General features: G+C 39.2%; 1 non-coding gene across 1 annotated transcript; it reads left to right on the forward strand.

Annotated features, from left to right (window-relative positions):
- Positions 1-17,288: 17,288 nt before the first annotated feature.
- LOC141650195 (small nucleolar RNA R71) lies at positions 17,289-17,395 on the forward strand. The gene has a single exon (XR_012546244.1). It is a non-coding gene; the product is annotated as a small nucleolar RNA R71 (small nucleolar RNA).
- The last annotated feature ends 54,694 nt before the right edge of the window (positions 17,396-72,089 follow it).

A 72,089-nucleotide genomic window follows, 5' to 3' on the forward strand; every position in this document is an offset into this window, starting at 1 on the left:
ATCAAACCGAAATGTTCTTCGATGTTATGGGTCTTGGGAAGCTATTCTATGCTCATGAGGATACCTATTTGAGTCTTACCCTCGAGTTTTTATGTAGTCTCCGCATTGTTACTAATACACGGAGAAATGTTTGTTTGGAGTTCCGACTTTGTAATCAAGACCATAGGTTAACCTTGGATACATTTTGCAAATATTTTTGGTCTTGACGTGCCGAGGGAAAACACCGATAAGCCCTCCGACTTCACCGTTAACCACATTTGGAGAGCCATCTCCGGGAGGGAACTCCATTCCTTCAAAGAATGCTACACCTTTGCAATCCAACATCCGGTGATTCGGATCACCGAGCGCTTTATAGCCGGAACCGTCAATGGGAGGCTAGAACAAGATCGGTGCACCCTTCTTGACTTGACCTTCTTAGAATCCTACTTGAATGTTCAAGGGACGAGGGCTCACAATTTCAACACGCCCCTTGAGATGCTTACAAGGCTCTTTGATTATGCTCAAGGGAATTCTAACATTAAGACCTTTGTGATGGGAGGCCTAATCACAATGTTGGCAAATGATCTTTGCCCCGGGTTTAACCTTCATGGGGCCTTTGAAAATCTCCAAGGGAGCACTTTGATTGAAGAAGATGCTATCTTCAACCACCACCAGTTGTGCACTTACAATCAAGCCGGAAGTGTGGTGTGGTTCATAAAGGGATGCTCTTCAATTGTCCTCATGGGGTGGAACGTACCACCTAACGAGCCACGGTTGAGTCGGTACTCACCTACACCGAGCTACCTCCTCCCCATTGAGATTCACCCCAACCCACCACAAAGAGAAGAAGCACCTTGTCAACATCGTGAGTTGCCGGAACGGGGTAATGCACCACCATCCTATGTGCCCATTCCGCCCTACCCCACACCACATGTACAATTCACTCCCCAAGATCCAAGAGCTCCAAACATGAATGATTTAATGAAGCTCATGCAACGTGTCGATCTTGGAGTTTACGATGGGAGGGTTGACAACTACTTGGCTCAATATCCCTCCTACTACAACATGGCTCAACAAGGGTACATCGACCCTAGAGGCCCTCACCCATCTTGGGCTCAACCGCACCTTTTATTCCCTAATCAAGGGAACCAAGAAGGAAACTTTGGTGGCCAAAGTGGAGGATTCTTTGGCCAAGGTGGAGGATTCTTTGGTCAAGGAGGAGGGTATGACCAATGAGGTTCTAGCGGGCGTGGATACCGCAATAATGATGATGATGACGAGTGAAAGGGCAAGAGGTGTCTACCACACCACCTCCAATTCTATGATACTCTTTCTTTTCCTTTCTCATGTATAGTTGTATTGCATTTTCAATTATCTTGTATTTAGTTGCATTTGTATTATATTCCATATTGCATTAGTTAGTTCATATAATATAGTTGCATTGTAACATAAATAGATTAGTTTGCATTGTGATATATTTCATATAGTTGCATTCACAAATGACCAAACCTATTCATTTCTACACTAGAAATAATGCTTAAATCGGTTTGGGGAGGTTTGATCATAGGTGAAGAACATGCATCATATAGTATAGTTTAGATTGCATTCATTTGTTATATATGTCATATAGAATTGCATTTAGCTAGAGCATGCATTCATATCATATCATTGCATTTGTACTTCAATTTCCATAAAATCAAAAATCCAAAAACATGTATTTCTTTTTCATTCCTACTCCTACATGTACATTGAGGACAATGTCCAAAATAAAGTGGGCGGTGGGAATTTATACTCCAAAAATACATAAAAATTAAAAAATTTCGAAAAAACTCAAAAATATGTTCGTTAATTTCATAAAAACAAAATCCATAAAAATTTAAAAATTTTCAAAAACCAAAAACCTGTTCTTTCCTTTGTAGTGTAGAATTATATATATTGTATATATTTGTGTTTGTTTGTCACTCTTATCACATTGGATCGACTACGCCACATTCGAGGCATGAAGGAAATAGAAGACCGCATGGTATAACCTTTCCAAATCTCCTTCCTCCTTTTAATATGTTAATGACAATGTGGCTATCTTTTGATTAATGTGGTATTAACCAATGTGATGCTAGGAGTTTGCATTTAGTTTATGTGGTATAATAGTTGATAGAAGCATATGCATTAAAGTTGTATATATGTTAGTTGCATCATGGCATGTAGTTGCATGGTTAGAAAATTTTGTGAAAATGCCTATTTGGGAAGCTTGACAAGTGTATATAAGGCCCTTGTATATAATTTTTCTCCTTGAGACTTTGTTTGCTAGAATACCCTCAAGACACCCTAGGATGTTTCATACTAGTATCTTTTGACTCATGGACTAAGGCCTAGTCAAGATTACCTTGTGGTGTGATAACTCCTTGGCTACCGTTTCTTCCAAGGTGACCTTTAAAGCCATGCAACCGTTCTTCCACTTCTATCATCATATTTTATCAACAAAAAGGGAATGGGCACAAAAATCTCCAAATTGAGTTCAAGTACGAAAAAGAGAATCAAAAAGTTTGCACAAAAATGCATCAATGAAAAGATGAGGAAAAATAGACTCCTATGCTTTAATAAAAGTACCCTTGCTACAAAATGGGGTTACCTTGAAAATGTTCAAAAATGCAAAAGAAATTGCCAAGTATCAGAATTGCCAAAACATCAAAAGTGGCAAAAGAAATGTTCTCAAAAGTCAAATACCACAAGAAATTGGGGGGAAAAATAAATCAAAAAGCAAAACTACCCATGTAAGACTCAAAGCATATTGATCCCTTTTATTCATTAATCTCATCTTTGTTGCGTAGTGGAGAAGGGACGACCCTTCTTTTTGTCTAGGCAAGAGGGGGAATTCCGCGATCCTACAGTGTTTCTAAACACCATAGGGAACCTACTCTTGACAAAAGCATTTAGCGATTGAGGACAAAGGTACCCTAATTTGACACAACTTGGAGGTGATTTGTTGGTATCCTTTTAGACTTAGTAGCTTGGAGAAACAATATCTATGATGGAGTGTGTACCCTTAAATTGCTTCCCCTTTAGATGATTTCCACCACTTAGATGAGGAAAGTGGCTATTCTTTTGTAGATGCATCCATTACTTGTTTTGTGTGCTTAATGCTTGGATGTATCGCCATCTTGGCAAGCCCCACCTTGCCTTGCAAGAAGGCATCTTACCTCATGGATGTCTTGTTGTGAGTTAAAGGGGCGGAGTTAGACCCGCTAATTGTCTCACATTGGTTATATTATTAGGATAGTTTAAAAAAAGGTCTAGTTCAAGTCACCTCTTTACTCGGGAGGAGTAAAGGTTAGGTTTGGGGATGTTTGATGTGACTCTTAATTGCGTACAATTAGTCCCCTAATTTAACCCATTTTCCATACTATTATAGCATTTCATGGCCATTTTATCCGTCAAATCCTTTCTACCTTGCTTTCCTAGTGCATTTCGTATGTCTTATAAGAAAGGAGATAATGACGCGGAATCCCCGTCTCCCGTGCATATTTAAAAGCTTGTTGACGATCTTAGATGGACTAGTATGAAGAGAAGGCAAGAACAATTACCAATGAAGCAAGAATAAAGAGTATACGTAGATCATAGGTTTCTAAAGCAAGAGGTGAAAAACTGTATGAAGATCCGAGCGTCTTCCCTGCAAGACGGGCCGATTGCCTGGGTCAGATCCGAGCGCCCCGATGCCCAGTCCGAGCGGATCCGGGACTTTTGATCCGAGCATCTTCCCTGCAAGACGGGCGGATCCCTTGGCAGAACCAACCGTGCTTCAAGCTGATCCGAGCGGATCGTGGTGGGAGTAGCTACGTGATATGCCCATCTCCCTCAAGACTTGCAATTCCCTATTTAAAACTTAGCATTGTTATTTACTAATCCACCCTTGATTAACCTAATGATATACCACTATATATAATCAATTTGTAATAATCAAAAGAGAGCCCTCTTAGTGGAGGCAAACCTTCCTTAGATTAGATTAGGAGTAGATTAGAATAGATGAATCTCAACCATTCCACATTAATCTTTCCTTAATTATTATTCAAGTTTATTATTGGGTAATTGAAGATTATTGGGTTATTATTGGAGAACTGACAACTGTTCATCAATCAATCAAGTTCTCTTCTATTATTCTTTGCTTTATATTTGGATCATTCCTAAGTTTGGTATAATTTCTTTACTCTTTACTCTTTATTGTTTATTTCCTCATTCTCTTATCATGTTTATACTTGTTGTGATGATTGACAACATTAATGACATGTTTCCCAAGATAATGAGTGAGTAGCTCTTTGACTAGGATTAGTGGGGAATTAGGGGAAACAAACATAGGGACTAATCTATGCTTAATCTAATATGTTTCCATAATTAATTTGCTTTCTTGTTGTGACTTCAACTTATGCACATGTTATGTTTGATGAAATGCGAGCCTATGAATCCTTGCATTTTTACCCATCACCTACCTTTTCAAAGGGGCTTGTAACCTTATACACCAACTCGAGCCTCATTAGACCATGCATATAGCTGAATAGGAAGGACTAAGTCGACTTGTAGGTGTTGTACAATCTAATCCATTTGGCTCCGGGACCCAAACCTTCTTAGGGATTGTAAGCTTATACACCAACTCGATCCCATCACAATAATAGGTGCTTGCTATATAATTGAGAACATGTTTGTATGATCAAACTCCCATGAATCCTCTATGAACCCATGACATCCTAGTATCCTTTATTACTTGTTATCAATTGTTTACATCTCTTAATTCATTGCTCGTTTTACTTTATTGCTTGCATTAGTCTAGAACGCAACTACAACCCAAATCAATTGTGACACTAGCATAAATTAAGATAGATAGACTTAGAACCCAAAGCACATCGTCCCGTGGATCGACCTCGACTTAACCACTAACTAGTTGTTTGTTGAGAATATAAATGTGTTTGATTGAGAGCCCCAACGACACTCTACATCAGCAAGTGCTGAAATCAACGAACCAGAACAGTGCCAGGCAGCCCCTTGGGGCGTGAGCCTATGGACAATGTAAAGGGCTCTGCCCAGGTTTGAAATGTGAGGGACAGAAGGTGCCTTGGTAGGAGCCATCAGGCGGCCTTAGGAGCCTCCCCTGTTTGTTTAAAAGGTTGTTAAAAATGTTTTTATTGAAAAAGGGCCTTAGGACCGCATTTGTGCTTACGTTTTGAATGTGGTTTGCTTGACTTGGAATATTTGCCATTACTTCGGTAATATTCATCCTCGGGTTCGGATTTTCAAGCTTGACATGAATAGTTTACAAATAAAAGTGTACAAGTGTGTGCTTAACTGCTTTATCACCGTACTCGAATTAAATCGACATGGCATATATGTTAGCCAAGGATGACATGGGATATGCTCAAGATGAATGTGAAAATAAGATGAAATAAAAGTGGAATAAAAATGTTTGATATGAACTAATTATATTAATTTCATTACTTTGCAATTAGTCAAGTTTTGTCATCGTACTCGAATTAAACCGACATGGTATAAAGAACCAAGGATGATTATGAATATGACTTAAATGCTTGCAAGTGTGAATAAATGAAGAAAAAGTGATGAATAAAAGAAACGGGTGTTGAAATATCCATGAATTTGTAATTAACTGGCAAATATCAACTAAACACGGGATAAATCCGTCATAGTATAATTTAACCAAAGGTAATTTTCGAAAGTGGTTAAAAATTAGTTGTAAGAAAATAAAATAAAATAAAATGATAAAAGGCTTAAAAGAAAAGAACAGAAAAAAGAAGGAAAAAGGAATAAAAAGAAAAGATGAAGAGATGAATGAGCGCAAACACGACTGGATTAAGGCCTGAGAGGGCATAGGGGCACGAGCTCTCCTGCTACACAAGTAGCCTCTGTCTTAGACCAAAATGCGGTTTTGGCTCATTTCTCCTATTTTTGGATCGTGTTATGAATTGTTCTTATTTATAATAGCATAAAAACAATAAGTACATGAAATAAGTGGGATATTTACACCCTCAAACTTACATGTTATCATGTTGGGGAGGTAGACGACTATTGAGAAAGTTTTCTCGTTATGCGACTACTCGGTATCAAAATAAGTTTAAAGAAAGCCTTAAAAAAGGATTTTGTTTTGAAAAGATGTTGATATTATGTTGTTGAAAATGTATGTTGAGTTGGTCAAATTGGTCGGACAAATGCAACGGCGACGGTACCAAACAAAATGTGTAACGCTTGTGTTTCGGATCGGAACGTCCGAAACACGTGTCGATTTTTCACTTAGGAAGCCGAGGTCTTGAATTTTAAGGGAGATGTGAGGGGCGGACTCTCGCGTGCCCTAAAGAGGTGCACATGAGATGGTATTTATAGAGAAATGTAGGGTGTTAAGTCGGTTGAGTTTGCTTGGTGGCTAAGCAGGAGCCCAGAACGAACGCGAGCTTGGTAGTGGGGGAAAGGAGCGTCCTGTCCTTTTCACAAATTTGGATTTTCCTCTTTGTCCTAACCAATGTTTTGTTGGTTGTGATTTGTGTTTGCTTAGCCATGTAAGCTTTCTTTTGGGTGTTATTTGGGGTAGGTATTTTGTGTGCTTGAGTCAGGATTTAATTTTGAGTCGGTTTTGGTCCCGGAGTGGATTGACGTGATAAAACCATTTATGGCATTATTTTTAATGTTCGAGACTCGAGTTGACTTGGGTTACGGGTTTCGGAGTCGGTTGTGGGCCCGTAGTCGGTTTAAACTCTAAGTAGTGTTGTTTTAATGCAAACGAAGTTTGAACACCAATTTTGAAATTATTTTTCATATCCGAGTAACGCATTAGACCTTCTCATATATAGCCAATCCTCGCATGCATATCAAAAACACGTTGTAGTCTGATCATCATCGGGTGTTTTTTTTGAAGTTGCAGATACTGGGTATCTACAAATACATCCATCGAAAGCCATATAATTCCTCACACAAATCACCATTTAACTCATTATTAAAGTCCCACACTATCTCAAAATATGGTAGAATGCCATAAGTAAATCCTGAACAACATTCTAACCACTTCCGAGCATTTCAAATTTCATTACCTCTCTTACAATCCACAAACAGCGTATACAAACTTTCCTCCCAAAGGTTATCGACTTCATCATCTATTCAAATACCACCATTAACTAGAATCGTTCCAACGTCACGTATTTAATCACCCCATGTTGAATCCTTTGATTTCCAAATTTCTCTCTAACTCCATCTTGAAAATCCTAAATAACTTTCTACGCACATACTAGTCTTGTAGTTCCATATAGTACTACTACATGATCTTATTACCATCTTTCGTACTACGCTCCGTCCACATTCCTTCTTTCTTAATTTCACATATCCATAACACTTTCTTATGCAATAAATATTAATTTTTCAAATAATAACATTTTTTATCTTATCAATCCCAACATACCTTATGCATAAACCATACTCATTGTCAACAATCCCTAAGTTCGCATGAATCCTTATTCACCATACACATACTAAAACTACTTAACAACTCAATTCATTACTCTTACTATTTAATCCTCTAGGCTCAGCTATTTTCTCTTTGCTATTTAACTAAATCCCAAGAATTCATAATGATAGTTTTTTTTTCCCGAAACATGCTCTAATTATTCTCTCCCTTATCTAACACTATATTTAAAGGGTTGTTTAATGAGAATACTCTGAACTATTAGAGTCATTCTCAAAATACTCTATATTTTCAATTAATTAGGAATACTACCAACTAATACACCATTTCCCACATAATAGAACAGGTGGAAGGGCTACCTGTTCTACCGGTTGCCCTTGTTTGAAACCCTTTTTATACCATACTTCCGTTTTACCTTCTCTTTTATTTTCCCTTTACCTTTTCTTATACTTTCCCTATTACGCTATTGTTGATTTTTGCAAACTTCCGAGGGGGCTCTTCTTAGTACTTGTAGATCTTTTTGCCATCTCCATCCACTTCCAAAATTTGCCTTGTACGAACTCTTTGAGGCTGTCTTTTTTTTTTTAGATTCATCTTTGTGTTTTTCTAATACAGTATTTATATCACTCTCCTGATTCTTCACATCATCTTCATCCTTCTCCCAAGAATGAGATTGGGTCTCCATGTCATCATCCTTATTATCAGTTTCAATACCTTCATCGGCTTTGGATGTTTGCGTTTTAATTAAGTAGTTTAAATTAATATCAGAGAATTGGAAAACAAGAAATATCAAAACAAAGATCAAACTTTTTTGCCTGTTATGCAATTCTTCCCACATCCTAGGACTTAGTGTAATTAATCGATGCTAATTACTTACTTATTTACTAATCTGAGTTTCTCTGATTGAAAGCTAAAAAGCGATTTTTTAGCTTTTGAATCTTTGAAATCATTGCCCTCTGATTATAATAAGCAATCTTGTTAGTTTTGTCAAAAGATTTTGCAGCAATGGTTTGTCTTCTTTATTAATTGATCATGAATGCTTTCCCCTCTTCTTAATTTTAATCTTACATCTTTTACTAATTAAATTGAATTTGTATTATTACGGAAGAATTTTGACGGAAATTAAAGCAGTGTATATGAGAAAAATTTGGGTATTCATTGACAATATAAAGGGAAGAAGATGAAGATCTTAATAGAAAATAAAAAAGGTAGGCCCTGCCTAATACATTACATGCTGCATTAGGTAAAAAAGAGAGCAATTATGTTAGATGGGAGGAGGTGCATTAGTGGGTAGGATTCCTACTTAATTCAAAGTATAGAGTATTTTGAGAATGACCGTAATAGTTCAGAGTATTCTTATTAAATAACCCTTATTTAAATTCATATATTATCCAGTCCTCATTTACCACCTTTAAATTCAAACAACCATCGACATTTCAATTTTAGTTATCATACCCTCTTATAATGTATCCCTCTCACATACATTTAACTCCTTTAAATTCATCACCCTTACAATCACCGTATTCACCTCACTAACTGACCAAGTACTATACTAATACATCATTAAATGTCGCGCCAATTACACCCACCGCAACACATGAATTGCTCTTTCTCACACCGCTCCTCAATCTTGCTTCCCTTGTACATATATGTTTCACAATCACATAAGACTATATATCTCCCTTCCAAAATCCATACAAATTATTAAAGATATCCCTCAAACCTTATAACCTCTCCTAGCTCACCATTTATTTAATGGGGAATCACGCACCCCATCAATCTCCTCTGCGCCTTTTCCTTTCTACGTGTATCTCTCTCGTGACATAGGATCAACTTGTCTCCCCTCCTCAAACAAGATTTTAGGGTAATTGTTGCTATAAGCCTCACCTTAGGTTTTACCACAAATCCTTTATAAAACACCTTTGCTCCCATAGGTCCCCTCAAAAACCCTTTCTTTTGATAGCAATAAATAAAGGCACTATTCTTACCCAATCAATTCATCCCTAAGATGATCTCAAAACCTCCCAAAAAAATAAATTATATCCACAGGAAAAAGGACCTCCCCAATCAAAATATTTATAGCCCGATATATTTTGCCACAACTCACTAACTCCCCCGAAGGTATTTCTACTTCATCTTATATCATATCAAAGTCATTTAATTTTATGGTACGAGTACGCTCACTAGAATAAAGGAATGCGTAGATTCCGAGTCAAATAAAACATAAGGTGCAATTATTTTGCCACAATTCTACTGTATTTTCTCACATTTTTTTTAGCACGCCCCATATTACGCTCTTTATGGGTCACTATATCAGTTTCTCATCTTTATCATGTTACTAATCCTTTGCAATTACATCTAATTTTATAACATTCTTATAGCATTAAGATCATACATTGGTTCAGGGTAGCATATTCCTCATATCACTAGACATGCTTTTCTACTCATATAATTCACATAATATTCACATTCGATCAACAAATAATTAACATTAATCATATGAGTCATGCCTTTTAACAATAAAATTTTGTCAAGAATAAAAATAAATATGCGTAATTCAATTTATGCCACAATCAAGTTCAAATTCGTATCAATTCCCACACAATGCTCATCACAACCGTCCAGACGCCAACTCTTCCACCTTCCTTCCCAAAATTTCTCACCACTTATTTCATAACCTGCAAACACGGTTAGTTATCACATAAATTCACACATCCAGACCCTTAATATATAACATCCACGCTAACTACCTATTCTCTTAAACTTTCCCGAGGTGACCGATTAAAAATTAAAAGGGCTCGATTAAGGATGTCTCTCTAACTTAATAAGAGGGCTCCAAAATAATTTCTACCCCGAGAATAATTTTATTAGATGCATCTTAAGTTCATTAGATTCATTTGTTTAAGACCTTGGGATCGTTCGCTCTGATACCACTCTGTAACACTCTCATTTATTCAGGAGCCTTTAGCAAGACATTCCCAAGTAAATAGAAGTGTTACCATCTAAGTTGCCTGAGGTAGTGAATTTAAAAGACAAAAAATACAATGTAATTTAAATAAATAGTGCTTTACCGAATAAATTGAATAAGGTTTTATTACAACTCCACCAACAGTTTAAATAAATTAATTTACATAACAGCGGATAAAAAAAATAATGCCTGAGAATTAACTAAGTGATAAACGAGACTCCTTTAGTAGGCACTCGCGTCCCAAGCTCTCCTTATGGCATCCAAAACATCTCAAAAGCTAACCTGTTTGTAGATATCCAAATCTGTCGAGATGACATTTATAGAAAACCCGTTAAACACCTGATGATGATAGGACAATATGTACTCCGTTCAACACTATCATTATTTGGGATATTTATTTTACGACGTAGAATGGACGTCGTCGATGAAGAGTTGTTTTAATTTAAATTATATTTAAATTAATCTTTGTGTTTCAAATTCATTTTATAACTTAATTTGATTTTAATTGTCAATTTTTTTATTGGAAATAAAATAATTATTTGATTTGAAAAATTATTTTCGAAATTTTATTTGATTTGAAAAGTCATTTTCAAAGTGTTATTTGATTTAAAAAATTGATTTTGAGAGTTTAAATCGAGTTGATAACTTATTTGGTCATGCGGTTTTGGAGCTCGTTTTAGCTCGGTTTTTGAGCCTGTTTCTTTGCAAATTGGCACGAATCTCAAGTTAGCTAACCCACTTAGCCATCTATCCCATCCACCCATTTTCGAATACCATATAGCCCAGCCCAATCCTTAGCCAAAACCGACATAAGCAGCCCCTTACCCGTGTTTGCTATAGCCCATCGAAACCTCCTCTAAACCAATCCAACCCAGCCAAAACCCATATCTTATCTCCACCAGTCCATACTACCCGTCTCCCTCTGCCTTAAATACTAAGCAAACCTTAAAAATAACTTCTCTAACCCCTTCCCCAAGATTACCAAAACCGAGTCCAACAAGGACTTTCCAAAACTCGGTTTTCTGTCCCCAACTTCTAACCCTTGTGCGTGGAACGACGTTCCGAACCAGCTTATACCAATACCATCGGTGATGACGGGGAAACCGAGACCGAGCCTTAGTACCAAGCTATTTTGAAATTTAAAGAATCAGGAGAATACCCACCCGACACTAATACTCGTGGAAAACGAGCCATTCGAATTCTCGTAGCCCAATTCGTTAGAACTGATGACAGGCAGTTATACAAAAAGACTGCACAAGATGTTCTATTGTGATGCATAGACATGCCAACGGCAAAAAGATTTATGGAAGAAGTCCATTACGGTGAATGTGGTCCACACATGAATGCCCATATGCTAGTCCGTAAGATTATGAGGCTAGGGTATTACTGGACCACGATGGAGATAGATTGTCGCAAGTATGTTAGGCATTGCCACAATTGCTAGATTCTCGCAAATGTGCAACATGTGGCACTTTCGATATTATATACTTTGGCGAGCACTGTTTCATCTTAGTTGCCATTGATTACTTCACGAAGTGAGTAGAAGCGAGGTCATATAAAGTACTAAATGCGAAGCAGGTAGCAAAGTTCATTTAGAATGGGATCATTTGTAGATATGGGGCACCACACGAGTTCATCAGTGACCATGGTACTCATTTCAACTCTGAAACTGCCGTAATACTTGAAAAGTATAAAATAGAGCATCACAAGTCCTCGCCTTATCGACCACAAACAAACGGTGCGGTAAAGGCCGCCAATAAGACAATCACTGCTATCCTATGGAAAATGTCTGATAATTACAGGTGAATGGCTAGAGAAAATAGCCTTCGCGTTATGGGGATTCAGAACATCGATTCCAACTGCAACGGGTCCAACCTTGTATTATTTGACATATGGAATGGAAGCTGTATATATTGTTGAGTTGGAAGTACCATCCTTAAGGATCTTGTTGGAAATCCAGGTTCCTGAAGCGGATTGGTTACAAGCTAGATACAATTCTTTGATTGTGCTCGATGAGCGGTGCTTAAATGCTTTGCACCATGTTCAGCTCTACGGAAAAGGATACAGAGAGCGTTAAAAAAGAAGATGAAATCCTGAGGAAGCAAAGAGGGAGACTTAGTCTTAAAATCAGTTCGAGCTCTACTTCTAGTTGACCCAAGAGGTATGTTCAAGCCAAACTAGACCGGTCCCTACTTGGTAAAGAAGATAATGTCCGGGGGAGTAGCACGCCAGATGGATTTGGATAGAAATGATTTCGCAAACCCAACAAACTTGGATCAATTGAAGAAGTACCATCCATAAGAACTCGTTCTCAATGTAACGAAATGAAATTTCGAATTGTAATGATTAGATGAATCGGAGCTACGACACTATGCCGTGCTGCTTTTGTTTCAAATTGTATTATGCTTTGTGGAACTATGAGCTCGGTTTGATCCTGTTAATAGCAGGTACGTGACAGCTCTTTACAAGAGTACAACCGCCCATTTTTAATAAAATGAAATTTTATTTATGCAAAAACCGGGGATTTTAAAAAATAAGACATTTTATTTATTCTTACGAACCATTACAACCTTTCAAAAGAAAAGCATACTGAAAAACGACAGGATTAATAGTAATAGCAGATAATAATGTCGATGACTACATCTTGCCCTTGCCTTTGTCTTGACCATGTAACCTATCACTAGAGGACGCTTCTCTAGTCTTGGACCTCTTTCGAGGAGGAGTAGATGTTTCTTATCTAGGACCTAGATTGTCTTTCGCGCTAGGTCTAGGACACTACGCCAAATCTGACCATCAATAAGGAGCGTATCACAACGGTTTAATGCATTTACTAACGACACTTAGATTACCGTTTTCAAAATATTGGCGGAAACCTAGACCACGCTAGTAAGAATAATGGTTTCCGTCGAAAACCGTTCTTATTATAATGTGACAACGGTTGTTTAACAAACCGTTATCAAAATCGTTAAACGGTTTCCAAAAACTCGTTTTAGAATCACCCTTATCAACGGTTGTTAGATAACCGTTACCAGTTTAAGAAAACGGCGTTTCGAAAACCGTTACTAAATTAACACCAGCAACGGTTTTTGGTACCCGTTGTTATGTTATAGCTACGAGTTTCTTATAACCGTTATCATTTTCTATTATGAAAGAACGGTTCCTCTGTACCCGTTGCCATTTATCATTTACTGGTTAAAAATAACCGTTATATACTTTTTCCAATGTTTAATATTCAACCGATGCATGTATGATAAATAATGAACCGTTGCATGCATTGTTTTGTTTGACCATTATTACTATCCATCCATTATTATATTCACACAATCATACATATTTTTCTATAAATATCACTTATAATGTGATCAATTAACCATATTAACTAATTCAAAGTCGAATTAATAATAGCCTATAATTTAATTAAAAATATTACACTTCGATCACCATGTCGTCGTCGTCTTCTACACCCGCCGAATCACAATCAAATACCCACTATGTCCATCCTAGTACCTGTATTATACACAACCTTCCAATAAAATATGCTGACAATGGTAAGGCTTTTTCGAGAAGTTTTACTTGGATGAGAGATATGCTTCGTCAAGGTGGTTATACGAACGTTAAAAAGGTCCGCCCAGCTTGGACTAAAGTACATGGTTTTCTTGGTTACGCAATGATCGAGTTTGAAGGTTTTGGGAAGAAGCTGGAATCTTTTTGTCAAGTGAGAAAACTCCAGGCAAGATACGAGGATCATGATGCTAGGAAGAAAAATTATTATACGGATGATGTGTTACAAGCGCAATATTTATGGATTATAATCGATTATGACATTAATCTATTAAGAACATATGGGCACTATATTGACACTGTGCCTCGTTCATGGGAGGCGGAACAAGTTCCTCCTAATAATCCACATATTGAATTCCCAATATTTATCTCAATCGCATGGGAATTACAAGATGATTATGTTGATTAATTATTATTATTATTCGAATTAATGTTGTTAAAACCGCGCGTCTATTAATTTCTTGTTATGTATGTGTTTTTCTTGAATATATACGTGGTAGTGTATTTTATTATCTAATTATTTATTGCATGTTACGTAGGTTTAAAATATTTGTTAATAAGTCAACTTTTACATTAAATTAATTACCAACGGTTTTGAAAAAAAATTATAAATGTGACTATAAATGTTAAAGCATCCTTTACTAACATTCATTAATCAAATCTTAATATTTCATCCCCATTACACAAATTTGAAACAATATGGCAATGAACCCTAATTTTATCAACAACGAAGAATGACTTACAAAAACGAGTGCAAATGATGGGAAGGTTCTCGCCGGGCTTCCCGCCGATCAACACCCATTAATCATAGCATCCCTTGAACATTAACAGAATTATTGGATTAAGAGGCGTGAAGCAGTCCGGCTTGTCAACCAAGCCTCATCATAATCATCCTCTTCATACCCTCGTCGGCCTATTAGTCACAACTTGGCTGCAGCCAGAGATATATTGAGTTGTACTCTTCCAACCTTATCTCCACATGCAAGTCGTGTCCTTGCATATATTCAATCTGTTATTGCAAAATATGAAGCCAATGACCCGGAAGTTAGCGGTATACCAGAGTGGCGTAATTGGTGGCAGGTTGAGAAGCGCTTTTTACGCTTAACCGGGGTTGTTCTGGCTTATTATACATCTTTTGATTTCTGATAAATGATGTAATGTATTTGGTTTAAAATTAAATGAAATGATCATTTTGAAAGTGGTGATTTATGCTTGTTTGATTTGCTTCCATTTTTTGAACTCCATAGATCAGTCAGTAATCAAGATCCAGATTGCTGCTACATAATACTCATCAACAACGGTTCACCTGCAACCGTTGTCAATTGGTTCATCAACAATGGTTCACCTGCAACCGTTGTCAATTGGTTCATTAACAACGGTTCACCTACAACTACAACCGTTGTAAATTTGTTCATTAACAACGGTTCACCTACAACCGTTGTCAATCGTGACGTTCTAACTTCAACGTGCACCGTTTGTTAATTGTTTGACCATACGACTCAATATATTAAAAAATAATTAATTGTTTGACCATACGGTATTTTTTAAGCCGTGACTAATATTTCTCATTATTCTTGATTTGACCAATGCATGGACTGTTCAGTTATTTTTTATTGAATCAACGTTGCATTAATGGTGGGTTTGAATCAACACTGCATTATTGGTGGGTGATTCTATATTTTTAATTTTGTTCCAAAATTATGGTCGTTAACCAAGGTACAAATATTGTGAGTCCATGGGTGTAGAGGGATCGTAAGTTGTCAGAAGAAGTAGAAAATAAAAGATTAAGGGAATTGCGTCGTCAACCGAGCTATATTGAAAGCGAGAAGAAAATGGATGCGTTACTAGAAAGGTTAAAGGAACAATGTCCTATCCATTTCATTAAGTTGCCCCCTAAACATATAATTCTTGAAGGTACAGATGAGAATTCATCGGCTTTCGAAGTTGGTTCTTCTAAGGATTTGATGGTGGGGTATATATTACCCAGATGCGATTGGTATGTATCTACCGTGAATGAAGCAATAAAAGCTTGGCGTCAATGGTGGTTTAGGTCATCGAAAGTGATGTCGGATTTGAGGAAACGACCAGAGTTTAAATAGACTCCTACACCATCATTAATGGGAAGAGATATTGTTCATGACGTAGTGTATTTTGAGTCATTTGATTGATGTATGTTTATTCATTGCTCATTGGGTTGTATTTCGGAAACTAATTGAGGAAATAAGTTTTTAATATATGCATTAATTACATCATAAATTCTCATTATAGACGGACACTATCCGTCTATAATGAAAGACGGGCTAAATACAATACCACTTTCCTAATAGGAGAAACAACAAGTGGGGTGGTGGGGGCAAAAAATGTCACCACTTTCATTGTATTTGACCCATTTATAGCAATAGACGGATATACCCGTCTATAGTAAGCCTAATTGTAATTACATTGGGTTGTGTATAATTTAGTCTTGAATTTCCATTTTCCTCCACTTGCTATCCCAGTTGCCTAATTGAGGAAAGAAGTTTGTACTAACTTAATACGGATTACCAAATATGGAAGACGCTTTTTTTTGGCGGGAAAAACTTGACACAATGAAAGTTAAATGACAACGGTTAGGCACCAACCGATGTATTATAATGAAAACAATTATGGGTTTATAGTCAGCCGTGGTCATATTTCAAAATACAGAATACGGTTTCGCTTAACCCGTGTTTATTAGTTTCAATTAAATAATTCTTCAACCAACACACATGCAAACCTTCTCCTCGCTCACTTAAAACCCTCGAACACTGAGTTTCCCTAGAACCACTACTATTCTCTGTCGCCGTCGTCTTTGCAGTCGCCGTCGTCGTCGCCGTCGCCATCAGTGTCACCATCCCCTTGCCTCTTCCGTCCCCTCCGTCATCGCCATACCGTGGCCGGCTTCTCCTCTTTGAGTCATTAATAATAAACCCTACTCCTTCATCTCATTAACGTAATGTCTTTATTTTTTTTTAGTTGTGATATTATCCCCTAATTATCTTAGGTTTATTGTGTGTTAAACAACAATAAGTATATTGGGAATTATGAACCGCCATCTCTTCGAATTATGAACAATTATTATGAGCACTTAGTTGAGCACCCAATTGAGTGATGGAATCTACCTCATGCTTTCCTCCTCTTGTGGCCTTTCGAGGCCTACTATATTGGGAATTATGAACAACCATCTCTTCAATTTTGGCCCACGTTTGATTGTCATCAACTTCGGTAAACATCCCATTGGATCCCATATTAAGAATATTGCGGGAGTCTTCATATAGGCCGTTCCAAAATTGTTGCACAAGGAACCACTCACTAAGTCCATGGTGTGGACAAGAACGACAAGTGTCCTTAAATCTCTCCCATGCTTCATATAATGATTCCTCATCCCTTTGCTTGAACTCGGTGATTTGGGCTCTCAACATATTGGTCTTCTCCAGAGGGTAGAATTTATTGTAGAAGGCAAGTGCTAACTTCTTCCATGAATCAATACCAAGTGTAGCCTTGTCTAGGCTCTTCAACCATTGCTTTGCGGCACCGATTAATGAAAAAGGAAACAATACCCATCGGATTTGGTCTTGAGTAACTCCGTTTTAAGAAATTGCATCATAATAGTCACAAAAAGTTTCCATATGTAAGTGAGGATCTTCACTAGGCATCCCTCCAAATTGACTTCTCTCAACTAATTGTATGAATGCGGATTTGGCAATGAAATTACCGGTTAAATATGGTGGTGTAGGAGTACCGTTTGGCAGGTTCTCCTCGGTTGGTACAGAATGTGATGAAAATTTAGGCATTGTGGGTTGATTTTGTGGTGGGTTTTAAACTGGGTTATCCTCTCCTTTTGTTGCAAAAGGGTTGGTACACTCAATGTTATTTGGTTGAATGTCCACAATTTCACCAATACCCACGACCCTCGAAGCACCTCTAGCAACTCTTCTATTGTTGGTTAAGGTCCTTTCAATCTCGAAATCAATAGGTAATAAATTACCTTGTGTTCGCCTAGTCATGCAAAATATCAAACAACTCGAAAACAATTAGAACAACCTTGAGGAGATTAACTTCCCCAAGGTAAAGAAAGACACAACTAAAAACAATTAATGAAAATCAAATCAATTGAACACCGTCCCCGGCAACGACGTCATTTTTGGTTCGGTTAAAACTCGTCATCAAAAGCTACCAACCAAAACGATATTTATGACTTCAGAAACTACTCTTAGCAAAGAGGTAAGTAAAGGTCGGATCCCAAGAGACGGGTATTGATGTAGGATTTTCAATTGCAAGTAGTTATGTCCAAGGGTGTCACAAATTGGGTTGAGATGAGATGTAGTCTAAACTAATCAACAAGATGAATGTAAATTAATGAAAACAAAGTAAAGCAAATAAAAGGGGTTTGTAAACAATTGATTAAAGGCACTAGGGTGTGATGGGTTCATAGGGGATTCATGGGAGTAGATTATACAAACATGTTCTCAATTAGATACAAGCACTTATTGTTGTGATGGGATCGAGTTAGTGTATGTCTTACAATCCCTAGGGAGATTTGGGTCCCAAAGCCGAGTCGTCTAGACTGTACAACACCTACAAGTCGACTTAATTCTTTCTATTCAACTCTATGCATGGTCTAATGGGGCTTGAGTTGGTTTATATCTTACAAGCCTCATTGAAAATATAAGGGATGGTCAAAAAATGCAAGGATTCATAGGCTCGCATTTCATTAAACATAACATGTGCATAGGTTGAAACCACAACAAGTAAGCAAATTAATTATGAGAACATATTAGACTAAGCATAGATCAATCCCCATGTTTGTTTCACCTAATTCCCCATTAACCCTAGCTAGAGAAACTACCCACTCATGATCATATTTAGCATGCTAATAAGGTTGTCAATCATACAAACATAGCAAAACATGATGAATAAAGTAAAGTGATTAACAATAATTAAACAAGGGTAAAAAGGAATTATATATATGGAGATGATCCAAATAATAAAGCAAACAATAATAGAAGTACTAGATGATTGATGGAAGGTTGTCAATCCTCCAAATAAACCCAAATAATCTTCTAATTACCCAAAAAAAAGGAAGAACAATAGAGAAATTAAGGAAAAATTAAGATGTGATTAATATTGAGAAATGTATTACAACTAAATAAAGACTAATTTAAGAGAAGATTAAAAATTGATTAAGCTACTATTAAGAGTTGATTATAACTTGATGATAATCTAGGTAGTACAATGGGGTATTTATACTAAAATTAAATACAAGGATTAGGGTTACTAAGGGCTTAAATGACTATTAAGACCCTAAGAAAACATAAGGAAATGCAACTCCCGAGGGACATGCGCGGATCGTCTTTGCTAGTCCCACCATGATCCGGTCGTCTTGTGCTGAGGCACGGGTTGTTCTGTAAGAAGATCCGCTCGGCTTAGGGAGGAGACGCTCGGATCATAGCTCTTCAATCCGCTCGTCCTTGGATCAAGCCGCTCGGATCGTGGCACTTTGGTATGATCGGATCATGCTCGGGCCACTCGGATCCTTGGACAGAGTTGTTCCCTTGTTTGGCTCCTTAACTATCCGCAAGGATCGTGTTGGGGATGCAAGGATCTTTTCATCATTGCCCATTTCACTTTATTTATCTACTTAGGCCTCTAGTGTCGGTCTTCTCTTTGATGCTTGGTCATTAGATGCGATCCATTTAGCTTCATTTCGCCTCATAAATGCAAGGTTAGCAATCCTCTCCAACCAAGGACACAAAACCTCAAAGAGTATGCAAAATGGGAAACTAAAGATAATAAATGACCCAAATATGTGCTAGAAAGCATGGGAACAAGGTTAATTCGGGGACTAAATGTGCTCAAATATGAGTCACATCACCCTCACCCCTTACTCAAGATCTTTGTGAACATCCGTGTTCATTGGCATCACGAGAGTCATTCTAGATAACGAGTTTCTTAGTGTTCATGTCACTACCTTGTGTCTTGACATGACGCGAAGTATTCGAACGATTCCAATTTTCCATAAAAACAGGTGGCGACCCCACAAATGCAGTCTTGTCAAACCTTTCACCGGTTTCAATGCCTTTTAAATCGGTAACGGCCCATGACGTGGTTTGGCCTCGCACCGGAGTTACGTGGAAGAAGTGCCACCACCTCGAAACCAACGCGTGGGTAGCTTTGTCCAGATCATGTCATCTCCTCCTGCTCCTGATGTCCCTGCACCGCCACCAGTCCATCGCCCCTCCTCGTCCAGCAGGCTCCTATAGTTAGCTCCCCACGGTCCCGTGAGGCAGCCATACTCGTAGCTCTCCAAGGCTCTTCACACGGTACGGTCAATCCCATAGCAATGGAACACTCCGGTGTCATCTCCCAGTCCCCTCCACCATACCAGCTAAGCAAGACCAGTCCCCACCCCCTGCTAATGTGTCGTCTCATGCATATTCCTCAGTACCAGCTTGGTAGATATCCGTTCCGTAAGCTCACTAATCTCCATCATAGGGTCATGGGCCGTAGGATAGGGCGAGTACTAGTGCTGGGAGTAATCTGGTGCATAGGGAGGTGTCTCGGCCACCACATCTCGGACCGCTCTAGCTCTAAGAGCCTCGCAGGGAGTGGCCCCCTGGCGACTGGTACCTTGCATCGGCTCGGGTAAGTCCATAATGATTCCCTCAGGAATAAGGTAGTACTGAGGATGGGGTGTAGGCTCTCCACTCTCTGGGTCCATCTTCGCTAAATGATCTGCGACGGGCATATGCTCGGCGGCGGGTAGTCTCATCCACGTGGTACCCGTCACCCTCCAAGCCAAAGAACCATCCTCTAAAGTCCTCAGCCACTTATGGTGGGTGAAGTACTCACGGTCCAAGACAGGTGCGCCCACTAACGTGGCTGAAGGAGGCTCTTCGGGAGAAACAAAGTCGGTCAACCTCTAGGCAAGTCGGGTCACGATGGCCCCATTGCTAAGGTGACGAGTCGAAGAGCTAGCCATAACAGCTAGACTAGCACACACAATACTCGGAGCATGATAGTTCCAACGTTCCTCTCGAATAGGGTTAAGATAAGACATTAGGATTATCACCTCATGTGAGTTAAACTTACTCATATCTTTCCGGCCATAAAGAAGACAAGTCAACATCCTAAGGAATATGCGGATAGACACATGCTGCACATCATTAATTAACATGGCACTGGAGCTAGGGACAGGTCGCCCAGTGATGAAAGGAAGGTAACTAGCGGCTCCACAATCAGATGCTACATCTTTATAGTGCTCATCCCGCGCCTTTTCAAAACCCTAGTGTTCCGCAAACTCATCAAGGGTAAGAGTGAAATGTTTGTTCATGAGACGGAAGCTTACGGTCTCCTCATCATCATCATATTTATATGGACTCATGAACTCTAGAGTTAGGAAGGGGTAGGACTTCTTTCGGAGATAGTATAGACCCTCAAAACCCAGAATTTTGAACATGTGCCTAACATCATCCTGGATCCCCAGATCCCTAAGAAGACTCGGGTCAACACAACGAGTAGGTTTCATTGTGCGACCCATCAAAGATACAAATGCAGAATGATGGTTAAAATCAGCAGACTTTACCATTGGGTATTGCGCCACCGAAGGAACGATTGGTCCTCAACTAGCCTCCCCTTGCTCGGCTGCGACATCAGCCTGAGTCTTCTTCTTGGAAGGTGCTCGTGTTTTCGGCATACTGCAAGGATATAAACTTTTAACAAAGATTTTCAAAATCACAAGGGTGCCAAAGGATAAAAATCTTTCAAATTTGACTCGGTTTCAAGACGAAGTTTAAAACGGATTTTCTTTTTCAAAATACCAAAATCGGCCACCGACAACATAGTATTACTACTGATTGAACATCTACGAACACCTATGAGGAATAAAATTGATAAAAACTCAAAAGATTTTGCGGCAAAACCCTAAAATTGTCTGTCCAAATATGAAGATTTTGGGGTTGAAATCGACTATTTCAGCACTATTAACAAGATATGCAACCGATTTGAACACTTTTGAAGCATTTACAACAAAATCATGGAGATTAGGGATCGAATTTCAGTTTTAAAACTACCAAAAACTTTCAATTAGAAAAAGGAAGCATTGGGACACATTACTTGGAGTTGGAAGGAAGGATCGATTGAAGCATTGACAAGCAAAGAGGAGGAATTACTAGCACCTAAAGCACTTCGGTGCTTAGAGAGAAATTATGACGGAGTTTGAGGGCAGAATTATGAGGTAGGTTTAGAAATAAGAGAAGGAATTGAGATTTTAAAACCCGTCATAGTACTCGCGGAAGTCGGTCAAAGATAGCGAACTCGGTCGAGTTCTGAACCTACTCGGCCGAGTTAGTCCAACTCGGTCGAGTTACTTGGGCACTCAGTCGAGTAGCTATTTGGCAGATTCTGACTTGTCTCTGCCTGATAGGTACTCGGTCGAGTTGTCCTTTTACTTGATCGAACTCGTCCAACTCGTTCGAGTACAGAACTGTACTCGGTCGAACACAGGAAACTTGGTCAAGTACTACTTGTACTCGGTCGAGTGCCAAAGAAGAATGTACAGAACATCGTCGGATGGAACGTTGTCGGTACTGCAACACCAAAAGGCAGTGTTCGGAGTCTAATATGCACTTAGCACTCGTCACGATTAGTATTTATCGATCATTTAGGCATTAATAGATCTTAATCCCATTCAACTTATACTAACAGTAACTACATCCTTTTAACACAATTTACGCATTCAGCAGACAAAACATATACATGTCATATAATTTAGATTCCATAAACTATCAATTACGTCGTACCACATACCATTGACTCATAACACCAAGACCTCCATCATCCTCACTGTAATGCTCATCAGACACACTAGTTCTACAACATGACACATAAACACAAAAGATCATTCACATATGCATACGCACAATGCACTTTCACACTCCAACCATAGCACCACAAGCTCATACTCAACAAGCACCAAGGTAAACCACATACCACAAAGCAATCATACACGCAATCCCAAAACTTATCCCGCGCGTAGTTACCAGCATAAGTATGTTAGGGCCGCGGTTCTGAGATGAGGGAAAGTTCATTTTAGTTTGACACCCTATGTTCATTTAGTTCATTGGTTCAGGTTCCAAAATCGTCGCTCTGATATCACTTTGTAACATCCCCACTTACCAAGGAGCCTTCACCAGACCTTCCCTAGTAAGTAAGGGCGTTACCATCTCGGTTGCCCGAAGTATGTATATCAAAATACAATAATAGAACGTTTATTAAGTGTATCTTTATAATTATACAAACATGATAAAAGAAAACAACAAACATGATAAAATAAAACAACTCCGAAACTACTGATGAAGCTACTAAGCATAAGCGTCAGCGTGGTAAGTCGATCATGTCTACATCCCACGAACAACTTTAACATCCAACCTGCTAAAACAACTGCTCACCATCCCCGAATGGATCACCACAGTTTTGAAAATATAACACGGGGTCATTCAACTGCATAATGAAAGTAAAGCCACGATAACACAATCCAAACAATGGTAATCAATCAATCCTCCAACACCAACGATAACCGATAACCAACCACACCTCGAAGGGTGTAGCCCTGCCGGGTTCCCATCGCAACGAGAAATCCAAACCACCAGTGGTGACCGCAGCCGTACCACATAAGCGTCGCTCATCGCAACAAGTGAACCCAGCTCCTTAATGTGCACATCCCCCTTGTGACGGGAGTCACAAGGGGCGAACATGGGGATGAAACCATCTCCCAACATGGTATCACCACAACAACCAACCAACAAGTACAATCCAATCAACCTCCATCAACTCCAATCACAGATAACATGCTAACAAATAATCATAAACAATTCAATCAATTACACAGCTAACGGAGTAGAAAACCCTACCTTTCCGTAAAACCATAGAACGCATCCATCACCACATCATGTAAGACTCCATATCGTATCCTACAACAACAATCGTATCCTATCACTAAGATATTCAAAAACTACTGCAGAAAGGACAATCAATCACAAACTCACCTTGAAGAACAACCGATGCCCGTGACGGCGACAAACCCGACTCGATGACTTCTTGCATAGACTGTCCACCTCCCTGGATTAGATCATGGTAAGACGATTGATGGGTAGTGATAGATGAGAGGTTAGAGGTTAGAGAGAGGGTGTATTAAGTATAAGAAGTGACGGAATATTAAAATGAAATGTTATAACATACGACCTCCGCGTGATATAAACTATCACACTGTCAAACAAGTACTCGGTTGAGTAAGCCCTACTCAACCGAATACACCGCACTCGGTGGAGTTACTCTTACTTGGCAGAGTGACTGCTACTAGATCGAGTTTATGGTCAGGTCTTCGACTATACGTATCTCCCTTATTTCGTCTGTTACTAGGGTCCCCCAAAGTGAAGGGTTGGTCAACGAGCCTCTTAAACAGCGGGAATTACACTATACGAGCGGTATAAACATCAAAAACTTGGACCATAAATACATAACCTGAGATAAGAACGAGCACCACCTAGGGCCAATAACCTGAAACCCTAAACCTTGGTGTCAATAACCTGACACCAAAATAACCTTACGGCGGGACACATAACCATGAACCCATGTCTAAGACTGGAAGACGCTCAAGGGACATAATGTTTAGTTAAGGAGTAAATGTACGAACCTTTAAACAGTCCCCCAAACGACATATCCATAGTCTCATAAGAGTATCCAAAAAATACGGTCAAACCAATAACAGGCCAATAACTTGAAATCATGTCACGGTACTAGGTAGGCCAATAACCTGAAACCTACCCAGTTTGGTACTGCTTATCTCAAGTAGACCAATAACTGGAAATCTACTCGATATCTCATACTCTAGCTAAACCATATATAAGATGGAGCAAGGTCCAAAAGATAAGAAATGTGCACCATGAATAACTTCATGTTAACACGCCAAAATGCTCATAACTGAGCGATAAATAATATCAAATGAAATTCAATAATGGTTATCAAAGTTATCGCATATGTTCAACTTTTCCATTATAAAACAAGAGACACTCATGTCAATACAAAATTTACGAAACGGAATAACACAAGAAGTGTATACATGTTATTTAACATTGTAGAAGTATGTAACAATCAATTCTTCGGTAATTCTTGGTTATAATTCTACCCACCTATTGTAGAAGTAACAATCAATTCTTAATACACATGTTTATTGTAATCTCACATTATGAAAATATTTACGGAGAATTTATATTTACAAGACATGATATCATCATATATGTCACTACTTATTTTCTTAACAAACATTTATTAAATCCGTTAATTAAATAAAAAGTTTTATTCTACCCATACAAAATTTCTAGACATTTTAGTGAGCTATAAATTCAATAAAAATATAAATAATAAATTATTTAAACCCGTTTCATAATTTTAACTTAAAATAGCATTTTAATAGGCGATTTAATGCATAAATAAAGAAATATATAAGAAAAATATGTCACGGTCATAAATAATTTATTTTTCATAAATATAGATAAGAATATGCATAAAAACAAATTATAAATATTTTATTAATATTTATTTATTATTCTCACACATTTAAACTTTATTTATGATCTAATTAGTTATAAAATTAAAAAGTAATTATAAAAAAATTAAAACTTCAAAATGCAAAACTTTAATACACTAAATAATTCATCCTATGATGAAACATTCAATTTTAAAATTTATTTATATATTTTACACATTTACTAGATATTAACTGCATAAGATTTGAATATATATTAAATAAGAGCAATAATAATCATAAAAAATAAAATAATAAATTTAAATACTATATAAATTATAATATGCCAGAATTAAATTAAAGAATTAAATTTTCGAAATTATTTTAATTTTTATATATTTATTAGACGACTGTCACATAAAACCGTGATTAAATATCAAATAACAAAAAATAAACGTATAATAATTATAGAACCCAAATAATCAAATGAAAACTCAAGATTAATGATAATAAATCAGAATATAATCTAAAAAATAATTTTCATAATCATCTATGTATTTTATATATTGATTAGATAGTTAAATCACATAAAAATACAATTAAACCATAGAAAATATTAAATAAGTATATACCCATTAAAAAAATTATTATTTATTATATAAATCATGAATCTCATATATGTCCATGATTTTAAACATCATTCAATTATCAATCTTATTATAACCTCATAAAAAGCACTTGACAATACTGAAGATGTCTTAGCCTAGTGGTTAAGACGGAGGTATCCTGGACAATAGGTCTCAGGTTCGATTCCCCCTCCCCTTATTGTAATGCGACTAAGTGCGCGCTTCGTTGAACAAAAAAAAATAAAAAGCACTTGACAATCAAAAATTATAGAAAGGAGAAAACTGAGTTACCTTGATAAAGATTAAGATTAGTAAATAAGTAGGATAGTGTTATAAGATCAATCCAAATGATCTCCCACACCCAATGTCTCTTGCTCACCTTCTTGAAAAAAACATAAGAATGAAAGCAATTAATTAAAGGAAAATACTACGAGCTCACTGGAAAGAGGACAGATTTGTGAGTGTAAATTGTGTTGTGAAAGTTGTAGATGAGTATAAGGTAAACAAAATAAGTTAGGTGAATGATTAAGGCTAGACCTTAGCCTATTACTTTAATAAAATAGTCAGATGCTTATTAAGGTAGGCCTTGGGCACTAAGAAACCAAATTGTCAACTTGTCATGTGCCTAGGTGATGAGGTAAAAGATAAAATAAGGTGAAAAGAGTAACAACGAGTGTGTGTCTCATTCGCGGATTTTTACGACAGCCTTTCGTATTTTGGGCCTAAAATTCTCTACAGAACTCTGATTAAAGAGTTTTTGGTGGTGTTGGAAAGTTAAGAGAAAGGGCTACAACTTTAATTTTATCACCAAGAGCTAAATCTTTATTTAAAATATCATAAATTAACATCAACAATGAAGTAGTTATTCATTAGTTTGAGGAGTGTAAGTTTTAGATGGGTATTTGGATATCATTGCTGAAAAATAATAGATTTTAAATGGATGAAATTTTATTGTGGATGATTCTTATTATTTAAAATAAGAGTTTACTTATATTTGATGACGTGAGGATTACGGGGTGTTACAACCCTAGCCCGTTAAGAAAAGTTTCGTCCTCGAAACTTGAAATAGAAGGATTACTCAAATCGAATAGTTGCGGATATTTCTCCCGCATAGATGCTTCAGTTTTCCATGTAGCCTCTTCAAACTTTTGGCCGAGCCACAAAAATTTTACCACTGGAACGACCTTATGCCTTAGGGTCTTGTCTTTCTTATCTTGGATACGTACAGGTTGCTCCTCATAACTGAGGTTTGGTTCCACAACGACCACTTCTGACTGAAGAACGTGGGAGGGGCACTACGATATCTCCTTAATTGAGACACGTGAAAGACATTATGAACATTAGACAAATTTGGGGGTAACTAACTTATAAGCCACCGCTCCAGCCCGCTCAAGTACCTCATATGGTCCAACAAACTTGGGGCTCAACTTGCCTTTAATACCAAATCTCTTCATTCCATTCATAGGTGACACCTTCAAGAATACCTTGTCTCTAACTTGGTACTCAATTATCCTTTAACGCAAGTCGGTATACAACTTTTGTCGGTCCTGAGCCTCCTTCATCTTTTCCCGAATTACCTTGACTTGCTCAATGGATTCTTGAATCATTTCGGGTCCAAGAACTGCAGCTTCACTTATATCATCCTAACACAAAGGGCTTTGACATTTTCTCCCATGTAATGCCACAAATGGGGCCATATTAATGCTCAAGTGAAAATTGTTATTGTAAGAGAACTCAACTAAGGGAAGAATTTTCTCCTAACCAACTTGGAACTTTAATGCACAAGCTCGAAGCATATCCTCTAATGTTTGAATAGTAAGCTTCATCTGTCAATCTGTATCGGCTGGAAATGCCGTACTTAACTTCAGCTTGCTACCCAAAGCTTCCTGAAGTTTCCTCAAAAAATGCGAACAACATCGTGGGTCACGATCAGAAACTATATCTTTCGGAACACCATGTAATCTAATAACTTCTCTTTGGTATGCTATCTCCATGTCATCCAAACTCCATGTCTCTTTCATTGGAATGAAACGTGCCACTTTAGTCGAGCGATCAACAACAACCCAAATGGCATTCTCCCATGTCGGCGACCTTGGCAAGCCCATCAGAAAGTCCATGGAAATTGAATCCCATTTCCACACTGGTATTTCCAACAGTTGCAAAAGACCACCGGGTCTTTGATGTTTAAACTCTACCTTTTAACAAGTGAGGCATTTGGCCACAAAATCAGCAATCTCTCTTTTTATGTTAGGCTACCAAAAGACTTTCTTCAAATCTTTATACATATTATCCCCATCTAGGTGAACATAATATGGTGTACTATGAGCCTCTTACATAATCTTTCTTTTGAGCACATCATAGTTAGGAACATACCATCTCCCATGAAATCTTAAAACTCCCATATGCCCAAATATTGAAGTCCTTAGCTTCTCCAACCTTGGCACACAAACCTTCAAGTATTGCATCCTCTCGTTGCTTCACTCGAATCTCGTGATAGATTTCAGGTTCGGCTGTCATAGCACTCAAGTTGGCAGTTCCTTGATGGACCACTTCCAGATTCAGCTTTTGAAATTCACGGCAAAGTTCATTAGGCAACACTAGAGCCACATTTAGCATGTGTTTTTCCTTCCTATTTAAACCATCAGCCACCACATTGGCCTTACCTTCATGGTACTGGAGCTGAAGATTGTAATCAGTGATCAACTCTAACCATCTCTTTTTGTGATCTGGATAAAAGTTGCATGAAACTCCATAGAGGTAGCATCTCCAAATATCGAGGGCAAATAATACAACTGCCAACTTGAGATCATAAGTAAAATAGTCCTTTTCATTTTCCTTTAGTTACCTCGACGCATAAGCCACAACCCTTCCATTCTGCATTAGCACGCAACCTAGTCCATTCGTTGACGCATCACCATAGACATCAAATCCGACGCTTTCCTCGAGAAAAGTTAGAATTGTTGCTGATGTCAATCTTCTCTTCAGCTCTTGAAACGCCTCTTGGCAGGCACTAGACCACGCAAATTTTGGTTCCTTCTCTAGTAAAAAAGTCATCGGTTTTGCCACCTTAGAAAAATCTTTAATGAACCTACGGTAGTAGCCTGCCAAACCTAATAAGCTTCTAATCTCACTCACATTCTTAAGGCTTTCCCAATCCACCACTACTTGAACTTTAGCTGGATCAACACTGACCCCCTAACCAGAAATGACATGTCCTAAAAAGGCAATTTTCTTAACCCAAAATTCGCATTTCAAAAACTTTGCAAACCATTTTTCCTTCCTGAGAGTCTCCAATACCAAACGAAGATGTTGCGCATGTTCATCCTCATTCTTTGAATAAATCAGCATATCATCTATGAACACAACTACAAATTTGTCCAAATACTCGTGGAAGGTCCTGTTCATCTGATCTATGAATACGGCTGGGGCATTAGTTAAACCAAATGGCATCACCACGAATTCATAATGGTCATACCTTAATCGAAACACGGTCTTAGGAATATCATCCTTCTTTACCGGAATCTGATGGTAACCCGACCTGAGATCAATCTTTGAGAACGTACTTGCTCCCTTAGCTGATCAAATAGATCCTCAATTCTTGCGGTTCTTGATTGTCACCTTGTTTAGCTCTCTATAATCAATGCACAAATGTATACTCCCATCCTTCTTCATTACAAACAATACTGGAGCCCCCCAAGGCGATACACTTGGGCGAATAAATCCTTTCTCAATCAAGTCATCTAGCTGCTTCTTTAATTCTTGCATCTCCGTGGGAGCCATGCGATAAGGAGCCTCTCAAATCAGTTCGGTACTAGGGAGAAGATCAATATTAAACTCAATATCTCGTTCTGTTGGGACACCTGAAAGATCCTCCGAAATCACGTCGGTGTATTCTCTAACAATAGGAATATCGTCAATCTTAACCTCCATAGTGACATCCCGAATACTGCATAAGTAGACATGGTACCTTTTTCTCCTGAAGTTCTCCATTTTTAGTGTGGACACACATTTAATCTCGGGTTTAGTTGAGATGCTCTTATATGAAACCCTCGTACCTAATGGACTTTTGAGGATGATCTTTTTGTCATGGCATACAAACTTCACATCAAACCTTGTTAACCAATCCATACCAAGGATAATATCGAATCCAGAGAGTTTGAAGCTTATAAGGTCAGCTGGAAAGTTGGTTCCTGTGACACCCCCATTTATTTAGAAGCCTTTAGCAAGAAATTTCCAATAAATAGGATTGTTACCATATCGGTTTCCCGAGGCAGTGAATAAGGTAAAAAAATCCAAAGTACTTTATTAAAATTTAATGAAAGGTTTTATTACAACTTTACCATCTAACTAAGATAAAATAATAATTACAAGGTAACGCAGCGGAAATACACATAGTCTATACATAATATAAATATCGTCTGAAACTAACTGATCTAGACTCCTGGAGGTCCGAAAGCTCAAACGCCCAAGCTCCCCATATCCAGCTAACTCAATACCTGTTATTTATACCAGCTCCCCAATTAACCGGAAATATTAAATGGTTCATTACAGGACGCCATCAAATAAAGAAGGCATCAATTTTATTTTGCCACAGAAGCAAACACACACGTCAACCAAAGGGTTGAGTAGAATAACTAAACAACAGTAAATAACAAGAATAATATGCTAATGCATGATATGATATGATATGATATGATATGATATGATATGATATGATATGATATGATATGATATGATATGATATGATATGATATGATATGAAAATGCAAATGTAGCAAAGCTCCTCACTCGAAACACCCACTCATCGTGCCAATCCCTGGCCCGGGGTATCCATCATCCCAACACAAGATTGAGGTATCCATCATCCCAACATAAGGTCAAGGTATCCATCATCCCATTATAAAACTGAGGTATCCAATGCAAATGCCCTGCCAATATAGAAATCATCTGAGACACGAGAGTGAGGTATCCAATGCAATGATATTGCCAATTATACAACAACCAACAATAACATCCTGTAATCATCCCAGACACTAAGGTTGAGGAAACCATTGCTAATGATATGCTTATGATAAAAAAAACCACTGAATATCCAGTATCAATAAATTACACAATTCCGCAACTATTCTCAACAACGAAACAATGATCAAATAATAAGACAAGTTGAGTAGTTATCCTACCTTTTCGCAGTTCTTCCAAAATAAAACAATTAAAGATCAAGTAGAAGAGGTCCTCAATGAATTCTCCCCGGTAGATGAAACATGAAAATGTTTCTTATCTCTCTAGTCTTCTTCTCTTCCCCCCTCTATATTTTGTGTTTTTGTAATTGTAAGCAATAGAATATAAGGTGATAGGTCATGAGAGTATATATAGAGAGAGATAGGGTAGAGCTAGGTTAGTTTAGGATTAATATAATAATATTAGAATCAATTTAGGAAAGAGTGGAATTAGGAACCTAATTAACGCGTGTCCTACTCAGCAAGTTAAGCTTTGCGCACTAATTTTCAAACAACTGCCATTTCTTCGTTACTTATCGGAATTAAGCTTGTGACCAAGCATTGGAAAGCTAAGACCATAAGATTTCACCTTCAATTTTAATCAACCACATCAGAGCTCTAAAACTCTACATATAACTATTTGAAAATGCCTCTAAAACAAGAGATCACATTTTAAACTTATAACACATTTGTTGATGTTACTTATTATTATTTCGTACTCTACACTACACTTGGACATACACAAAGGGTCCTATAACCTTATTACAGTCTTCTCTCCTTAAAATGAACTTCATCCTCGAACTTCACGTATACTACCAACCACTCAAAACCGCCACCATGCTAGCCATCAACATGTTATCGTCACTAATCCACATTATAACATTTTATACGCATATCACCCAAATTTATATAACATTAACTTCAGTAGTATTACATTCTACCACCCTTAAAACAAACTTCCTCCCGAATATTCTCATCCATCTCGACACCAATATAATCCCAAATACTAACAGGCCTCGTGGTTTCGTGGTTCTTACTGCTTGCTACCTTCAAAAATACCCATAGACTACATGGTGTTATCCAATTTTCCCTTAAATACTCACAGGCTACAATAGAACCTCATTACGCTTACCAGTACTTACTAAGACAACCAAATAAAAATTAAAAATGTAGTGTAATATGACATCCTACCCCACTTAAAATTAAGGTTACATCCGCGTAACCTCAAAGACTATCCAACACTCACCAAGATGCTCCAGAATTTTTTCCATGACTACCAACACGTTTATACCCTAACCAAATACTCTCCCTATAATTTCCTTTTATCCCAATGCCAAGAAGGGAATATAATATATCTTACATTCCTTAAAACCTCTCGACACATCATGCTCTATAACCTATGCAAACCACACCACTCGAATTGGTTTCATACCACTAATCCTTACCTCAACCCCACACCTAGGCTATAACAAAAGCCAACAAAATCTCTCATGCTTAAATTCATGTCTTACACCACCATTTCCACATTGCCCCTTAAGTCTTTTACCTTCTTTCGTCAATCTTAATCATAACCGTATGCATACTTTACCAACTCATATCACCTTTGTAACACCCCCATTTATTTAGGAGTCTTTAGCAAGACATTCCCAGATAAATAATGGTGTTACCATCTTAGTTGCCTAAGGTAGTAAGTATAAAGACAAACAATTACATAAGTACTTTAAGACGATATAATTAAAGTGTCTCAAAAGGTTTTATTACAAATGTTCCAGCGAGATAAATAAATAATAAAAATACGTTTTAATACAATTGCAGCGGAAATAATATAAATAGTGTCTGAATAAATTAAGTGATCTCTAGACTCTGACGAAGGTCAACGTCCCAAGCTCTCTGCAAGCATCCAGCACATCATAAAGGTTAACCTGAAATCAATCTGCTCCCCAATATTTGATTCATCACTGGTGTTCACGAATACACGGTCAACCACGAGTTTTAGTAGGATAACTAAACAACAATAAAAAATACGATAAACCTGCAACGAAAGCCAACAATAGAAACTCGTGCCAAAGACCGTCACACACAACATAACCGTGTACTATAATAGTGTGCCACAATCGACACGTCACAACACAACACTGTCACATCGCTAGTACAGTTCAGGTCCACGGCCACCCCACGCCACCGTGCCTGGCCGACCAAACCCGCGCAGGTCCATGGCACTTCTACGTCCCCGTGTCTGGCCGACAAAATAATCTCATTCGCAATGCCAACCCTCTTTCAAGATTCTAATAAACAACAGAGAACCAAACAACAGTGATAATAATATGACAATCAGATGCTCTAGACAATAATTGTATAAATTGGCTCAGGATGGTATCATTATTAGAAGACAATGCAACAGTAATTTATCTCATGCCAACAATGCAATAATAATTCATCTTATAAGAAATTCACCAATTCATCAATTAAACAAAGTTGAGTAGTTAACCTACCTTTAGCAAGTCTTCACCAATTCAATCAATTAAACTAAAAAGCTTCTTCCACAAATCCACCACCTAATTAACAATTAAATTATATATAGTTATAAACTATTCTTATTAATGAATTCAAAATGTAATTGTAACACCTCCATCTACAAAGGAGCCTTAACAAGACCTTCCCCAGCAGATAAGGGCATTATCATCTCGGTTGTCCGAGGATTAGTAAATATCATAACGTCAATAACAGAACTATTGCAATTGATTACATATTTTAACTCAAAATAAAAGGAAGCTACAACAGATAAAACAACAACTACAGTGATACTATCCATGCCAAGACTCAGTGATAGACTCGTCCCTTCGAAGCACCCATATAAGCTCTACATATCAACACCTGCTAAGACTGATTGCTCGCCATAATAGATCACGACAGACACATAACGAGAAAGAAAGACAAAAAACACCACACAAGGTCCGTAACTCATGAACAACAGACACACCAATATACAAAATACACACGTCCATCGCCAACACCAATCACCCATCAATCATCTGGCTAACCCGAAGGTAAAATCCTGCCAGAATATCCATCGCAACATATATTCCACACCACCAGTGGAGGAACACAGTTGTTCCCACCTATGCTCCGCTCATCTCGATCGAGCGAATAACCCATGCCCATTATTGTGCACATCCTCTTTGTGGCGGGAACCACAAGGGGCGAATCAAGGGCGTGAAGCCATACCCAAAATGACTCCACTAAGCCAGGGACGCACCCCGTATACAAACACAACATTACTATCACACAATCAATAATGTTATACACCACACAAGACAATCAATTAACAGTATTGATTAGGAAAACCTACCTTAGCATTTAGTAGCACACCGCATAAGGCCATATGACGGTAAGACAACCTCCATCAACACCTATCACAACCAGTAGAGAAAACCCTATTACTCACAACGTAACCACAATAAACCTAAGTATGGTGATGATGATGATGATGACTTACCTATACTCGACATTCCGGCGACAAGGCCGCTACCCGACTTAAATATCCATCCTCGTGGTGTCTCCAAGTAAAAAGGAATCTCAAGGGTTAAAGGTGGGTGAAAGAGAGAAGTATCGTCGATTAGGTTTAGGAAGAAAAGAGATGAAAAACTGATTTGGGGTTTACGACTTCACGATTTATAAATTACCGCTGAAACCGTCGTACTCGATCGAGTATGGGACTTACTCGATTGAGTGGCCTCCACTCGATCGAGTACCTAGACTACTCGATCGAGTAGACTATGCTAGATCGACTTCCCCATTTCTAAAGGTCACCAAGTGCTAAGTCCATTTCTACGAAAGGTCTTAAGAGTCTACCAAGTGTCCAAGGTTAGTCAACGACTAGTCAACGGGTCCCTAACGGGGCGGGTATTACAGTCTTCCCCCCTTAAAAAGAACTTCGTCCCCGAAGTTCAACTCATCACCTCTCCAACCCACGATGCATAATAAGCCAAGACAACTAACACAACTCAACCCGGCGCGAACTGTTATAGCCGTACCCAAACATACTACCCAACTTCCCATGCCGACTAATCATCATCACCTACCTTCACGAATATGACAATCAAACACAACTTCCTTCCGAGTCATCATCCACAAGTTAACTATTGGAAAGGTCTACTACCTTAACTATCATCATTTTTTTTTTACCAAACAAACTTACGCCATACGACATCATACATCATACACACCATACACATTCGACGCAAACAACTTACTTACTTAGCCAACCAACACTTAAGCCATTAAACATCTCAAATGCATAAATTACAGATTAAATTACTCCATAACCATTTAAATCATTTACACAACGATTATATTACTTTAACAAATATTTAAATTACTTGAACAACAATTAAATTATACAGTAGAAATAACAATTAAATTACTAACAAATTACTTAAAAGATGGCATTTTAGGCATTTCTCACGCGCGACATTAATCTTCCCCTCTTAAAAGGAACTTCGCCCACGAAGTTCACCTTCACGACGAGATAGAAATAATACAAGAAATGAAAACTATCACCTAACAAAGAGTGTCGTTGGGGCTCTCAATCAAACACATTTATATTCTCAACAAACAACTAGTTAGTTGTTAAGTTAAGGTCGATCCACGGGACGGTGTGCTTTGGGTTCTAAGTCTATCTATCTCAATTTATGCTAGTGTCACAATTGTTGGGTCTGGAGTTGGTTCTAAACTAATGCAAGCAACAAAGTAAAACAAGCAATAAAGCAAATAAAGATGTAGACAAATAATAAAGGATACTAGGATGTCATGGGATCATAGGGGATTCATGGGAGTTAATCATAAAATCATGTTCTTAATTAGATGCAAGCACTTATTGTTGTGGTGGGATCGAGTTGCGGTATAAGCTTACAATCCCTAAGAAGGTTTGGGTCCCGGAGCCGAATCGATTAGATTGTACAACACCTACAAGTCGACTTAGTCCTTCCTATTCCACTATATGCATGGTCTAATGAGGCTCGAGTTGGTGTATAATCTTACAAGCCCCATTGAAAAGATAGGTCATGGGTAAAAAATGCAAGGATTCATAGGCTTGCATTTCATCAAACATAACATGTGCATAAGTTGAAATCACAACAAGCAAGCGATTTAATTACGAAAATATATTAGATTATGCATAGATTAATCCCCATGTTTGTTTTCCCTAATTCCCCATTAATCCTAGCCAAAGAACTACTCACTCATTATCATGGAAAACAAGTCATTAATGTTGTCAATCATCACAACATGTATAAACATGATAAGAGAATGTGGAAATAAACAATAAAGAGTAAAGAGATTATACCAAACTTTAGATGAACAAATGGAAAGGAAAGAATAATAGAAGAGAACTTGATTGATTGATGAAGAGTTGTAAATTCTCCAATAATAACCCAATAATCTTCAATTACCCAATAATAATAAACTTGAACAATAAGTAAGGAATGATTAATGTGGAATGATTGAGATTCATCTATTCTTATCTACTCCTAATCTATTCTAAGAGGATTTTCTATTATGGGGGCCTCCTTCTCTTGATTATTACAAATGGAGTATATATAGTAGTACATCATTAGGTTAAGCAAGGGTGGATTGGTAAATAACAATGCTAAGTTTTAAATAGGGAATTGCAAGTCTCGAGGGAGATGCGCATATCACGTAGCTACTCCCACCACGATCCGCTCGGATCGTCTTAAAGCATGGCCAGTCTGTCTGAGATCCGCTCGTCCTGTGTAGGAGCCGCTCGGATCTGGGCACTGCAATCCACTCGGACTGAGCATCGGGACGCCCGGATCCTGGTCTCGGGACGCTCGGACTGAGGTCGGGACGCTCGGATCCTGGGACAGTGTTCTTCTCCATTCTTGTCTGCCTAAGAATCCGCTCGTCCTGAGTCTGGCACACCCGTCTTGAGTCTGGCACGCCCGGATTGAGTCTCGGGACGCGCGGATCCCGGGACAGGTTGTCTATTTGAGCTCGGATTGTAAAACGGACGTCATTTCCTCATCCGGACTCCTATTGGAGCGATTCAAAAGCCTAGACCACTTGATTTTTCGACGTTGTTTCATCAAGAATACTTTAGGAGCCAAACAAGCCACTCTTTGTTTGGTTACGCGCAATATCCTCTTGTAATGGCTTCCTTCATACTAGTCCATCTAAGATCGTCAAAAAGCTTCCAAATATGCACGGGAGACGGGAATTCCGCCTCATTATCTCCTTTCGTATAAGACATATAAAATGCACTAGGAAAGCAAAATAGGAAGGAATGTACGGATAAAATGGCCATGAAATGCTATATTAGTATGCAAAAATGGGTTCAATTAGGGGACAAAATGTGCTCAAATATGAGTCACATCAAACATCCCCAAACCGAACCTTTACTCGTCCCGAGTAAAGAGGCGACTAGAACTAGACCTTTATTTAAACTATCCTAGTAGTAATATAACCGATGTGAGACAATTAGCGGGTTTCACTCCGCCCCTTCAACTCACAACAAAACAAGTAATGGATGCATCTACAAAAGAATAGCCACTTTCCTCATCTAAGTGGCGGAAATCATCTAAGGGGGAAGCAATTCAAGGGTACACACTCCATCATAGATATTGTTTCTCCAAGCTACTAAGTCTAAAAGGATACCAACAAATCACCTCCAAGTTGTGTCAAGCTAGGGTACTTTTATCCTCAATCGCTAAATGCTTTTGTCAAGAGTAGTCTCCTTATGGTATTAGAAACATGTAGGATCGCGGAATTCCCCCTCTTGCCTTGACAACAACAAGGGCCGCCCCTCTCCACCATGCAACAATGTAAGATCAATGGATGAAAGGGATCAAGATGTTTTGAGTTTCACATTTGTAGTTTGCTTTTTGATTTGTTTTTCCCCCCAATTTCTTGTGGTATTTGACTTTTGAGAACATTTCTTTGCCATTTCTTTGATGTTTGGCATTTTTGATACTTGGCAAAATTTTCAATATTTGCATTTTTGAACATTTTTCAAAGTAACCTCATGTTGTAGCAAGGGTACTTTTATTAAAGCATAGGAGTCTATTTTTTCTCCTCTTTTCATTGATGCAATTTTTTTTGCAAACCTTTTTTACTTTCATTTTGGTACTTGAACTCAATTTGGAGATTTTTGTGCCCATTCCCTTTTTATTGACAAAACATGATGATAGAAGTGGAAGATGGTTGCATGGTTTCAAGGGTCACCTTGGAATAAACGGTAGCCAAGGAGTTATCACCCAACAAGGTACTCTTGACTAGGCCTTAGTCAATGGGTCAAAAGATACTAGTATGACACATCCTAGGGTGTCTTGAGGGTATTCTATCAAACAAAGTCTCAAGGAGAAATATTATCTACAAGGGCCTTATATACACTTGTCAAGCTTCCCAAATAGCCATTTTCACAAATATTTCTAACCATGCAACTACATGCCATGATGCAACTAACATATATACAACTATAATGCATATGCTTCTATCAACTATTATGCCATATAAACTAGATGCAAACTCTTAGCAACACATTCATTAATACCGCATCCATCATAAGATAGCCACATTGTCATTAACATATAAAAAGGAGGAAGGAGATTTGGAAAGATCATACTATGCGGTCTTCTATTTCCTTCATGCCTCGAATGTGGCGTAGTCGACTCAATGTGATAAGAGTGACAAACAAACAAACAAATATATACAATATATATAATTCTACACTACAAAGGAAAGAACATGTTTTTGGAATTTTTATTTTTTCAAATTTTTATTTGATTTTTCAAAATTTTTCAAATTTTTATGTGTTTTGGCATATAAATTCCCATACCCCACTTTATTTTGGACATTTTCCTCAATGTACATGTAGGAGTAGGAATGAAAAAGAAATACAGGTTTTTGGATTTTTAAAGTTTAATGGAAATCAAAGTACAAATGCAATGATATGATATGAATGAATGCATGTTCTAACTAAATGCAATTCTATATGACATATATAATAAATGAATGCAATTTAAACTACACTAGATGATATATGCTCTAAGTAAATGCTTAGGTCACCTATGATCAAACCTCCCCAAACCGATTTAAGCACTATTTCTAGTGTAGAAAGGAATAGGTTTGGTCATTAGTGGCTATGCATGAATGCAACTAACTACATGCAACATGTGAGATATATTACAATGCAAACTATATCATTTGAATTAACTAATGTAAATGCAATATGAAATGTTTCACAAATGCAAGCTAAATGTATATGTATATAACTAAATACAAGTGTAAATGTAATGCAAAGTCAAAGGATAGGATATCTTACAAATGGTGGTTTGAGGGAGGACTCCACCAAACTCATTCCTTGTTGCCATGGTTATTGATGTTGTCCATGTTGCTCAATGCTCTCAATAACCGGTCAAAGGCTTGAGCACAATCCTCAAATAAGCAAAGATAGAACTATGGTCACTTCAAAATGGAATAGAGCCAATCCTCTACAAGGGGGTTTTCATTGAACTTTCTCCCCTTCACCTTGGCCTTTTCATCATAGCCTTTTTGGCTCTCCAAATTAGCAAGCTTAAAATTCTTGTCATCGGGAGACTTTCATTCTCTTCCCGTCTCCCTCAAATATGGTGATGATGATAACATTTGGATTTATCAATCCTTCAAGAATAGAAGGAGAATTCTCATAGTATTGATGACAGGGTACCTTAGGAATTGAGACTGTGGGTGCCAAGTCTCCACAAGTAAGCTCATTCATAGCTTTGCTCTTAAGCTTCTCCACCAAGTACCTTTTATACAACAATTTGAGCTTTTGGATAAGGTTTACCATATCATCTCCAAAAATCATAGGTTCCATGGTTGGTGCGAAAAGGTCTTCATGGTCAATAGGAAAGAGGCATTCATCTTTTTCATGGAAGCATACCTCAAACTTCTCAAGGATGATCTCCTCAAGTGAGGTAATATCATAAGTCCTTCCCTCTTCAACATTCCATAAGTCATTGAAAGATACATATTCCGCATAAGCTTCTTCTATAGGCTTGTCATCATCGCTATCTTCATACGAATCATAGATAGGGGCTTCACTCCTCCTCATCAACTCTTTTTCCAACACCTCAACATTCACATCAAATGACACACCCTCATACTCACAAAGGCTAAGAGTAGTTGGCTTACTCAACCTCATATCTTCTTTATCAGATACCATACTTTCATACTCACAAGAGCTCAAAGAGATTGGCTCTTCCCACTTTACATCTTCTTCACCAAAGGTCATTACCTCAAATTCACATTCATGGTCAATGCTCAAGGATTGGTGGGGGTGGTTGGTTGAGTGGTTTCTTGGGTTGCCTCCATATGGGCAACTCGAATTGCCAACTCCTCACCATAGGTAACAATGCTTTGGAGAACATTGTTCCTATTTTGGCTCTCTTCTATCATTTGTTTGAAGAAGTTTTGTTGATCTCCCATCATTTGGAGAACTACATTTTGAATGTCAAAGTTTGGGTCATCTTCTTGTTGTGTGTGGGTGTGAAAGTTGTCATATTGTGGCATTTGGAATTCATTGTAAAGTGGGTATTGGGTGGGTGGTTGTTGTGGATATTGGATGTGGGGATTTTGGTGGGAAACGTTAGGGTAGTGGTTAGGATTTTTATTGTATGAGTTGTAAGGTAGGTTTGTGTTGACTTGCTCCTCAAACTCCCCATACCCATAGTCATACTCAAAAGATCCACCACATACTCCATAAGTCAAGTCTTGAGCCATCATCATAGCTTAGACAAGGAAACAACTACAAGTATGGAAACTACAATAAAATGGTAAGAACGAACCTTGAAGAACAAGTTCCTCAAGGCTAAAGCACAATTAAAAATAGACAAACAAGTAAGAACTTAATCACAAAACACCGTCCCCGGCAACGGCGCCATTTTGACGAAGAGTGTCGTTGGGGCTCTCAATCAAACACATTTATATTCTCAACAAACAACTAGTTAGTGGTTAAGTCGAGGTCGATCCACGGGACGGTGTGCTTTGGGTTCTAAGTCTATCTATCTCAATTTATGCTAGTGTCGCAATTGTTGGGTTTGGAGTTGGTTCTAAACTAATGCAAGCAACAAAGTAAAACAAGCAATAAAGCAAATAAAGATGTAGACAAATAATAAAGGATACTAGGATGTCATGGGATCATAGGGTATTCATGGGAGTTGATCATATAAACATGTTCTCAATTAGATGCAAGCACTTATTGTTGTGGTGGGATCGAGTTGGTGTATAAGCTTAAAATCCCTAAGAAGGTTTGGGTCCCGGAGCCGAATCGATTAGATTGTACAACACCTACAAGTAGACTCAGTCCTTCCTATTCAACTATATGCATGGTCTAATGAGGCTCGAGTTGGTGTATAAGCTTACAAGCCCCATTGAAAAGATAGGTGATGGGTAAAAAATGTAAGGATTCATAGGCTCGCATTTCATCAAACATAACATGTGCATAAGTTGAAATCACAACAAGCAAGCGATTTAATTACGAAAACATATTAGATTATGCATAGATTAATCCCCATGTTTGTTTCCCCTAATTCCCCATTAATCCTAGCCAAATAACTACTCACTCATTATCATGGGAAACATGTCATTAATGTTGTCAATCATCACAACAAGTATAAACATGATAAGAGAATGAGGAAATAAACAATAAAGAGTAAGAAGTAAAGAGATTATACCAAACTTGAGATGAATAAATGGAAAGGAAAGAATAATATAAGAGAACTTGATTGATTGATGAAGAGTTGTCAATTCTCCAATAATAACCCAATAATCTTCAATTACCCAATAATAATAAACTTGAACAATAAGTAAGGAAAGATTAATGTGGAATGATTGAGATTCATCTATTCTAATCTACTCCTAATCTATTCTAAGAGGATTTTCTATTATGGGGGCCTCCTTCTCTTGATTATTACAAATGGAGTATATATAGTAGTACATCATTAGGTTAAGCAAGGGTGGATTAGTAAATAACAATGCTAAGTTTTAAATAGGGAATTGCAACTCTCGAGGGAGATGCGCATATCACGTAGCTATTCCCAACACGATCCGCTCGGATCATCTTGAAGCACGGCCAGTCTGTCTGGAGATCCGCTCGTCCTGTGTAGGATCCGCTCGTATCTGGGCACTGCAATCCGCTCGGACTGAGCATCGGGACGCACGGATCCTGGTCTCGGGACGCTCGGCCTGAGCTCGGGACGCTCGGATCCTGGGACAGTGTTCTTCTCCATTCTTGTCTTCCTAACAATCCGATCGTCCTGAGTCTGGCACGCCCGTCTTGAGTCTGGCACGCCCGGGTTGAGTCTCGGGACGCGCGGATCCCCGGACAGCTTGTCTATTTGAGCTCAGATTGTAAAACGGACGTCATTTCCTCATCCGGACTCCTATTGGAGTGATTCAAAAGCCTAGACCACTTGATTTTTTGACGCCGTTTCATCTAGCATACTTTTAGAGCCAAACAAGCAACTCTTGGTTTTGTTATGAGCAATTTCCTCTTGTAATGGCTTCCTTCTCCTTGCTTTTAAGCCTATGATCCTTCTATATACTCTTTATTCCTACATCCTTGGTTATCATTATTGCCTCCTCTTCATAATAGTCGATCCAAGATCGTCAAAAAGCTTCCAAATATGCACGTGAGATGGGAATTCCGCCTCATTATTTCCTTTCCTACAAGACATATCAAATGCACTAGGAAAGCAAAATAGGAAGGAATTGACGGATAAAATGGCCATGAAATGCTATATTAGTACGCAAAAATGCGTTCAATTAGAGGACTAAATGTGCTCAAATATGAGTCACATCATCACCTAACCATGACATTATGAGAGGAACCAAAACATGTTGAAACCAATAATTACAATCTAGCCTTCTTTTACATTACTTGTATAACATGTATGCATGTGGGTACATCGAATGAAAATAACACACAAAATGATTTACTCACGCAGAGCAATACCGAGCCAATATATATGAAAATTAAAGTAATTGTTTATGTGACATGATGAAAACATGATTACCCGACATAATTATCTTGAAATTATTACCAACAACTATGTAAACTTAACAACCGTTTAGAACGATACTTAAGGAAATCAGTAACCATATAGGATGAAAACTAGTGTATACCCTCTTGATATCACATGTATTACAATATAAAGCATAAGAAAGTGACTATTAGCCATGAGAACGATATATAATATCAACAAAGTACTCCCATGATGCAAAGTAACACAAGAAAACGGATTACAAACACAAACTGGGGCACTCGATCGAGTTCAGTTCAGGCTACTCGTTCGGGTTAAGCGTACTCCATCGAGTATTTATGGAACATAATGCTCTTTAAGTTGTCCTATGCAGGTACTCGATCGAGTTGAGGGCACTCGATTGAGTTACTGCAGATCAGAATGCCTCTAAATGCGATACTAAACAAAGAAAATATACCAATCTCCGGGGTTTCATCCCGGACACCGCGTACCTACATAACAAGTTTCAAAGATACAACAGAATACGGCCTTATGGCAAATAAGAACCAAATTAAATCCAAGTACGATCAAAACAAATTTAACAAGTAAACACATGTCCGCTAAACACAAACAAGAAAATCACTAAAGGTCGCCACCTTGATGCTCTTCCATCTCATTCTCTCCTCCTGCTCCTGAGGTGCCAGCTCCCGACGTGCCTCCTCCAATAGTCGCTCCCATGCCGGGGTCTCCTCCTACTCTCCATGGTGCAAGGCACCCATAGGGGTAGCTCGTGTGGGCTTCCCATGTAGTCGGGTCAACTCCATAGGAATAGAAGATGCCGCTAACATTCTCCACGCCTCGCCACCACACCGGATGGGCCATGTCGGTCCCATTACCCTGCACATGGACCATCTCACGGAGGTTCTAAAGCACTAAGGCGTTGAACACTCTCTCTATAAGCTCACTAACTTGCATCTGAGGGCTGAAGGAAGACGGGTAGCTGGGATACTGGTACTGGGTGGTCTAGGATGCACATGCTGGGACTCTTCAACAAACTATCTCACTCTCTTGGGGCCTCTCCCCACCCTAGGCACCTGGTCCTCTGCTCTAGTGTGGTCTCCTTCGACCGGGTCAGGCACCTCCTCTAGAAGATCGTGTATGATCAAGTAGGTCTGCTCAGGATGGTCAAACTCAGCCAACGACCCTGGCTCTGTCACTAGAAGATGGTCCAGGTCGACCATTCTCATCCAACACTTACCTCTCACCCTCCAGGCTAACCCACCACCACCCAACACTCTCAACCACTTCTGAGAGATGAAGTAAGCCCTCTCCAAAGTCGGAACAACTTGAACCAAAGGTTTGAAGGCCGAAGAAGCTTTAAAACTAGTCAACCTCTCCGCTAGGAGAGTGCCGATAGCACCACAACTAAGTTAACGGGTCAAAGTCTTGGCCATCAAGGCGAAACTGGTATACACTATAGCTGGGGCACTGTAAACAACGCGCTCCTGTCGGGTGGGGTTCACGTAAGCAACCAACAACATGACCTCGAGTGCGTTGAGCTTACTCACATCTTTCCTACCATAAAGCTAATATGTCAGGGCTCGGAGGAAGATCTTCAAGGTCACATGTTGAATGTCATTAATCAACATGTTACTCGAAGTAGGGCAGATCTACCAGTAAACAAAGGCATGTAGCCACTGGCACCACACTCAGTTGGGACGTCCCTAAGATATCCCTTCTTGCCCCGTGTAAGCCTCGGGTGATCGGCGAACTGGTCAAGGGTCAGATAGAAACTAGTGTTCATCAACCGAAAACCTACCATTTTCTCAGCTACATCATAAGAGAAAGAACTCATGAACTTTAATGTCAAAAAGGCATAAGAGTGTTTCCTCAAGTCGTTTAACCCCTCCAAAATCAGTGTCTCAAAGATATGTCGGACATCTACTTATATTTTCAGCTCCTCCAATACGGTCGTATCTATGCACCTAGTGGGTCTCATGGGGGCGACTAAATAACTCTACAAAAGCATCTCTCTGTTTAAAGTTAGCAAAGATTACCGTAGAATACCCAGGAACTGCTGGAACAAAAGGTCCTGGACTCCCTTCCCCGACCTCTACCTCAGCAGCGCGTGACCGCTTGCTTTGTCGGGTTGCATCAGTAGTTCCCGACATCTTTTTCAACATAGTTTAGCCAGATATCTGGTTTTACAATTTCAAAGTAGAAATTTCAAATACTTAATACGGAAAGGACAGAGCTCAAGATAAATTTCTTGTCAAAGTATGTAAAGTTTTGAGACAAAACACGATCTTGCCAATTCCTCTTATTTTTCATAATCTATAAAATATGGTTTAAAAGTTCAAACATACGAAGTTTAAACAAACTGTAGAAGCAACCGGACTGAATGTCTACCAAACATGCTTAATAAGTCGATCATGGTAGTGAAATTGGAGCAAAAATTCAGATTTGTGCACTTTTAAGACGGAGTTTTAAGACTAAATTTTTGATGAAAATAACCAAAATCAAGCACCAAATATGATACTACTAACATCCCTTATCCTTTTTCAACACTTTAAGATGAATTTGATGAACAAAATCGAAATTTGGGGCAAACCCTAGAAAAATACGAGTTGAACATAGCCACTAATTGGTTTAAATTTTGCAATTCCTAACATCAATAACAATGATTCAAGGTGATTTCTATCAAAATACAACAATTACAACACAAGATTTGGGTATAAAAACCGAAATTTTTCAGAAAATCTAACACCATTACATACTACAAGTTGACTTAAAATCAAAGAAAAGAAGTAGAAATTTACCTAGAATAAGTTGCAAACGGATTTAGTGGATGAACTTAGGAAGATGCAGAAGAATCAAGCACACAATTACTAAAGTTTTGTAAAGGAATAGAGTTTAGGGAGAAAATTAGGTTTTAAATGAGTAATAAGAAGTAAAAGAATGAAAAGAATTGAGGTTTATATGTCTCGAAAAGTTTAAAGAACCCGTGTCACTGTAGCAACGATACTCGATCGAGTATCTGAGGTACTCGGTCGAGTAGCCTCTACTCGATCGAGTTGAGGTTGCTCGGTCGAGTTTTGACGCTGGCAGAATTAGCATTGATTCTGTTTTCTATCAAACTCGGTCGAGTGACCTACCTACTCGGTCGAGTAAGGCATACTCGGTCGAGTTGTTCCTCGTATTCGGTTGAGTAAGTCAAAGGAGCAACAACTGATTACGAATCGTTTGGTCGTTCCTGTAAAACAACAAGTCGTTCGGAGTCCAAGATATACTTAGAACTCGTCACGAATTACCTCTATACTACTATTATCGATTACATTACCTTGCATATAACACAGTTACCACAAACAGGACATTACAATTCTACTTTACAGCATGCCATACAACATACGATCTTACAACCACGTACCTTAATCCACATATTTATTCATATCGATAACGTTATTATACTCATACATATGCATATCATATTCTACCTCACAGCATGTTCTTAATTTACAAATGCATTCATATTAATTATGGTATTCTACCTTATTCATATATCAAATTTTATAACACCACAAAACATGTTTGTATAATTTTATCAAACATTACAAACCTGCAAATCGATTATCACTTACATGTCACCACATAATCTCATGTACACTTCCAACACATCTTGCCATCCATCCACACACGTACGTATATACAACTATATAAGTAGTTACGCATCATATGTTCATATTATTCACACTCACAAACATTACCTTTATACACATATATATCACACAAATTGCATATTACACACACATGCACACACAATTCCCGACTCCACATCCCCATACGAAGTGACTGGCTTAAGCATATTGGGGCCGAGATTTAGGAATGAGGGTGACTTCTCACCCAAAATCAAGTAATTTAACGGGCTCCCAACACACATACACCAGGTTCATTTTATTAGACTTACTACGTTCATTATGTTCATTGGTTACAGGTTCCGAAATCGTCGCTCGAATACCATTTGTAACACCTCCATCTACCATGGAACCTTAACAAGACCTTCCCAGCAGATATGGGCATTACCGTCTCGGTTGCCCGAGGAATAGTAAATATCATAACGTAAATAATAGAACTATTGCAATTGATTACATATTTTAACTCAAAATAAAAAGAAGCTACAACTGATAAAACAACTACGGTGATACTATTCATGCCAAGACTCAGTGATAGACTAGTTCCTTCGAAGCACCCAGCTAAGCTCCACATATCAACACCTGCTACGACCGACTGCCCATTATAATGGATCACGGCAGGCATATAACAAGATAGAAAGACAAACAACACAACACAAGGTCAGTAGCTGAAGAACCACAGACACACCAAGATACAAAATACACACACCCATCGCCAACACCAATCACCCATCAATCATCTGACTAACCCAAAGGTAAAGTCCTGCCAGAATATCCATCGTAACACATATCCCACACCGCCAGTGGGGGACCGCAGCCGTTCCCGCCTAAGCCCCGCTCATCTCCATCGAGCGAATAACCCATGTCCATTATTGTGCACATCCCCCTTGTCGTGGGAACCATAAGGGGCGAATTAAGGGCGTGAAGCCATACCGAAGTATGACTCCACTCAGCAAGGGACGCACCCCGTATACAAACACAACATTACTATCACACAATCAACAACGTTATACACCCCGCAAGACATTCAATCAACAGTGCTGAATAAGAAAACCTACCTTAGTAATTAACCGCACACCACATAAGACCATGTGACGATAAGACAACCTCCATCAACACCTATCACAACCAGTAGGTAAAACCCTATTACTCACAACATAACCACAACACACTTAAGTATGATGATGATGATGATGACTTACTTGTACTCGGCATTCCAGCGACAAGACCGCTACCCGACTCAAGTATCCATCTTCATGGTGTCTCAAAGTGAAAAGGAATCTCAAGGGTTGTAGGTGGGTGAAAGAGAGAAGTTTCGTCGATGAGGTTTAGGAAGAAAAGAGATGAAAAACTGATTTGGGGTTTACGACTTCACGATTTATAACTTATCGCTGAAACCGTCGTACTCGATCGACTATGGGACTTACTCGATCAAGAGGCCTCTACTCGATCGAGTGTAATACTACAGTTTTCTATGTCTATGGGTACTCTATCGAGTAGGCTTACTCTGTCAAGTGTGTTTTTACGCAAAACAGTAGTCTGCCTGATGGTTACTCGATCGAGTACGTGTGACACTCGATCGAGTAAGGGTCACTCGATCGATTAAGTCACTTACTCGATCGAGTAAGTTGGTCTTACGGGTTATTTTAGCCGGTTTTTTTAATAACGCGTGATTAGTATAAAAGGATTCCGTCATTCTTTTTAATCACTTTTGCTTTCTAAAACATTTCAAGAGATAAAAATGAGTTACGTTGTTCTCATTCTTCGCGTTGTTAAAAAATCCCAAGGCTAGGATCGTCGGATTGTCTTGTTCTTTACACCATTGAGTTCGTCGCGTCAAGGGTAAGATTCTTGTATAATTTTTTTAATGTTTCGTTAAACTTGGTTAAAACCCTAATTGGGTAGATTTGGGGGTTTTGGTGTGTTATGATGATTAGGTGATAATTATGTGAATATGTGTTATAGGAGGAGGATTCGTTGAGGAACAGTACTGATTAGCTGCTGTAACGATCTTGTGGTTGCTATTCCAGGTAGGGTTTCCCTACTCGGTTATTGTCTACATGTATTGTGGTGGTTGATCATTGTTGTTGGTTTATATCATAGTTGTTGTGGTATAATGTGGTTGTTGTATAATTGTCTGAGGATTGCAAGGTGCGTCCTCGACTGAGTTGAGTCACTTGCGGGAGTGGCTTCACGCCCTTGATTCGCCCTCTGTGGAACCCGCCACGGAGGGGATGTGCACATTTAGGAACTTGGGTTTATCGCTCGGATGAGATGAGCAAGGCTTAGGTGGGAACGGCTGCGGTCCCCAACTGGCAGTGTTGAATACTTGTTGCGATGGGTATTCTGGCAGGACTACACACTTTAGTGTGTAGTCAGGTGTGAGGTGATATGATGGAGATTGGTTGGTTGGATTGGATTGTTGCATTTTTTGTTTTGTTTTGTTGATTTGATTTATGTAAATAATAACTGACCCCGGTTTAAATGTTTTGAAAACTGTGGTGATCTATTCGGGGATGGTGAGTAGTTATTGAGCAGGTATGAGTTGATGCGCATGGGATAGCTGGGTTGAGTCACCACGAGATGTCTAGAAGTCTTCCGATGTGTCTGAAACATTCCTTTACTTTAGTTGGTTTGACAGTTTTGAGGAAAAGTTGTATTTACGTTATCAGTTTTGGTATTTGAACTTGTATCACTTTAAACTTATTTATTTAAGTACGTTTCTTTATTGTCTATTTGATATACATTGCCTCGGGTAACCGGGATGGTAGCATTCTCATGCCTTAAGTGGTCCTGGTAAGGCACTTGGAGTATGGGGGTGTTACAAAGTGGTATCAGAGCGATGATTTTGGAACCTGTAACTAATGAACCTAATGAACTTAGGGAGTCAAAATAAAATGAACCCGGGTACGAGTTGTTAGGAGCTAATGCAAAGACTTGGGAGACGTCCTAAAGTCGCGACCTCGCCCTACAACTTTGAACCAGTCACTATGGGGTGTGTCTTGGGATCCTTACGTGTTTATCTATGAAGTTGCCTATCTATATAGAAATTTGTTGTATGAATTGGTGGATGAATGCATGTGGAGGATGGAGAATGTTATGGTGAAAGTTGATAAGTAATATGAGTAAATGTGTTAATATGGATGATGGAATTGTATGATGAATGATTTATAACGTGGCTTGTTAGAAACATGTGAAATAGGATGTCGTTTGTTGTATATATACGTATGTTTGTCAATTTATGTATATATAAATAGTTGGTTCGAAGGTAGTTGATTGAGCATGCGGGTAGTATACGAGTCTGCATGACTCAATCGAGTGGGGGCACTCGATCGAGTAGGTGAGTGACTCGATCAAGTAGGTGTGACTCGATCGAGTGGGGGTGTATAAGGCTTCTGGACAGTGTACTATTTTTGGGCACTCGATCGAGTAAGTAGGGGGACTCGATCGAGCGTGGTCAACTCGATCGATAAAGTTTGAGGCTCGATCGAGTGAGGTTTGGGAGGCTTTCTGGTCAGGTTCTGGAGTCGAGAAAGTCGATCGAGTAAGGGGGCAACTCGATCGAGTGGCCTCAACTCGATTGAGTAGGTTGTGTTACTCGATCGAGTAGGTTCTGCACAGGTCATATACATGTTGAGTTGTGGGATGTGTGTTTATGTTTACCTTTCCTCTTATATAGTTTCAAGATGCCGCCAAAGAGAAATGCGTTGTATGCCAGGGCTGAGAATATGAGTATTGATGAGATAGTAAAGATGTTAAAGCACCAAGACGCGTTCACAGATGCTTTAAAGAAGTTTGGGAAGGATAAAGAGGCTGGGGTGAATTTTGCTAAAATGAGTATCAACATCGCTCGTTTCAACCCAGAAGAGTACATGGGTATAGGTGCGCAAATCTTGCTTGTTAATTGGCACACAGAGATGGAGAATATACTTAATGTGGTTCATTGCCCTGAGGAATTTAGAGTGGAACAAGCTGCGTTCTACTTGAGAGATGCAGCCGGAGAGTGGTGGGACAAGGTTAGGGAGAGTGCCTTAGACCTATATGTGAAACAGGGGTTGTCAGCTATACCTTGGAGGGAGTTCAAGAGAGCTATACGTCGAGAGTTTATGCCCGAACATGTCCGTATTAAGTTGAGGGAGGCGTTTGATGATTTCAAGATGACTTCGGAGATGTATGTGGCTGAGTACTATCACAAATTCAATGAGAAGTCTAAATATGCTGAGGACATGGGGCTGAGTCAGGAGAACTTGGCATTGAGGTTTGAGAAGGGTTTGACACCTAAGATCATGGAGAAGCTGCCTGTAGGAGTCCTTACTGATGTTAAGGAGGTATATAAGCGCGCCGGGAGAGCTAATAGGTTGGTAGATATGGCTAAGGAGAATAGGGAGAGGGGTTCTGAGAAGAGGAAGGTTGAGAGCGAGGGTGGTGGTCAATCTAGTTATGAGAGGGGCAACCATAACCAGGCGAGGGCTAACTCTGTGGTCAGGATTTAGTGGTGGAGCTTCTTATGGGCGTGGCCGAGGTGGTGGTAGTAGCAGCTGGGGAATATCTTGCTTTAACTGTGGCGGTATGGGCCACAAGAGACATTAGTGCACCACTGCTGTGGGCAGGGGTTTTCAGAGGCAGTCTCAGGGGAGTTTCTCTCAGGGTCCGTCTCAGAGTTATACTAATAACAAGCCGGCTGGGTCATGGAACAATCAGGGTGGTCAGAACAACAACAACAGTGGGGCTTCCCGCAATGGCAGTAATTTATATCAGAGACCACCAGCGAACAACAACCAGGGGTCGGGGTCGGCTGCTAAGCCGTCTACTTCTGCGAGTACTGTCCCGGGAGGTGGACAGAAGACCAGTGGTAAGCTCTTCATGATGAAGAGGAAAGCAGCTGAGGATGATGCTCACGTAATCACGGGTACTTTTCTTGTTAATGGTGTCTTTACCTTTGTTTTATTTGATTCGGGGGCGTCACAATATTTTGTATCATCGAGTCATGCTAAGATTTTGGGTTTAAGAGAGTTTGTGTAATACCCGCCCTTTTGAAGACCCGTTGAACAGCGTTGAATGACCTTGGGAGCGGTAATAGTCGTTAGAAGTCGTACTAAAATGACCTTATGTGGTGAGTTAGGGGTGGCACTCGATAGAGTAGAGGCTACTCGATCGAGTAGTTTTGATACTCGATCGAGTAGGGGACACTCGATCGAGTAGGTGGGACACTCGATCGAGTATCGTCTTTTCAGCGAGGGTTTATACTCGCGTTTTGTTATATCCGCAATCATTTCCGCCTCATTTCTTCAGAGCCTTAGGCCGCCTCCTTCCCTTCCCTTTCACCATATAACCTCCATGGATGCCTTTGAAGGTCCTTGTGCCTTAGGAGAGCATAGCTTGTGTCGGGTAGCGGTCCTTTGCCAGGTTTCTTCTTGTAGGTATGTCGTCATCATCATCTGTGCCTTGTGTTTTCAGTTAGGGTTTGCTTGGTGGTGATAGATGGTTGTATTGTGTATATAGGTGTTGCTTGATTGCTGGGTTTTGCTTGCGTGGACATGGAATGGTTGCAGTTGCTTAAAGGTAGGTTCGCCTACTCAGTTTCTGTGATGGTCTAGTGTGTCTCTGGTTCTCGAGGCGCGCCCTCGGCTGAGTTGCGTCACTTGCGGGAGTGGCTTCACGCCCTAGTTTCGCCCTCCGTGGAACCCGGCATGGGAGGGGATGTGCACATTAATGGGACAGGGTTATCGCTCGGTATGATGAGCGGGGATTTGGTGGGTACGGCTGCGGTCCCCCACTGGCAGGGCTGGTCCAGTGGACAGTCGGTGACAGAGATTGATTGGAGTGGGTGTGATTGTGTGTGACTGGTTGTGTTTGTAATGTATTGATAATTGTTGTCGGTTTATGTTGAGTCTTGCCCCAGTTACTGACCTTGTGTGGTTGTCTTGTTTGTTTATGTGTCTGCCGTGATCCCTTATGGTGAGCAGTCTGTCTTAGCAGGTGTTGATGTCGTTGATAGCTGGAGTCTGGGCAGGGATGAGTCTTCGCGAGTTCTGATAGTAATAAAGTATAGCCGATGAGTTGTATCTTTACTTTGTTAAGTTGGTTGTAACGCTTGTAATATAACTATGATTGTTCTTTTATCGACTTTTGATGATTACTTACCTCGGGCAACCGAGATGGTAATGCCCTAATATGCCAAGGAAGGCCTAGTTAAGGCTCCTCGGAATATGGGGGTGTTATAAAGTGGTATCAGAGCGACGATTTTGGAACCTGTAACCAATGAACCTAATGAACGTAGTGAGTCTAATAAAATGAACCTGGTGTATGTATAATGGGAGCCCCAGCTGATGCTAGATTTAGGGTGAGTAGGCGCCCTCATTTCAAAATCTTGGCCCCATTGTACTTAAGCCAGCCACTGGGTATGGGAATGTGGAGTCCGTGTGTATGTAATTGATGTGTATGTAGATTGCGTCAGAACTATCCGTGGGTGAGCCTTTGTTAAAGTTGGTATGGGTATAATAGTTGCATTTGAATTGTGTGCAGTGAAGTTTTGGTATAATTAGTGAGCTTATACGATGATTATGAGAAACGTAAAAAGAGTTTTATTTAATAGAAATGCGTGAAGAGTGTGGAAGTGTATGCTGTAATATGAAAAGTGATTATGTTGGTGTTACTTAAGGTTGTTGGTAACGGTGATCCTATATGAGTTTATAAGTCCTACGGTAACTATAGTGATGATAGTTAAAGCAGTGTAGAGTCATAATATGAGAAATAGCAGGTAATGATGCTTTTGTGCAATGTTTAATGGTTGGAAGTTTCCGCTGTGTGATGATTAATTTGTGTAGGATAATTTGCTTATGATTGAAATTGGAATACGATAGTAATACATTTAAATGACATATGGAAGGATAATTATCGTTAATTATATGTTTTAACTTGACGTGAGCATAAGTTCGCTGGCAATGTGGTAAAATGAGATAGATATGATATAGTGATGTAATTGTGAATATGAATGACTCGGTAGCAGGTAAACCGAGTTGGGTAAATTTGTTGTAGCGTAGTATGATATGAACCTTGTTTGATGAGACAATACGATACGCTTGAGTAGTAATGGTAATACATGAGTGAGTATGATAACTAGTGACGAATTCCGAACATGGTTTGGAATCGACACGCGATATTGTTTTTGCAGGAATCTTCAATTTACTTCGTATTTCTGACCGAGTACTCAACCTTACTTGACCGAGTGCGAGTGCTTACTAGACCGAGTAGACCTCACTCGATCTAGTTAGGAAGCTATGACGTCGGGATGTGGAAATTTTCTGCAGATACTCGACGAAATAACACCTACTCGATCGAGTAGAGGGCACTCGATCGAGTACCCTAGGCACTCGATCGAGTAGGCTACAGTACAGAGGCTCTTACGGGTTTCATAAAACCCCTATTTATTCTCATTCTCCTTATTCTTATTTCGTTATTTCGAACCCTAAGCCCTAATTTCCTCAAAAACTCTCCTTTCTTGTGTTGGTAGTGATTAATATGGGGTTGCTTTCTTTGTTTGATTTCGTTCCTTTACTTTCCTATCTAATCAAGGTATGAATTTCTTCCTTATTTACATGTTTTATCACTTTGAACTTGTTAGAATGGTAGAATTAACTGCAATTTCGATTCATATGGACGAATCATTGCTTTTAATTGTTGTAATGTGATTCATATGCTTCCCTTTCATGATTGTGATGATTAATTGCTCCAAAAATAGAGTAGAAATTACCAAATTGGGGACAAAGTTTCTAGGGTTTGCAAAAAAACAAAATTGATTTTGGTTGTTTTCTACATGTTGGAGGGTGAAATTGAGTACTATATGTTGTATATACCATATTGAAAGTTGGATTTTGGTAATTTTCACCTTAAAACTTGCCTTAAAACTCCGTCTTAAAGGTGCCCCAAGTTGAATTTCGTTTTCTATAATTGAGATTTTGTGTTGGATATGAATGCATATGTAAGAGTTAAGCTTTTAATATGGTAATGGTGATGTTAATTGTTGATGAATATGTCAATTTGTTACAGCTGTAGAGACCGTCTGACTAGTCTAGTTGAGTTAAATGCTTCTAATGTTGAATGTTGATGATGACATGTTTTAAGTTGCCTTTCTATGAACACATATGAATATCTCACATGTTATCAAGTAATTGTATGGGGGTAGCATTTGAGCCATGCCATGATATCCGAATTGGTTGAGTAGATTGTGTTTATCATGCTAAACTTTTCACAGCTATAGAGATTGTCTGAGTTACTATAAACTGAATTTATATACCGAATTGGGAATTTGTTGGTGAAAGTGTGTACCTAGCGGTGTATTCCAAGTTCAATTGTGTGAATTGTGTGCTTTACATGCCTATGCAAGTTTGTTTAAACCGTATGCTGAAACAGATGCCGAGACTGAACATAGGGACCCGTCAGAACAAGAGGGGGAGGGCTTCACAGCCCGAACTTGGGGAAGGTAGTGGACCCGTAGTACCCGCGGTGCCGGAATACCCTTCAGTGGTGTTTGTAGACTTTAAACAAAGGGAGAGATTTGTGGCGTTGCAAAAACGCAAAATGAGGCAACCGTTGTGTGGATAGCACACTTCTTGAGGACTTGGGAATTGAGACGGATGTCCGTCACATCTTTGAAACCTTGGGGTTTACGGGGTTGTATCGGCTGAGGAAGCATTCTTACCCTTTTCCGACTTTAGAGTTTATGAGCTCGTTTAATTACGAGCCAGATGCGCAAACTGTTGAGTTTCGTTTGATGAACACAAGTTTCTTGTTGACCATGGACCTTTTCGCTTCTCACCTTGGGTTAGCCAAGCCTCCCAAGGATTCCATCAGTGAGATCCCTTCTGAGTGCGATGTTTGCCGCCTTATGCCTTGTCTTTATGGAAAGCCAGCTTCCACCTCAAGCAACATGTTGATTAATGATGTTCAACATGTTACTTTGAGGATCTTCCTTCGTTCTTTGTCAAACTTTCTTTATGAGAGGCCGGATATGAGTAAGCTGAACAATCATGAACTGTTGCTTTTGATGTCTTATCTGAACCCGGAGCGGACCGAGAAGGTGGTCTTTAATGCTCCCGCCATGGTGTGTGCTAGCCTTGCTTTGATGGCTACTTCTACCACCCGGTACCTGAGTTGTGGTGCTATCGCCACTCGGCTAGCTGAAAAGCTAGCCTCTTTTGAGGCTTCTTCGGAGTACGTGCCTCTATCTACACCGGTGCCTACGATGGACAGAGACTACTACCTCGACCTGAAATGGTTGAGAACTTTAGCGGATGGCAACCTAGCTTGGAGGGTGTGGGGTATGAGCTGGATGAAGATCCCGGCTCCTGAGCACCTCTCACCGACAGAGCCGTTACATCCGGTGGTGATAGCTGTTGACTCCGATGAGGAGGAGGAGGATGATAATGAGCCCCGGCAGTTGCAGACCTACCTCATTGATGACACGATCCTTCAGGTGATGCCCGAGCCGAAGAAGGGGGAGAATGTGGCAGTGGTGGAGGAGAGACCCAGGTTGGGGAGAGGACCTCGTCGGGTGAGGGAGAGGACAGCTGAGATTAGACCACGGCCGGCAGCACCACCGTAGCAGCACCCTTTTCCTTGTTATCCCTACCACGACACCCCGGAGACGCGTTCGAGCTACTTGGCCGAGAGAGTGTCATCTACTTTAACACTCCGGAACATGCATGAGATGGCGTACACTCAGGGGATTGGCACCGAGGGACCGCATCCGGTGTGGTGGAGCGGAGTTGGGGATTATAGTGGGGTTTTCCACTCTTACGGGGTGGATCAGTCAGCTTGGGGAACACCTCAGTCCTTTGCTTATAGTGGCTTGACCCCGTGGCACGTGAATCTTGGAGCTGGAGCAGGGGTTGATGAGGGCATTGGGTCGTCGGGAGCAGGCACCTCGGGAGGAGAGGGTGGTGGAGATGAGATGATGGATGAGCAGCAGCAGCAGCAGGAGTGATACTCCTATTCTTTATCCTTGTTTATGGTGGATGGTGTTGGACGATAGTAGTCGTTGTTAGTTAGAACTTTTATTTTGGTTTGTATGGATGGCCATAAGGCTGGATTTGCTAGTTTGACCTTGTTGCAGGAGTGATTTTGGGGGTCGGGAAGTCATCCCGACTCGCGTTATGTGACGTTTATATATATATGTGGTGTTATGACAGGTTTTCTCTAAGGCTTGACCTGTGGTTACTCGGCAGAGTGCCCCACACTCGGTCGAGTAGCTGCAGGTGTGACGGATATGGGGTATTCTAATCTCAGGGCTACTCGATCGAGTAGCCAAGACACTCGATCGAGTAGCGGGCACTCGATCGAGTACCCTATATACTCGATCGAGTAGCACTGTTACAGGAACTTTTCGTAAAATTAAAATTGTTTAATGGTTATATAATTTCATGTTTGGTGTTTAACATGGTTATTGATCATTAGTAACACATTTGAACCGTTAGTTTCATATGTTGGAAGTCGTGCTTGGATTTTACATACGTATTTGTAACGAATAGTGAGGTAGCAAGTGTTTCTTATTGCATTCATTTTACATCCGTAATGTCTACTAGTTATATTTCATCGGAAGTGTGTCCTCCCATATATACAAATGCAAATGATATAAACATGCACTCTTGACGTTGGCTAGTTATTCGTATATGCTTGCATGTGGTTTATGGTTTAATGGTTGTCACGCTAAGGAGTAATGTCAATAAGAAATGATTTGGGTTAGATATATGTGTCAAAACGTAAGTAAGTACATCAAATGTGTAGTGTTTTGGTGGTGAACTTCGGGGACGAAGTTCCTTTTAGAGGGGAAGAGTAATGTCGCAAAATAAAAAGGCCGACATGGTAATTATTTTGTTGTTTGTTTATAAGGTTTTCTATAACTTTGGTTACTTTTCTTGTATGAAGTTGTAATTATTTGCTTTGGTTCGTCGAATAATTCGTGTACTGATGTAAAAGTTGATAGTGTGCTTTAAAAGACGGTCATAAAGAGATAGTTACGATGTCATGCGTTGGAATAGAATCGCGTTGTTGAGTAACATGGTGGTATAGTGTGTGGGATTTATCTGTATCCATCCGTTTAAATTTAAGGATTATAACGAATTTATTGTGATGATAACTAGTCATAAAATAAATTGCATAAACAAAATCGTAGATGAATAAGAAATAACCTTCGGTCCTAGCTAATAAGGCCTATGAAAAATATCGCAATTATATTCTCCTATCAGTTGCACCCAAGATGATATGAGATATGCCCTTGTTCTTTTGCTAGAATCGATCCTCCAAATTAACTGATTAACTTTAGGTTTTGTGTTTTTCTTTTGATGAGAGGAGGCTAGGTTAGAATTAGGTTAGAAAAATTCTCCCACACACTCCTTATATCCGAAAATCAGAGTGAATAAGGGGAGTTTTTCTTTTTCTAAATCTCGGCCCATAATTTCCGAAAATGAGAGATATTATTTTCTCATTTCTCGGTTTTTAGCAACAACCACAAATTAGGATAAAATCCACTTATTTTTGGTTAATCTAAAATTATATATACTGTGTACATTTTATTAATTGTCATACATGTTGTCCTGTTTTAATAAGTCCATACATAACTGATTGTAGTCGATTTATTAAGTCCGGCCTGACAACATATATTATAACAATCTCGTGTAAAATATACTTTAACTATAAATATTGCATATTTATAATTAGCCAATTAAATATAACCGATTACATTTAATTACAAATTAACATATTAATTCGACCAAGCTAACATTATATACATTAATTAAATATAACATATTATATTCAATTTACGAATGGACAGTTAATTCGTCTCAGCTAATATTATTTAATCGGCATTAAATAATCGTCTCATCAACACATTGACTAACTGTTTAGTCATATAAGGCATCAATGTGATTACATTTCCATAATCACATCTCTCAAACACATCCTTTAGGTGTGACCTTTAGGGACCAGTTGATCACCGCCATCAGTATGATAATAACGCCAAACTTTCTAGCAAGCCAACCGTTATTAGGTAATCATTAATCAACTGATAAAATACGAAGTATACCCTTGTGAACCTTTAAGATATTTACAAATGTTATCACACTAATTTGTGGAGGACACAAGCTCCAACAAACTCCCACTTGTCCTCACAAGTGTATGTGCGATAACTGATTCTCATATCCTAAAATTTCTCCCACTCAATGTAAAACAATTTGCAAAATCTGTAATTACAAAGGTCGTATTTTACAAGCGATCTGTATCAAGAGTGGTTTCCCTGACTAGAGAGTAACTTAACTGATAAGCGAATCATCATTCGAGCATGGCCATGCATTTCAGTTACAACTCCTCGAGTGGCCCTGAGAAATAACTATACCTGATAAGGGTTGGATATTTTCCTCAACTCGAATCCTGCATATGTAAGCACAAGTATGAAATGACCCGAGAAAAAATCTACTTAGCCTCCAGTTACGGCAGACCGTGAGAAAGAAACCAAAGTCACCCAAAAACTGCCTTAATCTCAAGAGACAGTCGATAGTCAAAAGAATCGACTCTAGGAACACAATGGACGTCCAATCCACGACCTGGCACCGAATGTTTTTAAACATTTAGGACTCCATTACGTTGTCACAAAAAATTTGTCCTACGAGGTATTGTTATAATCTTGCATATGTGATCGATCAGTCAACCGTTTGACTTATGGCTCGTTGAACCCACCATCAATCGACTGCACAATATAATAGCCAGAGTTATCAGCTCATGTAGGCGATTACGGACCAAACAAAATATAATGTAATTCAGTTCACTTTGTGGCGTTCAATAATGTCAGTACAATCCACGTGAAAAACAAAATATTATAATAAAATGATGAAGTTATAAATAGTATATGAAAAAGATAATGTATCAAATCCATAATTAACTACTACAACTCAGGAACACGTTTAATTCCCATGGAAATAACGTGCCCTTCATGCTTATCATATTTCAATGGCTCAGTAGTAGAATCTGCTACAACTTCCTGTTTGGAACTATTCCAGCTGACCGCAACACCATTAAGAGTAAGAACGAATCTAGACTGAGATTTCTAATCATCTCGATCCGTTTTGAAGCTAGCATATGCGTAACCGATTGCGCATAGCTTAGTATCGCTTTCATAAGTCAATACCCTATCCTTAGTCCTCCGTAGGTACTTGAGGATGTTTTTAACAGCTATCCAGTGTGTTTCACCTGGATTCTTCTAGTACCGACTCGTCATACTCAATGCATATGCCACGTCTAGACGTGTGCATATAATGGCATACATGATTGATCCTATTGCAGATGCATAAGGAATACGTCTCATGCGCTCAATCCCTTCAGGCGTCGTGGGTGACTGAGACTTGCTCAACTGCATCCCAGACGTCATTGGAAGGTTCCCCTTCTTGGAGTTGGTCTTGCTGAACCTTTCAAGAATCTTATCCAAATAAGACTCCTGACTCAGTGATAATGTCCGTCGTGATCTATCTCGGTAGATACGGATTCCTAATATGCGTTGTGCCTCACCCAGATCTTTCATCTGGAAATGGTTCTTCAACCGTCCTTTAACCGAAGATAAGAGAGGAATGTCATTCCCAATCAAGAGTATGTCGTCGACATACAATATTAAGAAAACAATCTTGCTCCCACTCGACTTGATATATAAGCATGGTTCCTCGACCGATCGAGTGAAACCATACTCTTTTATCACCTGGTCGAAACGATGATTCCAACTCCGAGAAGCTTGCTTAAGTCCATAAATGGAACGCTTAAGCTTGCATACTTTCTTAGGATGTTCAGGATCTATGAAACCTTCGGGTTGCACCATGTACAACTCTTCCTCCAAATAACCGTTTAAGAAGGCGGTTTTCACATCCATTTGCCAAATTTCATAGTCATGAAAAGCGGCAATCGCTAAGATTATCCGAATGGAACGTAGCATAACTACGGGTGCAAAAATTTCATCATAGTGCAATCCGTGCACTTGAGTAAAACCTTTTGCCACTATTCGTGCCTTATAGGTATCTGGTTGCGCGTCTACAGAATGCTTTATTTTGTAAAGCCATTTGCACTGTAGAGGTTTTACCTTATTAGGTAAATCAACTAGATCCCATACGTCATTCTTATACATGGAGTCCATCTCGGATTGCATGGCTTTGAGCCATAGCTTTGAGTCGGAACAGGCCATAGCACCTTTATAGGTAGCGGGTTCATTACTCTCTAGGAGCAAAACGTCATTCTCCTCGACCATACCAATGTATCTGTCCGGAGGATGAGTGACTCTACCCGACCTCCTAGGTTCCTCAGGAATATTAACAGTATCATCAGTTGGAGGAACAACTTCCTCCATTCGTTCCTCGGTTGTTGGTTCTGGAATCTCCGACAGCTCGAAGGTTCTATTACTCGTCTTGTTCTCGAGAAATTCTTTCTCTAAGAACGTCGCACTAGCCGCAACAAAAACTCGATGTTCGGTAGGCGAATAGAAGTAATGACCAAACGTTCCTTTTCGATAACCTATAAAGTATGTCTTGACCGATCACGGGCGGAGCTTATCCTCGTGTCTCCACTTGACATAAGCCTCGCAGCCCCAAAACTGAATAAAGGACAAGTTAGGGACCGTTCCCTTCCACATTTTATATGGAGTCTTGTCGACAGCTTTAGTCGGACTTCGCTTAAGTATAAGAGCAGCTGACAAAAGAGCAAAACCCCATAATGAATCAGGCACTACCGTGTGACTCATCATGGATCGAACCATATCAAATAAGGTTCGATTTCTCCGTTCGGAGACACCATTTAATTGAGGTGTTCTAGGTGGAGTTAACTGCAAAACGATTCCACAGTCTTTAAGGTGTTGATCAAACTCATTTGAAAGATATTTGCCACCCCGATCTGAACGGAGTGCTTTAACCTTTCTACCCAGTTGGTTCTCAACCTTGTCCTGGTATTCCTTGAATTTCTCAAAGGACTCACTTTTATGCTTCATTAAGTAGACATATCCGTATCTACTCAAATCGTCCGTGAAAGTGATAAAATATCTATAGCCATCTCTAGTGGTAATTGACATAGGTCCACAAACATCAGTATGTATGAGTCCTAATAGGTCACTGGCGCGCATTCCAACACCTTTGATGGAAATTCGAGTCATTTTGCCAATGAGACATGATTCACACGTGCCATATGTAGAAAAATCGAATGCGGGAATAGTCCCATTATCGACGAGTTTCCTTACACGTTTCTCATTTATGTGTCCCATTCGACAATGTCATAGATAGGTTTGATCTTTGTCACCAACCTTTAACTTCTTATTATTCACGTGTAATACTTCCGTGGTTTGATCTAAGATGTAAATTCCATTCATGGAAACTGCTTTGCCATAAATCATTTCATTAAAAAGAAAATACAGCTATTATCCTTTATTGAAAATGCAAAACCGTCTATATCGAGTACGGAAATAGAAATTATGTTCTTAGATTAACTGGGTACATAGTAACAGTTATTTAAAAATAACTCAAAACCACTAGGGAGTTGGATTACATATGTTCCCTTCGAGACTGCAGCAACTCTAGCTCTATTCCCGACTCGCACGTCCACATCACCCTTTGCGAGAGGTGTGATGTTCTTTAGGCCCTGCAAGTTATTACACAGATGAGAGCCACAACCAGTATCAAGTACCCAAGTTCCGAAACTTGCATGGTTAATCTCAATCATATGAATATAAGATGACATACCAACATGAACGACGCGGCCTGCTTTTATGTCCTCACGGTATACGGGACAGTTCCTCCTCCAATGTCCAGTCTTGTGACAATGGTGGCACTCAATGTCACCGCCCTTGCTCTTTGCCTTGCCTTGTGAGCCACTAGTCTCACCAGGCCCACTCTTACCGTTTCCTGGCTTTTTAAACTTTGGCTTACCTACAGTTAGGTCGCCTGGAGCTTTGCCCTTACCTTTATTCTTGTTGGAAATCGTGAGAACATCCTGCTTCATGCTCCCACTCAATTTCATGTCCTTCTCGGTCTGTACGAGAAGTGAGTGTAGCTCATGAGGACTTTTCTTTTAGTCATTCATGTAGTAGTTGGCCCTAAAAAGGGCAAAACCATCATGAAGAGAATGAAGCATTCGGTCAATGACTATGCTCTCACTGATTTTGCAATCAAGTGCCTCCAATTTCTCGACATTCTCAATCATGTGAAGAATGTGTGGGCTAACCGGTTGGCCCTTTTGGAGTTTCGCATCAAAGAAGCGACAGGTATGCTCATAAGTAACGATTTTCGGTGCTTTTGAGAACTCGTTAGTGAGCGTGGTGAAAATCTTGTTTGCACCTTGGGCAATGAAGCGTCTCTGCAAATTGGTTTCCATTGCAAAGATGAGTACGTTCTTTATCGCACCCGCTTCCATGACGAAATCACTATAAGCAAGTGACTCGTTAACTCCTGCATTGGGGCCTGGGTTTACCGGTATTGGCTCAGTTAAGTACTTGAGCTTACCGTCAGCAATGGCAGCATTCCGTAGTCCGCCTCCCGATCCGCAAAGTTGGACCCATCATTCTTCAGTCGTGTGAACTGATTCATGTTGTCCATAAAAACTTTAAGCCAGGACTCGCGTCCTAGTGTGGCACTCGGCATTGGGATTTCGTTATTTCCAGCCATTTGTTGTAACAGTATTATCAAAAATAATCGTGTTCTACACTGCGAAAAGAAGAATAAAATAATAAGCATGTGCATCGTTATGATTTTAAGTCTAATGAACTAGTGTCATAACGCGAAGACTCAAGCATTTATACAATTGACCTCCCTCAAGAATTATATAAATGATCCCAAGACTCAATTATCTGTAAATTGATAAGCCAACCTTTTAGCTAATTCTCTTTGTTAGAATTCTTGGTCGATAAATTTCGTAAATTCTATCTTTAGTCCATCATAATCACGAGAAACTCTTCGGACTATAATGTTGAGATAAACTAAGTCAACACAAACTACTTACCCAACGTAGAAGGGGTCATATTATGCCTACCGACGAAGAAGGGATTCATAGTTGTTTGCCCTTATAAAGACTAGTCTCAATTTCCGTTTTAGAGGAAGATCCCATCAACTTTATTTTAATTCATTTTAAGTGAACTAATATCTAGCATGCGTGAATGAATAAACTAAGGTGATGGCTTAAACTCAGTGACATCTGTATGTCTATGAAAACTAACATTCAACCTACATGAGTCAATTTTCATGCATTTTAGTAGTAGGTGGTTTGGTTTAGGCGGAATATGATGCATAAACTATCATGTGAATGAAAAGCAATAGGAATGAAAACGTAAAACAATAATAAAGTCCTAGTGTGGCCTATCCTATCAAAATGAACATAAATACAATTTTGGAATCCATCCTTGGACCCGAGAAGCTTGTCTTGATGTTCCATCTTGATCCATGTAGCGGGAGTGAGCTCCAATCTCCATCTTTAATCTTCTTTAAAATTACAATTTAAATTTACATAATAAACCTATTTACATTCTAATTCGGAAACCGTAATATAAAAGAAAACCAAAACGGAGATACGAGATCTCAAATTACATTAAAAATTATGTACCCATCATTACGAAAACATAATTTGACTAAGGCCACACTAGGTATTACAATTTACAACCGATTGCAAAAATACGTAAATAAATCCATTCAACGATTCATTCAACAAAAAATGCATCAACTAAATAAAAATTAAACATGCAAGACATAATTCTTTAATTATGTAGATTAATTTTATCCAAACCACCTATTTAATTGATCAAATTAAGTGACAATTCCTCAATTACTCACTATAAATTTAATCTTAATTCATATTAAACTTGTAATATGAATTTAATCCATCAATATTTTAAACTGCTTTAAAATAATTAGGTATCTTAAAATTTGTGAACTTCTTCACAACAATTAATCATACATTTTCAATTTAATGTATAATCAATATTAGCCAAAACAAACAAAACAAAAAACTTTTTTTTTTATAATAGTCTCGGCAAGTTTGCAAAAAAAATAAAAAAAACAGCCTTTTTTTTCTCTTTTTGCTCACGGTTTTTAGCCCGGGAAAAAAAAACAGAATCCCTTTTTTTTCTTAGCTCACGGTTTTAGCCAAATAACAAATTTTTTTTTTTTAAATTCGGCAAAACAGCAAAACGAAAAAAAAATAACAGAATTTTTTTTTTCTTCTTCTGGCTCGGCAAACCCTAAAAAACAGTCCCCCTTTTTTTTTTCTTTTGCGGCAAAAAATGCCCTAAAACAAAAACATGATATTGATGAACAAAATCGTTTATTGTTGCTATTAACAAGATTGACATATTCACCTTATAATTTAAACATGTAAATTTATGAAACATGATTCTAAACAACAATTTAGAACCATTTATGCCAAAAACAATATAGCAAAAAACAATTTATCATCAACAACCAAATACGATTTCCATTTACATCTCAATTTAATTTTCATTAAATCAAAACATCTACAAATTATCATATTATCATCTTAACTGATTAAAACAACAATATGTATGAATCAAAATGGAAATCAAAATATCAAAAAACGGAAAAAATTTCGGCTGAAACAAAAAAATTTTCACGGTTAAAAAAATTTTTTACAGCCAAAACCCTAAATTTTTCGAGACCAATTTTTTTTTGTTTACATCCAATTTTATGAAAATCATCAAAATAAAATTCGTGACCTTGGCTCTGATACCACTTGTGGAATTTATCTGTATGCATCCCTTTAACTTTAAGGATTATAACGAATTTATTGTGATGATAACTAGTCATAAAATAAATTGCATAAACAAAATCGTAGATGAATAAGAAATAACCTTCGGTCCTAGCTAATAAGGCTTATGAACAATATCGCAATGATATTCTCCTATCAGTTGCACCCAAGATGATATGAGATATGCCCTTGTTCTTTTGCTAGAATCGATCCCCCAAATTAACTGATTAACTTTAGGTTTTGTGTTTTTCTTTTGATGAGAGGAGGCTAGGTTAGAATTAGGTTAGAAAAATTCCCCCACACACTCCTTATATCCGAAAATCAGAGTGAATAAGGGGTGTTTTTCGTTTTCTAAATCTCGGCCCATAATTTCCGAAAATGAGAGATATTATTTTCTCATTTCTCGGTTTTTAGCAACAACCACAAATTAGGATAAAATCCACTTATTTTTGGTTATTCTAAAATTATATATAATGTGTACATTTTATTAATTGTCATACATGTTGTCCCGTTTTAATAAGTCCATACATAACTGATTATAGTCGATTTATTAAGTTTGGCCTGACAACATATATTATAACAATCTCGTGTAAAATATACTTTAACTATAAATATTGCATATTTATAATTAGCCAATTAAATATAACTGATTACATTTAATTACAAATTAACATATTAATTCGTCCAAGCTAACATTATATACATTAATTAAATATAACATATTAAATTCAATTTACGAATTGACAGTTAATTCATCTCAGCTAATATTATTTAATCGGCATTAAATAATCGTCTCATCAACACATTCACTAACTGTTTAGTCATAGAAGGCATCAATGTGATTACATTTCCATAATCACATCTCTCAAACACATCCTTTAGGTGTGACCTTTAGGGACCAGTTGATCACCGCCATCAGTATGATAATAACGTAGTATACCCTTGTGAACCTTTAAGAGATTTACAAATGTTATCACACTAATTTGTGGAGGACACAAGCTCCAACATAGTCATGCTGCGTGTTGATATGAGACCTGTTTCGTGTTGATGGTTGTTACTAGTGAAAGTGTAATCTCGTAATGTGTTGGGTAATCGTGGTTGTGCCGGTTTGTGTTGTGAGGCTGGTATTTCAAGTAGTAGTTTGTCGAGGTCGTTCTATATGGAGCATTAGACAGTTGATGATGATGACATGGGGGATGGTATTTCCGGGGAGTAGTGACCTGTGTCGAAAGAGTAATGATGTCGTTGTGTTCCCGTGTCTTGTTCTTTGAGATAGGTGAGTTGAACTTCGGGGACGAAGTTCTTTTTAAGGGGGGAAGACTGTAATACCCGCCCTTTTGGAGACCCGTTGACCAGCGTTGACTGACCTTGGGAGCGGTAATAGTCCTTAGAAGTCGTACTAAAATGACCTTATGTGGTGAGTTAGGGGTGGCACTCGATAGAGTAGAGGCTACTAGATCGAGTAGCTTTGATACTCGATCGAGTAGGGGACACTCGATCGAGCAGGTGGGACACTCGATCGAGTATCGTCTTTTCAGCGAGGGTTTATAATCGCGTTTTGTTATATCCGCAATCATTTCCGCCTCATTTCTTTAGACCCTTAGGCCGCCTCCTTCCCTTCCCTTTCACCATATAACCTCCATGGAAGCCTTTGAAGGTCCTTGTGCCTTAGGAGAGCATAGCTTGAGTCGGGTAGCGGTCCTTTGCCAGGTTTCTTCTTGTAGGTATGTCGTCATCATCATCTGTGCCTTGTGTTTTCAGTTAGGGTTTGCTTGGTGGTGATAGATGGTTGTATTATGTATATAGGTGTTGCTTGATTGCTGTGTTTTGCTTGTGTGGACATGGAATGGTTGCAGTTGCTTAAAGGTAGGTTCACCTACTCAGTTTTTGTGATGGTCTAGTGTGTCGGTTGTTGTGTCGTGGTTGTTGTGTTGTAGTTGTGTTTGTGTGGCAGCGTATATGCGGTAGTCGGTTGGTGTTTTCAGTCTGTTGGTTATTGCTGTATTGCAGTTGTCTGTGATTGTTTGTCTCTGGTTCTCGAGGCGCGCCCTCGGCTGAGTGGGGTCACTTGCGGGAGTGGCTTCACGCCCTAGTTTTGCCCTCCGTGGAACCCGCCACGGGAGGGGATGTGCACATTAATGGGACAGGGTTATCGCTCGGTATGATGAGCGGGGATTTGGTGGGTACGGCTGCGGTCCCCCACTGGCAGGGCTGGTCCAGTGGACAGTCGGTGACGGAGATTGATTGGAGTTGGTGTGATTGTGTGTGACTGGTTGTGTTTGTAATGTATTGATAATTGTTGTCGGTTTATGTTGAGTCTTGCCCCAGTTACTGACCTTGTGTGGTTGTCTTGTTTGTTTATGTGTCTGCCGTGATCCCTTATGGTGAGCAGTCTGTCTTAGCAGGTGTTGATGTCGTTGATAGCTGGAGTCCGGGCAGGGATGAGTCTTCGCGAGTTCTGATAGTAATAGAGTATAGCCGATGAGTTGTATCTTTACTTTGTTAAGTTGGTTGTAACGTTTGTAATATAACTATGATTGTTCTTTTATCGACTTTTGATGATTACTTACCTCGGGCAACTGAGATGGTAATGCCCTTATATGCCAAGGAAGGCCTAGTTAAGGCTCCTCGGAATATGGGGGTGTTACAAAGTGGTATCAGAGCGACGATTTTGGAACCTGTAACCAATGAACCTAATGAACGTAGTGAGTCTAATAAAATGAACCTAGTTTATGTATAATGGGAGCCCCAGCTGATGCTAGATTTTGGGTGAGTAGGAGCCCTCATTTCAAAATCTTGGCCCCATTGTACTTAAGCCAGCCACTGGGTATGGGAATGTGGAGTCCGTGTGTATGTAATTGATGTGTATGTAGATTGCGTCAGAACTAGCCGTGGGTGAGCCTTTGTTAAAGTTGGTATGGGTATAATAGTTGCATTTGAATTGTGTGCAGTGAAGTTTTGGTATAATTAGTGAGCTTATACGATGATTATGAGAATCGTAAAAAGAGTTTTTTTTAATAGAAATGCGTGAAGAGTGTGGAAGTGTATGCTGTAATATGAAAAGTGATTATGTTGGTGTTTACATAAGGTTGTTGGTAACGGTGATCCTATATGAGTTTATAAGTCCTACGGTAACTATAGTGATGATAGTTAAAGCAGTGTAGAGTCATAATATGAGAAATAGCAGGTAATGATGCTTTTGTGCAATGTTTAATGGTTGGAAGTTTCCGCTGTGTGATGATTAATTTGTGTAGGATAATTTGCTTATGATTGAAATTGGAATACGATAGTAATACATTTAAATGACATATGGAAGGATAATTATCGTTAATTATATGTTTTAACTTGACGTGAGCATAAGTTCGCTGGCAATGTGGTAAAATGAGTTAGATATGATATAGTGATGTAATTGTGAATATGAATGACTCGGTAGCAGGTAAACTAAGTTGGGTAAATTTGTTGTAGCGTAGTATGACATGAACCTTGTTTGATGAGACAATACGATACGCTTGAGTAGTAATGGTAATACATGAGTGAGTATGATAACTAGTGACGAATTCCGAACATGGTTTGGAATCGACACGCGATATTATTTATGCAGGAATCTTCAATTTACTTCGTATTTCTGACCGAGTACTCAACCTTACTTGACCGAGTGCGAGTGCTTACTAGACCGAGTAGACTTCACTCGATCTAGTTAGGAAGCTATGACGTCGGGATGTGGAAATTTTCTGCAGATACTCGACGAAATAACACCTACTCGATCGAGTAGAGGGCACTCGATCGAGTACCCTAGGCACTCGATCGAGTAGGCTACAGTACAGAGGCTCTTACGGGTTTCATAAAACCCCTATTTCTTCTCATTCTCCTTATTCTTACTTCTTTATTTCGAACCCTAAGCCCTAATTTCCTCAAAAACTCTCCTTTCTTGTGTTGGTAGTGATTAATTTGGGGTTGCTTTCTTTGTTTGATTTCGTTCCTTTACTTTCCTATCTAATCAAGGTATGAATTTCTTCCTTATTTACATGTTTTATCACTTTGAACTTGTTAGAATGGTAGAATTAACTACAATTTCGATTCATATGGACGAATCATTGCTTTTAATTATTGTAATGTGATTCATATGCTTTCCTTTCATGATTGTGATGATTAATTGCTCCAAAAATAGAGTAGAAATTACCAAATTGGTGACGAAGTTTCTAGGGTTTGCAAAAAATCAAAATTGATTTTGGTTGTTTTATACAAGTTGGAGGGTGAAATTGAGTACTATATGTTGTATATACCATATTGAAAGTTGGATTTTGGTAATTTTCACCTTAAAACTTGCCTTAAAACTCCGTCTTAAAGGTGCCCCAAGTTGAATTTCGTTTTCTATAATTGAGATTTTGTGTTGGATATGAATGCATATGTAAGAGTTAAGCTTTTAATATGGTAATGGTGATGTTAATTGTTGATGAATATGTCAATTTGTTACAGCTGTAGAGACCGTCTGACTAGTCTTGTTGAGTTAAATGCTTCTAATGTTGAATGTTGATGATGACATGTTTTAAGTTGCCTTTCTATGAACATATATGAATATCTCACATGTTATCAAGTAATTGTATGGGGGTAGCATTTGAGCCATGCCATGATATCCGAATTGGTTGAGTAGATTGTGTTTATCATGCTAAACTTTTCACAGCTATAGAGATCGTCTGAGTTACTATAAACTGAATTTATATACCAAATTGGGAATTTGTTGGTGAAAGTATGTACCTAGCGGTGTATTCCAAGTTCAATTGTGTGAATTGTGTGCTTTACATGCCTATGCAAGTTTGTTTAAACCGTATGCTGAAACAGATGCCGAGACTGAACATAGGGACCCGTCAGAGCAAGAGGGGGAGGGCTTCACAGCCCGAACTTGGGGAAGGTAGTGGACCCGTAGTACCCGCGGTGCCGGAATACCCTTCAATGGTGTTTGTAGACTTTAAACAAAGGGAGAGATTTGTGGCGTTGCAAAAACGCAAAATGAGGCCAACCCGTTGTGTGGATACCACACTTCTTGAGGACTTGGGAATTGAGACGGATGTCCGTCACATCTTTGAAACCTTGGGGTTTACGGGTTTGTATCGGCTGAGGAAGCATTCTTACCCTTTTCTAACTTTAGAGTTTATGAGCTCGTTTAATTACGAGCCAGATGCGCAAACTGTTGAGTTTCGTTTGATGAACACAAGTTTCTTGTTGACCATGGACCTTTTCGCTTCTAACCTTGGGTTAGCCAAGCCTCCCAAGGATTCCATTAGTGAGATCCCTTCTGAGTGCGGTGTTTGCCGCCTTATGCCTTGTCTTTCCGGAAAGCCAGCTCCCACCTCAAGCAACATGTTGATTAATGATGTTCAACATGTTACTTTGAGGATCTTCCTTCGTTCTTTGTCAAACCTTCTTTATGAGAGGCCGGATATGAGTAAGCTGAACAATCATGAACTGTTGCTTTTGATGTCTTATCTGAACCCGGAGCGGACCGAGAAGGTGGTCTTTAATGCTCCCGCCATGGTGTGTGCTAGCCTTGCTTTGATGGCTACTTCTACCACCCGGTACCTGAGTTGTGGTGCTATCGCCACTCGGCTAGCTGAAAAGCTAGCCTCATTAGAGGCTTCTTCGGAGTACGTGCCTCTATCTACACCGGTGCCTACGATGGACAGAGACTACTACCTCGACCTGGAATGGTTGAGAACTTTAGCTGATGGCAACCTAGCTTGGAGGGTGTGGGGTATGAGCTGGATGAAGATCCCGGCTCCTGAGCACCTCCCACCGACAGAGCCGTTAGATCCGGTGGTGATAGTTGTTGACTCCGATGAGGAGGAGGAGGATGATGATGCGCCCCGGCAGTTGCAGACCTACCTCATTGATGACACGATCCTTCAGGTGATGCCCGAGCCGAAGAAGGGGGAGAATGTGGCAGTGCTGGAGGAGAGACCCAGGTTGGAGAAAGGACCTCGTCGGGTGAGGGAGAGGACAGCTGAGACTAGATCACGGCCGACAGCACCACCGCAGCAGCACCCTTCTCCTTGTTACCCCTACCTCGACACCCCGGAGACGCGTTCGAGCTACTTGGCAGAGAGAGTGTCATCTACTTTAACACTCCGGAACATGCATGAGATGGCGTACACTCAGGGGATTGGCACCGAGGGACCGCATCCGGTGTGGTGGAGCGGAGTTGGGGATTATATTGGGGTTTTCCACTCTTACGGGGTGGATCAGTCAGCTTGGGGAACACCTCACTCCTTTGCTTATGGTGGCTTGGCCCTGTGGCATGTGAGTCCTGGAGCTGGAGCAGGGGTTGATGCGGGCATTGGGTCGTCGGGAGCAGGCACTTTGGGAGGAGAGGGTGGTGGAGATGAGATGATGGATGAGCAGCAGCAGCAACAGGAGTGATACTCCTATTCTTTATCCTTGTTTATGGTGGATGGTGTTGGACGATAGTAGTCATTGTTAGTTAGAACTTTTATTTTG

The sequence above is a fragment of the Silene latifolia genome, chromosome 3 (genome assembly GCF_048544455.1).
Source record: "Silene latifolia isolate original U9 population chromosome 3, ASM4854445v1, whole genome shotgun sequence".
NCBI classification, from domain to species: domain Eukaryota; kingdom Viridiplantae; phylum Streptophyta; class Magnoliopsida; order Caryophyllales; family Caryophyllaceae; genus Silene; species Silene latifolia.